The sequence below is a fragment of the Pistacia vera genome, unplaced genomic scaffold, assembly GCF_008641045.1.
Source record: "Pistacia vera cultivar Batoury unplaced genomic scaffold, PisVer_v2 Contig163, whole genome shotgun sequence".
Classification (NCBI taxonomy): domain Eukaryota; kingdom Viridiplantae; phylum Streptophyta; class Magnoliopsida; order Sapindales; family Anacardiaceae; genus Pistacia; species Pistacia vera.
In genome coordinates, this window is record NW_022195716.1 from 620224 (window position 1) to 692312 (window position 72089).

The window sequence follows — 72089 nt, forward strand, 5'->3', positions numbered from 1 at the left end:
ATTCAAATCTAATAGACTCTTAAAATTTTCAAGAAAAAGACTTAATAGGAGAGAGAATTAATAAATAAAATGCATAAAAACTTGTAATTTGTTAATTAAGATTAGGATAGAGAGTGAAATTTGACTATTTGAATGCGTTTGGTTCAGGAAATGTTGGATTACTGGGAATGTTGGATTACCGATAAGTTAGATTATCTTGAAGATTGCTGAAAAGTTAGATTACCTTGAAGATTACTAAGAATCTTTAGGAAAATGGGTTTGGTTAGTTTGAATAAATTTGTGGGTATGTTTTATTAATATGTTTGATTGGGAGGAATAACTTGGTGGGTATGTTATTTAAATTACTGAATTGTCTAATCTCATAATAAAAGGTTGGAAAATCAACAATGCACTCCTACCAACCCAGCCACTGCTGGCCGCCGACAACCATCGTTAATAACCTAACGACGCACGGAAGGCAGGAAATGGCCTTCATGCATCGTATGGCCATTTCCGACCAGAGATCTAGCAAGAAAACAGCCAGATCTAATATGGCCAGAAAACGACCAGATTAGGGTTTAGATCAGATCGTTTCCTGGCCATATCTGTCACGATCTGGCCATTTTTGGCCAGATTTCTAGCTGGAAATGGCCATATCGGCGCACGACGGCCATTTTCGGCCTTCTGTACGCCGTTCCGGCAACGGCGGCAGGTGGATAAGGTTGGTGGCTTAGGTGGGCTGCAATTTGTTTTGAATTCAAGGGTAATTTTGTCCAAAAAGTTAATTAATTGGGGTGAAATAGTAATAGCTATATTCATGTAAATTAATTTAAAAATAAGGGTATTATTGTCCTAAAATTTTATTGATAAGGGATAGAATTGTAACAAAAAAAAAAAAAAAAAGATTATATTGGTAATCTTACAATATCTAAGAAAATAGAGATAATCAGATTACCTCCAATATTACCAATAGTAACTACTATTAGTATTTAAAAATTATCGAAATCTTATATTACTTGACAATCAAATGTGGTAATCAAGTAATATAAGATGACATAACCCTAGTAATCCTACATAACCCCAACCAAACGCCCCCTTTAGAGCATCTCCAATAGTGCTCTTTATTTTAAAGAGCATATTTTAAAAATAAAGAGCATCTTCATTAATTTTTAAATTAAAAAAATAAAATTTTTATTCAAATCTAATAGACTCTGTAGATGTGGAGAGCCAATGTATAGGAAAAAAACTTAATAGGAGAGAGAATTAATAAAGAATAAAGAGTTTGTTGGACTCTTGTTTTTATAGATAATTTTTTTATGAAAAAAAAAGAGCTTGAGTCATATAAAGAGTCATTTGCAGATGATCTTCGTTCGATCTTTATCCCATTTCCTTTTATATTTTGTATACCACATATAAAATATAATATTGATTTGTTTTTCTAACTAAGGAAAATTTTATTAAAAACCAAAAAGGTAAAGTTAAATGACATCTAGATATGGGGAGACGAAAAGAGCCCAACCCCTCAAAAATCTGAACATAGATAAAAGAAATGCAAAAGCATGAATTACAATAGAGAAAATAAAAATCAACTAAACCTATAGCGATGTAAATGCTAAATATTATGTTGAAGCTCCTTAGTAATAAAGAAGGTTCGTCCCACCATTGCAAACTTGGATAACAAAGACCTAAATTGGCCAATTGATCAGTTGTAACATTACCTTCTCTGAAGATATTATTTTATGACTGGTTATCGAGTACTTTCTGTTTGTCGAAGTTATTAGAAGGTTCATCACTTTTGTCAGTTGTCACTAGCTTAATAATCGTTGATCATAAAAACAAAAAATCTATTAACTTGTTTAATTTGTACTTGTGATTCTTAACTGAAGCTCAAAGCTTCCTTGATATACCAAACCCAGCAAATCAAGCAATCTCTAGAATAAAAAAAATATATTCCCATTTAACTTTGTCATAGGGAATTAATTCTACAAGCAGTACTAGCCAATGAACGCATATTTAAGAACAAAACCTTCCTTCCTTCACTTCATCTGCTTGAGCATTCACTGCCACACAACCTAATTCTTCCACCAGCCATGGATAATTATGGTTACGAAAGGGCCACGTTCAGGCGGTCTGCCTCTCGCTTAACCCTAGCGGCACATTTGTTTGGCATCTTAGCCATCGTTCTTATGCTCATTTGGTTGTTGCATTACCGAGGGGGCATCGAGTATGGTTCCTACAATTCAGATCGTGTTTTCAATGTAATTAAGTTCATTAACTCTTGATTTTCACTATCTTATACACACACACACACATATATATACTAAAATTAATAAATTCTTGTTCTTGTTCTTGTAGGCTCACCCATTTTTTATGTTCTGTGGGTTCGTCTTTCTCGCTGGTGAAGGTGCGAGTTTCCTACTTGTTTTTGGTTAGAATCTTGTTACTGAGTGCATACATAAGTGGCGTAAATTTACTGAAGGATAGTAATACTCGGTTGTATTCTGGATTTTTTTTCTTTGAGAAGGGCGTCTGATATAAAAATCTTTAATTACATTTATTGCAAATGATGTTCTTTTTAATTAGACCCCCATATATATTAAAGATTAGAACATACTGTATAAGTGTTATACCGATTAAGTCTTTCATACGCATTTATATTTTGCAGCGATGATGGCATACAAGACAATTAAATCAGAGCACAAAGTGCAGAAATTTTTTCATGGGATACTTCATTTGACTGCCTTATGTCTCGGAGTGGCTGGGATATGTGCGGTTTTCAAGTATCATGATATGGTGAATGTAGAAGATATGTATTCATTGCATTCATGGATTGGATTGACCACTTTTGTCCTCTTTTGCTTACAGGTACAAAACACCACAGTTTCGGAATTTAGTTTTAATATAGGTTTTATTTCATACACCCCTTACGACATCGTTTAATTGTAGCACATTCAAGGTTTTCAAAAAGTATAAAAAAAAACCTTGAGACAAGGGGATTTTAATAATCATAATGGTTGAGTATGTTTAAGATTAAACAATCCCGTTAGAGGTGTATGAAATAAACTTCAATATATTCTAGTAATTATATCAGATCTAATAATTAATTTAAAACTGATTTTGCTTTTGTTTGCAGTGGCTTTTGGGGGTCTCTGCATTTCTTTTTCCATCTTCGGCCATAACGAGGGCTAAGATGCTTCCATGGCATATCTGCGGGGGTAGAGCACTCTTATACATGGCAATATGCGCAGCTCTTACAGGATTAATCGAAAAATTTACGTTCATGAAACTTGCGCATCAAAGAGAAGCTCGTTTGATCAACTTTACTGGACTATCAATCCTCCTATTCGGCATTTTTGTTGATCTTTCTGTTGCCCTTGCTCGTTATGTGTGATTACATTGCAATGTTTTTTCTGGTCTGGGAGTGATTTTTTTCTTTGATTGTCATTATTATTATTATATTTATTTTTTCGTTTAGTGTGCTCGGTATTATATTGTTGTAATCTAAATTGTTATTATTATTTATGGAGAAGCATCTAAAGTGTAACATATTTTCATGAATACAAGAAAATATAACGTAATATAACCGGCATGGCTCCCCATAAACCAGTGACATTAAAAAAATAATTGGGAAACGAAATAACCAGAGCGAGAAGCCAGTGGAAGATATTAATTAACTATAATCAAGCAGAGACGAAGGCCTCCGAAGCATAATATATACTACGATGTTCTCAAGTTGTATCTCAATTAATTTATCGTATCTTAAATCATACATGTTCGTAAAAATTGTCTCTGGTTGAATTTTGTATTCTTCACTTAAATCTTCCAAAGTAGATATCTAGGAAAATCACTGTAAAATCTTTCATTCTTCGATCATGGTTAAATCAGTACTGGCGAAATTGTTGTAAAAGCAATCGAATATATATATATATGAGAGTATCTATTAATTTACAGCTAAGTGCAACGAAAGCAAAGCTTAGTCTCTATTTTGTGATTCTCAACTAAAGCTACAAGTAATTATAATTCCTTGATATACCAAACCTAGTAAATCAAGCAATCTCAAGAATAATAAAATTCCATTTAACTTTGTAAAAGAGCTAGAACAAGTTCCAGTCTTCTACCTTAGGAATCTGATAATTATATTCATATGCACATTTTTGGGGAGCGTTGTCAAGTAGCTGTACCACTGATATCATGTATTTATACGCTTTCTAGGGCCTACCCTTTTGGCTATTTGATCTCACCTTCTTACTTTTTTCTCTTTTGTTTCCTTTTGTTGTTTTCTGATCTCCTTTTTGTTTGGAGAACCACATGCGTTTCTGCAATCCGTTTGGTTACGACGAATTTCTTTTTTACCCCCCTTTAGAGCATCTCCAATAGTGCTCTTTATTTTAAAGAGCATATTTTAAAATAAAGGCATCTTCATTAATTTTTAAATTAAAAAATAAAATTTTTATTCAAATCTATATACTCTGTAGATGGAGAGCCAATGTATAGAAAAAAACTTAATAGGAGAGAGAATTAATAAAGAATAAAGAGTTTGTTGACTCTTGTTTTATAGATAAATTTTTATAAAAAAAAACTTGGGTCATATAAAGAGTCATTTGCAGATGACTTCGTTCGATCTTTATCCCATTTCCTTTTATATTTTTTATACCATTAAAATATAATATTGATTTGTTTTTCTAACTAAGGAAAATTTTATTAAAGACCAAAAGGTAAAGGTAAATGACATCTAGATATGGGGAGACGAAAAGAGCCCAACCCCTCAAAATCTGAACATAGATAAAAGAAATGCAAAAGCATGAATTACATAGAGAAATAAAAATCAACTAAACCTTAGCGATGTAAATGCCAAATATTATGTTGAAGCTCCTTAGTAATAAAGAAGGTTCGTCCCACCATTGCAAACTTGGATAACAAAGACCTAAATTGGCCAATTGATCAGTTGTAACATTACTTCTCTGAAGATATATTTTATGACTGTTTATCGAGTACTTTCTGTTTGTCGAGTTATTAAAGGTTCATCACTTTTGTCAGTTGTCACTAGCTTAAAACTTTGATCATAAACAAAAAATCTATTAACTTTTTTAATTTGTACTTGTGAAATTCTTGGATCCACCCCTGAATTTTTTGACTACATGATGCCTTTTCCTCTTGATAATCCACCATACGATTTTTACACCTCTTGATTCCTTTTGTAAATTTAGAAAAGTTCAATTAATTCATTCCTTCAGCATGTAATCTTTTGTGTACTATGTTTAATTTTTTCTTTACTTCTTTTTCTTTTTGTATCCTTCCCTTTCCGCTAATTCATGGACCTCATCCATGCACCAAATCTACTTATTCACAATTTCTTTAAGGCCGCTGTAAAAATATATAAAGTATTATTCCATATCTAAAGTAGCAATAATTTGTCTAGAATAATATAGATTTCAATATCCCAACTTGGGTTCTCTCTTTCTCTTTTTAAAAAATGAAAATTTTTATTTTATTATTAATATGTGAGCTAATTGGTTCGAATTATATAGAGGTTTTTCTGAATAAAATATATATTTTAAATTATTAATAAAAAGTTATATAAAGCCCTTCCCACTTCCAGATAAGAGTATCTCCAATAGTGTTTTTTTATTTTATGAGCATTTTTCATATAAATAAAGAACAAAATATTTATTCAAATCCAATTGACTCTTTAAGTTTTCAAGAAAGAGACTTAATAAGAGAGAGAATTAATAAATAAAATGCATAGAAACTTGTAATTTGTTAATTAAGATTAGGATAGAGAGTGAAATTTGACTATTTGAATGCGTTTGGTTCAGAAAATGTTAGATTACTGGGAATGTTGGATTACTAAAAAGTTAGATTACCTTGAAGATTACTGAAAAGTTAGATTACCTTGAAGATTACTAAGAAGCTTTAGGAAATTATGTTTGGTTAGTTGGAATAAATTTGTGGGTATATTTTATTAATATATTTGGTTGGGAGGAATAAATTAGTGGGTATGTTATTTAAATTATTGAATTGTCCAACCTCATATAAAAGGTTGGAAAATCAACAATGCACCCCTACCACCCCAACCACTGCTGGCCGCCGGCAACCACCGTTGACAACCTAACGGCGCACGGAAGGCAGGAAATGGCCTTCGTGCATCGTATGGCCATTTCCGGCTAGAGATCTAGCCGGAAAACGACCAGATCTAACATGGCCAGAAAACGACCAGATTAGGGTTTAGATCTGGTCGTTTCTTGGCCATATCTGTCATGATCTGGCCATTTTCGGCCAGATCTCTGGCTGGAAATGGCCATATCGGCGCACGACGACCATTTTCGGCCTTCTATGTGCCGTTCTGGCGGCGACGACAGCAGGTGGGTGAGGTTGGTGGCTTGGATGGGCTGCAATTTGTTTTGAATTCAAGGGTAATTTTGTCGAAAAAGTTAATTAATTGGGGTGAAATAGTAAAAACTATATTCATGTAAATTAATTTAAAAATAAGGTATTATTGTCCTAAAATTTTATTGATAAGGGATAGAATTGTAACCAAAAAAAAAAAAAAAAGATTATATTGGTAATCTTACAATATCTAAGAAAATAGAGATAATCAGATTACCTCCAATATTACCAATAGTAACTACTATTAGTATTTAAAAATTATCGAAATCTTATATTACTTGACAATCAAATGTGGTAATCAAGTAATATAAGATGACATAACCCTAGTAATCCTACATAACCCCAACCAAACGCCCCCCTTTAGAGCATCTCCAATAGTGTCTTTATTTTAAAGAGCATATTTTAAAAATAAAGAGCATTTCATTAATTTTAAATTAAAAAAATAAAATTTTTATCAAATCTAATAGACTTGTAGATGTGGAGAGCCAATGTATAGGAAAAAAAACTTAATAGGAGAGAGAATTAATAAAGAATAAAGAGTTGTTGGACTCTTGTTTTTATATAAATTTTATAAAAAAAAAAGCTTGGGTCATATAAAGAGTCATTTGCAGATGATCTCGTTCGATCTTTATCCCATTTCCTTTATATTTTGTATACACATATAAAATATAATATTGATTTGTTTTTCTAAATAAGGAAAAATTTATTAAAACCGAGGTAAAGGTAAATGAAATCTAGATATGGGGAGACGAAAAGCCCAACCCTCAAAAATCTGAAACATAGATAAAAGAAATGCAAAAGCATGAATTACAATAGAGAAATAAAAATCAACTAAACCTTAGCGATGTAAATGCCAATATATGTTGAAGCTCCTAGTAATAAAGGGTTCGTCCCACCATTGCAAACTTGGATAACAAAGACCTAAATTGGCCAAATGATCAGTTGTAACATTACCTTCTTGAAGATATTATTTATGACTGGTTATCGAGTACTTTCTTGTCGAAGTTATTAGAAGGTTCATCACTTTGTCAGTTGTCACTAGCTTAATAATCGTTGATCATAAAAACAAAAATCTATTAACTTGTTTAATTTGTACTTGTGATTCTTAACTGAAGCTCAAAGCTTCCTTGATATACCAAACCCAGCAAATCAAGCAATCTCAGAATAAAAAAAAAATATTCCCATTAACTTTGTCATAGGGAATTAATTCTACAAGCAGTACTAGCCAATGAACGCATATTAAGAACAAAACCTTCCTCCTTCACTTCATTCTGTGAGCATTCACTGCCACAAAACTATTCTTCCACCAGCCATGGATAATTATGGTTACGAAAGGGCCACGTTCAGGCGGTCTGCCTCTCGCTTAACCCTAGCGGCACATTTGTTTGGCATCTTAGCCATCGTTCTTATGCTCATTTGGTTGTTGCATTACCGAGGGGGCATCGAGTATGGTTCCTACAATTCAGATCGTGTTTTCAATGTAATTAAGTTCATTAACTCTTGATTTTCACTATCTTATACACACACACACACATATATATACTAAAATTAATAAATTCTTGTTCTTGTTCTTGTAGGCTCACCCATTTTTTATGTTCTGTGGGTTCGTCTTTCTCGCTGGTGAAGGTGCGAGTTTCCTACTTGTTTTTGGTTAGAATCTTGTTACTGAGTGCATACATAAGTGGCGTAAATTTACTGAAGGATAGTAATACTCGGTTGTATTCTGGATTTTTTTTCTTTGAGAAGGGCGTCTGATATAAAAATCTTTAATTAAATTTATTGCAAATGATGTTCTTTTTAATTAGACCCTCATATATATTAAAGATTAGAACATACTGTATAAGTGTTATACCGATTAAGTCTTTCATACGCATTTATATTTTGCAGCGATGATGGCATACAAGACAATTAGATCAGAGCATAAAGTGCAGAAATTTTTTCATGGGATACTTCATTTGACTGCCTTATGTCTCGGAGTGGCTGGGATATGTGCGGTTTTCAAGTATCATGATATGGTGAATGTAGAAGATATGTATTCATTGCATTCATGGATTGGATTGACCACTTTTGTCCTCTTTTGCTTACAGGTACAAAACACCACCGTTTCGGAATTTAGTTTTAATATAGGTTTTATTTCATACACCCCTTACGACATCATTTAATTGTAGTACATTCAAGGTTTTCAAAAAGTATTAAAAAAAACCTTGAGACAAGGGGATTTTAATAATCATAATGGCTGAGTATGTTTAAGATTAAACAATCCCGTTAGGGGTGTATGAAATAAACTTCAATATATTCTAGTAATTATATCAGATCTAATAATTAATTTAAAACTTATTTTGCTTTTGTTTGCAGTGGCTTTTGGGGGTCTCTGCATTTCTTTTTCCATCTTCGGCCATAACGAGGGCTAAGATGCTTCCATGGCATATCTGCGGGGGTAGAGCACTCTTATACATGGCAATATGCGCAGCTCTTACAGGATTAATCGAAAAATTTACGTTCATGAAACTTGCGCATCAAAGAGAAGCTCGTTTGATCAACTTTACTGGACTATCAATCCTCCTATTCGGCATTTTTGTTGATCTTTCTGTTGCCCTTGCTCGTTATGTGTGATTACATTGCAATGTTTTTTCTGGTCTGGGAGTGATTTTTTTCTTTGATTGTCATTATTATTATTATATTTATTTTTTCGTTTAGTGTGCTCGGTATTATATTGTTGTAATCTAAATTGTTATTATTATTTATGGAGAAGCATCTAAAGTGTAACATATTTTCATGAATACAAGAAAATATAACGTAATATAACCGGCATGGCTCCCCATAAACCAGTGACATTAAAAAAATAATTGGGAAACGAAATAACCAGAGCGAGAAGCCAGTGGAAGATATTAATTAACTATAATCAAGCAGAGACGAAGGCCTCCGAAGCATAATATATACTACGATGTTCTCAAGTTGTATCTCAATTAATTTATCGTATCTTAAATCATACATGTTCGTAAAAATTGTCTCTGGTTGAATTTTGTATTCTTCACTTAAATCTTCCAAAGTAGATATCTAGGAAAATCACTGTAAAATCTTTCATTCTTCGATCATGGTTAAATCAGTACTGGCGAAATTGTTGTAAAAGCAATCGAATATATATATATATGAGAGTATCTATTAATTTACAGCTAAGTGCAACGAAAGCAAAGCTTAGTCTCTATTTTGTGATTCTCAACTAAAGCTACAAGTAATTATAATTCCTTGATATACCAAACCTAGTAAATCAAGCAATCTCAAGAATAATAAAATTCCATTTAACTTTGTAAAAGAGCTAGAACAAGTTCCAGTCTTCTACCTTAGGAATCTGATAATTATATTCATATGCACATTTTTGGGGAGCGTTGTCAAGTAGCTGTACCACTGATATCATGTATTTATACGCTTTCTAGGGCCTACCCTTTTGGCTATTTGATCTCACCTTCTTACTTTTTTCTCTTTTGTTTCCTTTTGTTGTTTTCTGATCTCCTTTTTGTTTGGAGAACCACATGCGTTTCTGCAATCCGTTTGGTTACGACGAATTTCTTTTTTGAGTAATGTTACAGTCACTGACAATAGTGCACTGAATGACGTGACAAAATCCTAACCGTTGATTAATATTAAGTTAAAATTAATCAATGATCAAGATTTTGTCACGTCATTTGGTGTACAAATTCGGTGCACTATCGTCGATGGCTGAATTATTTTCCTTCTTTTTTCTTTTTCTTTAACTTTTTCTTTTTGTCTTCTTGTATCGTCACTCCAACTCATCTGACCGCTCTTAGTAAACTAACATTAATTTAAATAACTCAATGAAAATATAGGAACCCATTTCATGATGGAAATATTCTTTTTGTTTTTTTGTTTTTGTTGTCGAATGTGTTTAGATCAGTTTACGTGTACCTTAATTAGTCTTCCGATTCCAAATAAGACTTCCAAAATAGAACAAGTCTTGCAGTCCATGATCAACAGTATTAGTAATCGTTGTTATATTCATGGAAAGATCTTTTCTACCTAATGAACCTAATTATTAGATTCATGCACATTTTATATTTATATTTTTTCGTAACGTGGACTTTGGAGTGTGAGAAAAATCTGTCCTATACTTGGACTGACATTACACTAAAAAAATTGATGTTGCTATCAGACAAGAGATGCAGCGAATTGCTCTTAAAAGCTTGCTTAGTTTATTAAGAATGAAAGCAACTTCGTTGAATAGATATCTTTCACATACTATGCTTCATATTTAAATTCAAATCTGTTTATCAAGTCACACAAATTTATTTGATTGAGTCTTCAAGTATTTCATATTTCAACGTTTTCCATGTGTATATCTATAGAAGTGTAAAATTTTACCACAAATGCAAAAACTCTATTTGAATTTCAAACAGATTATATGTACACGTTTTAACAAGTATTGGTAATGAAAAAACTAATAAAAAATATTATTAAACTCACAAATTACTTTATATAACCATGTGGGCAACAGTAAAATTAATTATAAGAATGAAACAAAGTCAAAATGTTGTTCAAATCATTGGACTTGCCATTACAAAAATTTGCCGGCAGGACGGTCTTATTAATTACAAAATTCATCTTTGGTAGTATCTTTATCATGCAAACAAAAATCTCTCTTGTGTATTTCACCCATTGGCTTTGTACTTAACCAATTACTCTCTTTAACGCGTTGAATTAATACATAATTCATGACGCATTCTACACGAAACAAAATTTATTGGTCTGTTTGTCCAATTTCAAGAATAAATTATTATATAGCACAGCTTGTTTCAAGAGAATTGAACTTGTAATTCATTGATTATCATCTCACTTCCATTACAACTGATCTCTCTTCAGCACAACGGAGTGCCATGGCGCCGAGAAGTCGTAGCTACCAAATCTCGGCAACTCCTGTTACGATTTTTGCTCATTTATTAGTCATTGCAGTGGCAACACTTGTGCTTGTATGGCTCCTGCACAACCAAGAAGGCTTTGCTTTTAAATCTGATAACAAATTGAAGATTTTCAATGTGAGTTCTTTGATACAACTCTTGCAATTTCAATGATATTTTTATAAATATTTCTCTCTGATTTTTGTTTTTCTTTCTATTTCTTATTTGCAGTTGCATCCATTTTTCATGATAATTGGATTTATATTAATTGGAGGTGAAGGTAAGGGAAATGCATACAGTTCACTGAATAATATATGAATTATTTTACACAGATTAGATCTAATTGAATTATTAATTTGAATATATAAAACAGCTATAATGGCATACAAGACAGTCCCTGCAACAAGAAGAGCTCAAAAGACATTTCATTTCTTGCTGCATTTACTAGCTCTCCTGTGTGGAATTTTGGGCATTTATGCAGTTTTCAAGTTTCACCATGAATCAGGAACTTCGGATATGTATTCTTTACATTCTTGGTTGGGCATGGGCACCATCTGCCTCTATGGTTTACAGGTATTTATGTTGAATAAATTTATGCAAATGCTTATTACCAGAAGTTATATGTTATATGAGTTAATTACATTGCATGTACCCTTGGGGTTTAGGTCGACACGTCCAATTACTACAGTTTAAAATACTTCCGAGATTGTAACAACCATTAAAAATAGACGGTTTGAAGGTAGAATTTGAGTTTCTAAAACTGAGACAATATCAAAATAAGGGGTATTATGAGGTTTAAACTAAAAATCCTCCTAATTATGTAAACATTTGTTAAACTCAAGGGGATAAATCATAAGTCTAGTATTTTAAAAGATAAGACCTAAAATAGTTAAGCAATACCTCACGGTGGATGAAGTCTCTCTGTATGTCATATATATGTAAAATTTAACTATTAGTGAGGATGTTTTTACATTTTCAACGTTTATTTGTTAACTTCATAAATCCTAAAATCAAAAGTTAGTGATCAGAAGTTCACCTTTAATAAAAAATTAAAGACATCCTCACCTGGAAATTTTCAATTAACAAAAATTTTGTAATATTTTTACAGTGGCTTCTTGCTTTCGTCTCTTACGTCTTCCCAGGAGCGGAAATGTCAAGAAGAGCTTCATTCTTGCCATGGCACAGTTTCTTCGGACTGGTGATCTTCTTCTTGGCAATATGCAGTGCTGAGACTGGACTAGTTCAGAAATTCCTTATATTAGGCCTATTTCGCGGCCAGGAAGCACTTATTGTTAACTTCATAGGAATATTGCTCATTCTATTTGCAATAAGTGTTGGACTTGGTGTTGTCCTTCCTCGAGTTTATTAATCAAATTTAGCAATTGGGATGTATTTTTTAATTAATGTTTGTGATTTGTATAATCTAAGTAACTAAATTATTTAACTTTTTTTATTGGACAAATTATATTATAAAAGAAAGTTGAGCTTCAACTTGCATATATTTTGAAACTCAAATCAATCTTGAACATTATTTACCTCTATCTTTGTTTTCATCCTCTACCTCTATGATTAAAAAATAAGGTTTGTTTAGGGTTTTCAAAATTTTCTAATTGAAAATCCTCACCTTTCTATAATTATTGAAAATCCACTGAAATAGGTGAAATTTTAATAATTATTTTCAGAAAATTTAGATACGTTTCCTATTAAATAAGCCCTTAAATAACATTATTACCTATATTACTATATTATATACATACATACATATAATATAAAGTATAAATTGAACAAAAGATGAGTAAAAAAACTCATCATGCACAGTCCAATTTCCCAAGAGCTGGTTGGTTCAATTGTCCAATCACATCCAATTATTTAATATTTTAATTTTATCACTAATCAAGCAGCTAATTGGTGTAATGGTGTAGGCCCCTTGGATAAAATATTCGACAGCTTTTGTGCCTCGTTATATTAAAATTATTTGGTTTACACTATCAACGGTGTCAATCACCTCTTATAATTTATTTCTTGAGCACAAGATAATAATGAAATAATAAATGGTTAAATTAATAAAATCATAAATGGAGAATCTATTACAATAATACTAGCTTTATTAACATTTCTCATTAACCTTATTTTACAGTTTGTAATTGTCTTGATCATACTAGACCTATACAAACTTACCAATTGTAAGCTGACATTTTGTATTTGTAATATAAAATTATTGATAATTGTTTTTAAATATACTATTACTCAATCTATTATTATGTTCACGGGAAATGACAAAGAAGCAATACATTCACTTGGGGTTCAACAATGCTTTGGCATCTCTTACATCACTTTCCATTAAAAATGGACAATAATTCAAGGCCAAGCAATATGGCTTAGTTGATTTTGTCCAAATCAAACCTACCAATTTGGAAAGAGAGTATAAAACATTCTTATATGAGTTCACATGAGCTTGCATTTCTCGGATTAGGAGAGCATCCTAGTCCAAAATATTCCGACTAATATTTAAAAAAAATGAAGTGGGCATGTTATCACAAGTAGAACAAAAGCCATCCATTTTCCATTTGAAGAAGGAAGTTGGGTTCAAAATGGTGAAAACAAGAACAAATTACACACCCTTAGTAGAAATTGTAACCAAAAGAGAATAACAACTTCAAATGCCAGAAAACTAAACCCACTGCTGCTTTGTGGCCTCCATTCTCTCCATTAAACCAGAAATCTCGGCTTGCATTCGCATCTTCATTTTGAAGTAATCACAATGTGAATCTTCTAAATCCTTCAGTTCATCGAATTTCTTCCTTCGCCTTTCCTCTGTCTCTGGCAAACAAAGTTTTGCGAGTTTCTGGGCATACTCTTCGTCCAATTTCTCAGATTTGGCCCGAATCATTCGCTTGTATTCCTCTGCCTCTCTCCGAGCATCATCTGCCTTGTTCTGGAACATTCTTGCTTCCACTTCTTTAATACGAACAATGCTTTCCAAGCTGTCAAAACCATCATTCTTTGATAACTTACCAAACTGAAACTCATCTTCAATTTTGAGGTCGCTCATGAGGTCTTTTTGACGGAGATCATTTGACAATGAATCTCGCCGTCCACTTGAGGAAGTTATGTTATACATGGTGTATTTCGGAGGCAGAGAAGTAGCTGATGGAATTGGAGTTCTATCTTTTCTTAGGCTAGCTTGAGCTGCCATCAAGTCATGCAAAGTACTGGAAGCAGGAGCATAGTCTGACATATTATCTGCACCTATTTATCCCAAAAGAGAAGGATTTTAAGAGAATAAAGGGAAAAAAATTCAATGTGCAACATCAAATTGAATGCATATGAGAGAGTGGTAAAGAAAAAAAAAAGTCAAATCTTGAACTCAAAAAAATCCGAAAAAATTGGAAATCTGATAAAAAGCAAAAACGGAAAAGATGCGAAGGCCACAGACCTAGGGGGTGTTTGTCTGAACTTATGAAAATTAGCTTATACTTATAAGCATTTGAAATTTTAAGCAATTACGTGTTTGGTTAAAATATTTATAAGTGACCGATAAGTAGTTAACATGTTTGGTAAAATGTGACTTATAAGTACATTTTATTATAAAATAACTAAACATGGTACTACATTAAACAAGGGTATACTATGAAATTTTAAAATTAAACAAGGATGATATGGTAATATACTTGGCCAAACTAACTTATAAGCAAAAAAAAAAAAAAAAAAAGTACCTCCCCCCTAACTTATTATTTTTTGCTTATAAACTCAACTTATAAGCTCAAAAAAGTTATAAACAAACAAATCAGCTTAATTTTAGAGCTTATAAGCTAGTTTGACCAGCTTATAAGCTTAAACAAACACCCCCTTAGTCCTATGCAGTAACTGCTTCATGCTTTAAAGTTTATGAAAAATATAGTTTGGCAAGACCAACTCGGAACAATCAAGTAATAAGGTAAGTTATATAGCAAATTACAATCTAGGAACTTCCGAAACACAATCATACATGTTAGAAAATTTCTTCTCATCTATCAAAATGGAAGGTTTAATGGGAGAAACCATAATTAGTTCACACAGTAATGGCTTCCTCTACAAAGACGTGAAACAGTATCTGATCATTGACAAGAAAACGAAGCGTAAATTTTCTTGTTCAAACTTCAAAAACAGGCATTATATTTTGAACTTCCGGATAAACTCAAATATTCCCATTGATAACTTAAGCCTATCAAATGTCAATATAATGTAATATAATTCCAAATTTCTTTCTAAAATGAATTAGGGAAAGCACTTTGTAATCTCATACATGAATTCTCTAGAATTAGTTCAGGGATCAATTATTCCAAGATCACTAGACTCTGATTCTAACCATGTCTGTCCAGATTGGCAAACAGCAATAAATTTACATCACCTAAAGGAAATATGCAAGTTTTAAGGATATAGAGAAACGAATCTACAATAAATAATCTAATTCAACCAATTTCAAGAAATACAAGCAGTTTTCAACTGTACAACTACCAGTACACAGCAAAAAAGAAACAAAATCTACTGTTCAGAACTCAAAACACTAAACTCTAAGCTGATTAGAAGCAGTTTTCAACTACACTACTATGCAATACATGCATTGCGCTAAAAGGATAAATATCTTTGAAGCATTAAGCAGGGCTGCAAGTGTTTCTTCTTAGGTTTTAATATACCTTAGATTCATTTTTAATGGATGAAATCCTCGCTTTTGCAGGGACTTGGGTTTTAAGGGATGTAAATAGTTACGTCCTGTCATGTAGCATAAACATTGGACATGGAAACAAAAGTGAGGACAGTAAAAACTTAATCTAATACAATGAGCCTTAGTCTTGCCATAGTAAAGTTTAAAGCTGGTATGACCCATATCTAGGGCCAATAGCCCCTAATTAATAATAATGTCATGTAGAAAGGACCTAGAACCCTTCACTTGTTGGGGTGAACTTGTGAATGGTTTACTCGCTTACTGGTTGGCATTTGGATAAGGTTTCCATTTGATGGGTTTATGATCAGTAGAATTAAATCAGCCTCATTGACCAGAAAAATACAGAAACTGGCAAAGGTTACATCTATTGTCCTCAAAAATTGGATTTTCACAAACTAATTCACAGAGGTTATGATTAACATAGAGCCACTTTAACTGACAAGGAGGAATAACATATGAACTATAAGGAAAAAGAAGGAGGATAAAGTTAGGAGACTCACGATTGAAGAATTGAATAATGGAGCTACAAGCTTCCGAAGGAGACATCACTTTGTTTTCCAGCTTGGAGACCAATTCATTTGCCTTAATATGCAATTCCTTGCCCTTAAAATCATCACTTCCCTTGAAAATTTTCCTTACACAGTCAAGCTCCTTGACCAAGGTGTCTAGGCCCCAATTCTTTGCGCAAAACAAAAACACATCCTTAACGAACCCAAACATCTCTGAGGCATGATCACACATAAGACAGTGGAACTGCATCTCAGAAGTTCCCGAGGGCCCCTTCAAGCTCGGGCCTGGCTTAATTAGGTTCCTCTGAATACCACAAGCGGCATGGCACCAATGTGAACAAACATCACAGCCAACCCAACTGCAAGTATTGTTGGCACAATCAAAATTCATACAAACTGGACACATGCATGAGCTGCAAAATCCTTTATTTGCAGAGCAAAGTTTACAGTCACAATCATCAACAGGTAATATACTCTTGCAATTTACATTCCTACACCTCATTAACAAGAAAATCTCCACCAGCTCATTTATAGGAAGCTGAACTTTTGCAGACAGAAAGCTCCCGAGCCCCATTTTTACTGCAACCAATATTTCTAATTGATCCTTGTGGCATTTTGACAGTGTCTCCTTGTTCAGATCAGATCTTCTCTCAAGTCGTTTTTGCAATCCTACCAACTCCTCTTTCTTCTCAGACACCACAAAAAGATTTTTGAGATAATCTTTAATCGATTCAAGAGTTTCCTCTGAAAGCTCCTGAATTATTTGAGCCATGAGAGGAACAGACTCTGATACAATCTCCCGAAGAATTCTCTCTGGTCTAGAAACCTTCCATGCTCTCCCTCCATCAGTATTCTCCAAGCCTCTCAAATTCTCAGAATCCTTCCTCCTGGAATCCCCAGAATTGGTATCTATCCGCAGCCTTGCAGGCAATTCAGAAGGGAAAAATGAAAGATTATCCGAACTCGTAGTCTTATAAAGACTATTGTTACACGAATCCTTATTCATCAAACGACTACTTTGCATCATAGAAAACCCACCGCCTCCTCCTCCTCCTCCACCACCACCACCACCACCATGATTGTTCAAAGCAATAACGCCATCTCCAATAGGTTTGAACCGACTATGAACTGACCCATTAGTCCCCTCACCACCACACCAAATTTGATCATCCCTCCCTACAGAATAATCATAATTCTCGGTCGAATTATGCGTTAACGAACAACTAGGATTGTGCGAAAACGGGTGAGAATACGAATAAGAAAGTGAAGCAGCAGTGAAATCATTTGAACAAGTCGTTTGGGTGTTGTTATCTCTTGATGGTGCCAAAGATTGTACACTCCTAGCAGGCTTTTGCAAAGCATTTGATGCAGTTAAAGAAAGAGACACATCAGGCAAAGACAGAGACAGATTAAGAGTCTCTAGCCTTGGTGTCTTGTCTCTATTGTTAGTGTTACTCTCCCCCTGAAACTCTTCTTCTTCTTCCTCTATTTCCCTTTTAGAACAAGAAGAATTCACTCTACTTTCATTCAAATTCAAGAAATCTCTCTCCACAAATTTGTCATCTTGACTTGAATTCTCAACAAAAACAACCTCTTTCCCCTTGTGAGAAGCAAATTTTTCCATCAAGATTTTCTCACCAAGTTTGGGATTTTCACAGAGATATCTCAAAGTGAGCTCTTGGGAGGCAGAATTTGAGGGTTTAGAAGAAAACCCATCAAGATTCATAGTTGATTCTTTAAAAAAATCGAGACTATTCTTTTGAGACAAACCAATTTTCTCATGTGGGTACCCTTTACTTTGGTCTAAAAGGATGCTTCGGCCATGTGAAAGCTTGTTACTCACAGAGTTCTCCCCATCAATAGGGAGATCAGCAGAGAGATCTTTCTCTCCAAACATGGTCTCACCTTCCCTCACACGCAGACACACAAAAAACACAAAATAAATAAAAACAAAGACTTACCAGAGAGAAAAGGAAGGTGTATGAGGGGGCAAAGTGGAAAATCAGAGAAGATCAAGTAGTGTTTTAGTCATGAAATTTTGTTTTTCATATTATTTCTCTGTCTTGACTCTTGAGTGGTGTTTCTGAGCAACAACGGCTTGTTGAGGTTTCAAAGCGTTTACACCAATTAACTAAAAACTAAAACGGCGATGATGCTTTGCTTTTTCTTTATCATTTTTATATGATTTGTTGTTGTTTGGATTAGAGAGAGAAATTTTCAAAGTGGTCCTACTCTGCAAAGCCCGTGTTTTTATTTTGAAAAAACATTTTTTCTGACAACAGCTTAGAGACTAAATAAATCAACATTTTTATTACAAATTTCTAATAAAAATTCATATCCATCCTTTCATCTATGAAACGCCAACGCCATTGTTGAATATAGAATGGGTATAAAAAATTATACCAAAGGCATTGTTGAATTTCTTTTCTTCTCTTAACCGTTGTTAAAAAGGTAGAAACGTGATGTACAAGCCCACTTAAATATATTCACAATAATCACTGGTTCTAATTAAAAATTAACATGTCACTAAGTTTGTACATTTTAAATTTTAAATTTTCTTATTAGGATATATATAGAAATTAAAGAGAATAACCATTAGTCCCTATGATAGTGAAAAAAACAAAAGAATGATCTAATATAGTCTCTCGAGTTTGAATCCTCAAGATGATGATAGAGGTGATCACTAGAACTTTTACTCGGTTAATAATTATAGAGTCCTCAAAAATTAGTTAAGATATGCACAAACTAATACGAAAATTCCCGTTCATAAGAAAATAATAATAATAATAATAACCATCCACACTAGCCAATGTATAAAAGGTATTCGGCAAATAAAATATCTTAACTAAGCGTATGAGTTATGGAAACGTGGAAAATGCCACTAGAGTACGTATGCATCTCATGTTACAGTCAAAACTATTGTTGTTCAAGACCCAGGTTCTTTTATTTAACGTATTTTTATGTTTCAAACATTTAGTAGACTTACATAATCATTTTTATTATGATCACAAAATCAGAATAAATATGTCTAATATCAACTATTTTAGAGCATGTGAATAGGTTTTTAGTAATTATATATATATGGAGAATAAAATGATTGATTATAATTTTTAAGTTTTACTGCAAATAATGGGAAAAGGAGAATAATAGAATTTGACCTCAAGGGGTTGGTCAGGTGATTAAAGATGTGTGCTCCCTTTCTTGATTTCTTAGGTTCAAACCTTGAGATCACCTATCTCAAAATATAATTATGTCTTACTCGATTTATTAGGTTTGTAAGGTATTTAATAAACCCCAAAGAGTAATTGAGGTGCGCGTAAACTGGTCCGGACACTTCGATTTAAAAAAAAAAAAAAATGATAGAATTGAAGGATAAAATTAAAAATGATTGAGATGGATCATGAATGTCAATTGGTTCACATGTAGTGTCGTGTGTAGATGATAGTGGTGTCTTTTTTCTTTTTTCTATTAAAATGGATGGTCAAAATATACCTACTTCTACGCGTAAGCTTTGAAATCCAATTCCCACCAACATCCTTCTTTTACCTTCACTTTTCTCATCATTCATCATCCCCTACAATAATTCTACATAATATTAAGATAAGAAGAGAATAGAGCGTTTAGGATTTAAATTTAGAATTTAGGTTATAGTACAAGGGACCGTGGTCAACTCTTTGATAGCATCTAATTAACAATAATAAATAAATAAGTGCCCACCGCATGGAATATGCCTAACTTAATTAATTATTTGGTCATTTTGACTTTAATCACATACCCTGCAACTTGTTTAACGGGTAAATAAAGCAAGATAATATTAATATTATTTATTATATTTAATTTAAGACGATACTTATGTGTAGACCAAGACAAAAGATAAATATCAATTTGAACATTAATATAAATTTAGTTCAAACCGCATTAACTGTAATTGGAAGATTATTACTATTAAAGTTGTTTGTTTATGAAATTATTATGGTAAAAAGAAAGTTTGTTTTTGGTGCTTGTGATTTTCAATTAATTAATTTGAGAAATTTTATAAAATTTCACTTTCAATATCTAAGAAATAGCAACATGTCTTGTATGGTAGCAAAACATTTATGAATTGAAGGTCCTTGAAAACTAAATCTACATTGATTTTTTCAAGCAATCACTACGAAATTTGGATATATATATATATATATCCAAGTTTCGTAGTGATTGCTTGAAAATATATATATATTTAATAATCAAGGTGTACAGACTAGTTAGTGTCCACATATCAACTAATCCATAAGGTTTATTAAACAACTTACAAACTCAATATTTCATGTGAGTTACAAATGTAATAGGTGACCCCAAAGTGGTTTGAAGTTTGAACCAAAAAATCAATGAAATGAGCAAACCATCTTGACCACCAAGCGAACCCCTTAAGGTTATTATCTTAATCAAAAGTAGGGTTAATTTCATTGGCTTCCCTAAAAAATGATTAACTCTTAAACACTATTAAATACTCGCCTATTTAAGTTGGTATAAGTTTAAATCAAGATTTTTTCATAATAATTTTGCCAAACCCCAAAGGTAAGGTATAGCTAATGAGATTTGAAAAATAAAACCCTAACCCCTACTTCCTCAGTTTTCCTCTTTAAAGTTACCAGATGGATGGGGTATGGTTGAGATATCAATTTTTTGATAAGGATATTTCGACCTTCCAAGAAAATCTTCAATTTTTTCCACAATTGGACCACCATACTCGATCTGACCGTGGCAGCACTGTGAGGCCAAATCTAGCTTCCAACACTGTTGCAGGTCTATAGAAGTCCTAAGTAACAAAGACTAAATTCTAACAATTTTTAACAAAATGAGAGTTGAAGTCCTATTTTCCGAACCTACGTATGCTTAATGTATATTGGCTGTACGTAAAAGTCTTGTCTAAAATTATTCCGATACTTTTATCTAATAATCTTAATTTTCTATAGAAATTACGTAACATATATTGTCAATATGGTAAATCTTTTTTACATGCATTATATATTTTTTTTTAATATCATAAATGTCTAAACTAATTTACGTGCATCTCGATTAGTTTCTCGATCCTGAATAAAATTTCTAAAATAGCACAAATCATGTGATTCATGATTAACCATATTAACAATCGTTTTTATATTTTTGCTGAAACCACTGAAAGAGCAAATAACTCAAATATTGAATTTTAGTCCTCAAAAGTAATTCAATAGCCTGAGAAAATATCATCTGACCATTTTATTCAAATGTCTAATGATGATTTGATGAATCAATTCCCGACCAGGATATATATATATATATATATTAAATTGCTGTCAATCCCACCATTAAGGCCGGCCAAAGCCCAAAACATTGGACTTGGTCACATAATCTAAATTATTTTAGTCATTATAAATTTACAGATTTGATATAGTTTTTAATGTTCATTGACTTCTTGTTTAAGGGTCAATTCAAAGATAAGAGTGCGTTTATATATATATATATATATATGGTTTCGTACTTGCTTTTCTTTTTACATATAATATTTTCTAATTTAATAATATATAGGTAATATATAAACTGGGTTGACATTATTTTTCATTGTTATAACATTGTCCTTTTAACTTCATTTTTTCTATTATAAATTTTCAACTCTTTTACTAATTTGTGTGATTATATCAATTTACATAAAAAATTATACATATATAGATAGATAGATTTATTTCTATCAAAATATAGATGTTAACGCTTGATTTTGACACCGACAACTCGCACGTGCAAAGTGCTAAGTAGCTCTTACAAATTACACGTAAATAATTATGATAAGCTAATGCAAAGATCAAATAATAAATTAAAGATGATTTTTAAAGTGGTTCGGATGCTTAAAGTGAATCCTACATCCACTGTTATTTTATGTATGAGATATTATAGGAGATCGCATATAGCGAACAACGAACAAATGTACAATAACTAAATATTCAGATTGAATGAAAATAAAGATACAATTAGAATGTGGGTTCTGTATCAAAATCTCGAAAATGAAAGGGTGAGTCCTCTATTTATAGTAGAGGAATTCAAGGTAATGATTATAAATCTGCAAGTGGGTATGTGTCGTGTAAGCCATTCATTGCGTCTCATTGGCTGATAACTTGGGAAATATCCTCAAATTACTTGGGGTTTGGACTGATGTTCATCCCTCATTCACTCATAGACAAAACCTGAATCTGCTAAGTTGGTGACAACCATACTTTTTCTGTCATATAGCGACGTGGTAGCTCCTGGATAGCACAAGGCCTTCCTGAACTCTGATTGGTGCTTACTGACGTAAGTCTACGTCAGCCTTGACTTTTTAGGTATAACAGAAGCTCCCCAGTTCTTAAGGTTCAAGGATTGAACCTTGAGAACTTCACGATTATGCCGCGACCTAACTTGTTACAAGGAGTATTTGCCTGAGCCATCAGTTGAGGATAGTCACATTGTTACAAATGACATGAGGCTGATAGCTTTACTCGACCAATGAGCCAAGAGAAGGTCATGACATGAATCTTCAAGAGTTACACAAGCAACTTGAGGCGATTGTTCCAAAAGGTTCAACGACCCATGACAGATCTTGCTCAGTGCTATAACGACGTAGTTTGAGCTTTATTTGACTTTGGCGATCTGAAAACACTTAGGATATTTCACTTTCGAAAATTGAGAATCATTTCATTTCATGTTTGATACGAAGAAAAGAGTGTTTTATTCGCACAACCTATTCAGATGTTATCTGTTGCGCTTGACGGCTGTATCGGTCAATAAAATAAGCTTTATCTGACATACGTGTCTCTACGCAATAAGTGTCAACCATGAGCATTAAATGCAAGCTACGCTGAAACGACATTCTCTTTTGAAGCATTAAATGCAGATGAGGGTGCATTTAATGTGGAAGAGATAATCACACCGACGTTTGAAGATTTCAATGAAGGGAAACGCCGGTTGATCTCCACGAAGCATGACAGTTACTCTTCGCACAGATTGATGAACGCGTCCCGCCCAAATGTCACTTATAAAAGAAAACCAAGCCTCGTCTTCCTCCCTATAAAACCCTAAGCCCATTTCAAGTTTTTCACAGAACTTAAATTTTCAGAGAAAAAAAACAACATTTTTTACACTTAAGAGATCAATTCATCCTCTTCTCAGTAGGGGTGGGATAATCCGATTAACCGAACCGGATTAGGAAAATCGAAAACCAAATCGGTTATTCAGTTTAGACAAAATGCAAACCGAAATCGGACCGATTTCGGTATCGGTTGTAAACCAAACCGAATATTCGATTCGGTTAACCGGTTTTCAAATTAACTCCTAAAATTCTTCAATTTTTACATTTAAGTCCCTAAATTCAAATATTTATTATTTTATATATAATTACAGTCGTAGATCTGAACGGCGGTGGAGTGGGGGTTGCTGTGAACTACAGCGCAACAATGTCGTCGTTGGTGAGTGACTGAGTGGGTGGTTGTTGTGCTGAATGGTGATGTTGGGTGAGTGGCTGTCAGCGAAATGGATGCTAGAGTGGATGGGTGTGGGACTATCAACTCACTGTGGGTGGAGTTGTTGGGTGCTGCTGGCAAACAGGCGAAGAGCAAAGCTGAAGAATCGAAGATGGAGTAGAGTACTAGAATGGAGTGGAGTGAGTGGAGCTGTTGGGTGCTGCCGGTGAACAGACGAAGAGCAAAGCTGAAGAATAGAAGATGGAGTGGAGTACTGGAGTAGAATGGAGTGAGTAGAGTTGCTGGGTGCTGCCGACGAACAGGCGAAGAGCAAAGCTGAAGAATCAAAGATGGAGTGGAGTACTAGAGTGGAGTGGAGTGGAGTGGGTGGAGGCAGATGTGGAGCTGCTCAATGGAGTGTGCACTGTGGAGAATGGAGATTGGAGCTTGGAGGCGAAGAAGACTAAAGAGAAAAAAAAATTTTAAAAACAAAATGCATGTTGCTTATATAGTTAGGGTTTAACCGGTTTGAGATATTTCTCAAACCGAACCGGTTTGTAAAAAAATCAAATTTTTGGTTCGGTTTCCGGATTATTTCTCCCACCCCTACTTCCCGGTGAATGCGCACTCGTCGGTACTACATAACATCTATTCCCAGCAACCAAAAGGTAAAGAAAATTCTTTTCCTTTTCTCTTTTTCATTTCTGTTAAAAAAAACTTAGTTTTTATAGTAATGGTGGGCGTAAACGTCTAATAGACTTAGACAATGAGCATCCTCGGGTTGTGTTTAAAAAGAAACACTCTTAAGAGTTGAAACCGAGGGCATAGATCTTTAGAAAATCACTCTTAAGAATTTTTAGGGTTTTGGCGGCTATAGAAGAGAAACAAGGGTATTTTTTACTCTTTTGAGTTGTTGTACGGGGTCATGTAAATGGAGACAAAGTCACCTTTACATGTCACACATTTTCAAACTCTAAGAGCGATGGACACCCTTGAGGCAAGGACAACCGGAGAGGGAGGCTCACAACCACCGGGCACCTCAGTAGGCCCCAGGCAGGTGGTATGAACAATGGTCATGAAGGATGAAATCCAAAAAGCACTAGACCAGTACGCGATCAATGTAAACGTGTACCAGTACAGTTGTACACTGCTCAGGACCCTCCCAGGGAATGGCTATAATTTCGGAAGCGATCTTCAAATGTAGAGTGAGGATACCCCTCCACCCCTACATCAAGTTGATTTTCGACCATCTCTAAATCGCACCATTCCAGTTAACGCCAAATGCGTATATGATAGAGGTCGTTATGTATATTGCGTTTGGCGAACACAACCTCGGGGAGCCAACAACAGTGGAACTTGGCTGCGCTTACTACCTAAAGAAGAGTAAAGATAAGGATTCATACTGCCTCTCCAAGTGATCAACGATCGAAGGAGAGATATTTGGTTACCCTAGCGATGTCGGGGCTTACGAAACCAAGTATTTCTTCTTTGAGCACGATGGAATTCGTAAATTTAATGAACCGAGTCAGTTTTTCATTTAATTTTCAGACTGGTCGTTGATGTGTGTTTTAACAAACATGCAATTGTATAACAAGTGCACTAGTCGCAAAAAGTAATAAAGTGATAAGTAGAGTATTGTTCCCACGAGGATAGTATTACTAAGTACCAATTTCTCTAGTTTAAGTCCTAATTGAAGCAAAATAAATTGGATCGATGGAAAATTAACAAACTAAATACAAATTAACAAAATATAAATGAATGATAATGAAATTAAAGCAAAACCCAACAACTTAACTAATTAAACAATGCTAAAAAAAAAAATGCTAGGGTGTTGATTTCACCTTGATACGCTAACCCAAATCATAGAATATATTACCCAAGTTCTTATTCCTTGATTGAAAATCGAATTCTCTCAGTTGTAAAACGTGCCTTCTCATGCTATATTTTTCTACTTATCCCTATTAAGCTTCCGCACCCAACAAAATGAAGATTAATAGTTCAAAATCTTTTAAGCTTTATAGAATTCTATCTAGATTTCATAGATCGCTAAACCTATCTCTAGCGTTTGCTTAATCTGCGGTATTGATCCCAAGAGGCACAATCACAAATCACTTCTCAGTCTCATTGTGAACAACACACATTTGAATGGTGATCAAACATCCAAAAGTCATTAAGCAAAGAGATAAACACTCAATCATGAAATTAAAACTCAAAGTAAATCAATTCATATAAATTTGAATCATTGTATCAAGGTTACATCAAACCCTAGCTAAACAACTCAGTTCATATTCAAAAACAAAATAAAATAACAAAAACAAACTGAATCAAGATTCATCATTGAAAAACAAGCAAAAGATGGAGAAATCTTCTCTAATTTGAAGCCCAAATCTTCAATAATCTTCTCCTTCCAAGAGCTGTCTTCCAAATGACAAATCAAGACCATTTTTCCTTCCTCCTCGTACCAATTTATACCTCTTTCACTTAAGGACCAAGCCCTAGCAAGCCAAAACGCGTAGTTTTATTTTTCACATCTGAAGCAGTTTCGCCGCAGCGAAGCTTTTTCCTTATCGCGGTGAGAATTGTTTGGGCCAAATTTGAGCATAATAGATTCTGAATCTGGAAAAGTGGTAAACATATGAATTTTAGATCTTTTAGTTATATTTCTAATCGTTTAAGAATCAGCCATATTAGAGGTCTACAGCTCAAGTTATGGCAAAAATATTGAGGCATGTCCAAAGACGTTTTTCTTCAGTTCCCAACGTACTATTTACGATTTCAAGCCAAGTTTTCACCCTTGTCCAGTCAGAATTAGAAAAAATCCAAAACATAAAAGTTGTAGCTCTGCTTCTTAGCTTTCCAAAGATTCAATATTCAGGTCATTCCAAGTTTTCAAGCTCAAGTTACGCAATTTACGCTCAAAAATGTCATTTATGCCTAAAATCATCGTTTAGGCTTGCAAAGAAAAATTAATATAATTAGGTAGCAATTATGGCCCAAATTGTATGAAAAGTATCCTAAATCCTATCGAAATTCAATGCAAAATCATAGGGAAAAATAGGATTATCAGTCATCCTTTAACTTTTCCTCGATAAATAAGGCTAATGAATTTTTTTCTTCCTTGCAAAAAACAAAACGACTAGATTGTTGGCGCTAGCTGACTTCAGTCACATCGAGGCATTTGGTCGATGGCCTGACCAGAGTCGCGACGCAATGCTGCTCATGACTACCGCCAATCTACGAAAGTACGATTTTTTCAGCCCCGAGACATCTTTGGAACCTCCAACATGTAAGTATTTCTCATGTAAAAAAACTTTAAGTCTTTACTAACAAAGAAAGACTCTCTTTGCTGATGGCTTTTCATGTCATGCAACAACTATGCCACCAAAGGCCCCGAAGACATTGAAGAAACCTAGCGGGTTCACCTTCCTCAAGATTAATCCGACCGAACCAACTGGAGCAACCTCCAGCAATATCCCAACGAGGGGGATACGAATTGGTACCGAAGGGCAACAACCCCTTGAGCGACGCAAGGAAGCTATCCCCAGACTGTGGCTGCTCGCACTTCGAAGAAGAAGACCACGTGCCAGAAGACTAAGAAAAGAAAGCAAATACCCACCGAAAAAGAAACTAATTCTGAATCAAAAGGCTTTAAGGTATTGCCAAACAGGCTTCAGCCTTATCAGGTCTTCTCTGCAGGGGCGCCCTCAAGGGAGGCTCCCAGGACCTTGGCTGCCCCTAGGAGTTCATGAAGGGAAGAAAGGTCGACCACGACTGCTCAAGGAGAAGCAGACGAACAACGAGTCGAAGGGGGTCCTACCCCCACGAGGCTAGACTTGTCTGGTTGGATCTATTAGGACAACTACCAAACCACTTACGGCCAGTGGTTTACACCCTCTTAGAATGTCAACTTGCCACAACCTTTGATAGGTTTGTGGCTTCTCAACCCACCGACCTGGTGACCACTGCCTTTCAAATGCAAAGTCAGGTAAATTGATATGCTCTCTTCGAGAACTTTTCCTTACAAGACGACCTCTTAGTTTTTTAAGATATTAAAAAACTAATTTTATATTCCTTTTCCATGCAGTGTTTGCTCGCCTTGAATGTGGCCCAATAGAAAATGAAGATCAATTCTGCTGGCAAACTCCACGAATTGAAGGAGGAAATTGCCAAACCGAAGCACGATCTCACGGCTTCAAATGCAGAGGCGAAAGCTTCCCATATTTAAGCGAATGTGTACCTAACAGAAAGGAATTCTGCTCTGTGAGCAGCTAACTTTCAAAAGATCGACCTCGAGAAGAAGAACAATGATAACAAGGAGCTCCAAAGAACAATGGCGAGGCTCACCAAAGAGTTAGGCCAGAGAGAAAATGAGCTACAAACAAGCGCGGAGCGCGAAAAAGCAGCTTAAAAGACTTGGGCTGAGTTGTGGGAAAACTCAAAAAAGCAGATAAGGGCGTTGCAGATTAATCTTGAGCTAGCTTAAGGGCGAGACACTTCGCTGATCGGGCAGATGAAGCGATAGAACCTAAGCTCAAGAGGAAGGCTGCTCACTAGGCAATACAAGCTATTTATAGCTTGCGGCCAAGAAATCCGGACATGGATATCTTCGACCTTCCTGATGAGTACCAAGCCACTCTCGTTTCCATGCTAGAGGCCGAAGAGCGAAAGGAATATGAGCTTGCCCGGGAGGGCAATCAGATGGAAACAGATATTCCTGAAGATCAAGCAGACAACTCGGAGGCCGATGATCAACCAAATGACCAAGAGGTTATGGCCAGGGATCCCAAAAGTGAAGACTAGTGATCGCTCTCTTCTCAGCTTAAATAAAGTCTTTTTTGCTTCTTTTTGTTGATGTAGCTCCTGGTCTGTAATAACTCTTTCTGGCTAGTATACTTTGGGAAATATAATATGAAATTACTATATGTATCATGGAAAATATAAATGTATTTATGTACAACATAGTGGGCCCAAAATTTTCTTTACATTAACAAAAGTATCATATACATAATCTCATAATACAGTGGACAGGTAGTGTCATTCCCCTCCGCTTCTCGACATTCCATCCAACCGCTTCTTACCTATTTCTTGCAAAAACATTAAAAACAACGAGGTGAGCACTAGTTGCTCAGTAAGTAAATCTGCTATGCTATTCTTCCATCTCCATTGCTCATATTCTGAATTTCTTTCCTTACATAACACTTCTCTATTCTCTCTGCTTTTTCTTTGTTCTTTCTTTGTTCTTTCTCTTTTTCTAACTCCCACTTTTCACTACTCATGATAGTTGGCATGGTATCATGCTTAAGTATGATGCAAATGCACAAATGCATAAGATATGCATTTTCCTTTCTATTTTCTCTTTTTTTTTTTTCTATGTTTCTTTCTTTCTTTCTTTCTATTTCTCTTCTTTCTGTTCTTTTCTTTCTTTCTTATTCTTTTCTTCTCTTTCCGTTCGTTTCTTTCTTTCTTATTCTTTTCTTTCTATTCTTTTCTTTCTTATTCTTTGCCGATCGAACTCGGTTGAGGCATGGATTCAGAACCTTGGTCGTGTGAGTGAGTACAGTCTTCATCTATATGCACTTCTTATAGACTGTACAAATTCTTCTTCTTCTGAGGCCACTCACTAAAGGCAGTGTGTATGTAAGTATATTCTTCTGGGTACAGCCCTCATCCATATGCACTCTTACGGACTATACAAATTCTTCTTCTTCTTCTTCTTCTTAGGTTGCTCACTGAAAGTGACGTACGTGTGGGGATATTCTTCTTCTTGTCACTCACGGGTTCCCCATCGCAACAACCTTCTTTTTTCTTATCTTTCTTCTAGAAATTAGTGTTCAATTTCTTTTCTTTCTTTAGCACATTTCTTTCTTTCTCTTTATTCTTTAGTGTGCTTATAAGCATGTATGCATGTAGATGGACTTTCTTATTGTTCTTTCTCAATTCAAATGATTAAATGCAAGAATGCAATATGGCATGTAAACATGTCATTCTCTACTTTCTCTACCATCTACAACCTCATATCAAAAATATAAATCAACATACTCATACATGCACTTCTCTATGAAATTTCATCAGACACTTTGTATGCACAAATAAAGCACTAAGATGATTACACTTCCATAACAATCTCTAATTACCAAAATTTTGGAGCAAAGCTTCTTAAAAACAACTTCAAATCTGGCAAGGAAAATACACTCCATAATTCTACTCAAATTCTTCCTTCGCTCATCCAAACTTCCATCAATTGCTATAACCACAATCATCACTCCTCATAGTGGAATTCTAACCATGAATCATCATCAATTCTCAATACTCAAGCATATAAATTACATATAAGAAAATTCTCTACTCAAGTATTGCTCAAATCATAACTAGGGTTGAATTTACTTACCTTGATCTTGGGTACTTCCACACTAGAACCTCTCTCTTTGGTAGACTTCCTTTTCTTCTTAAACCCTAAGCATATAAACTATAAGAATCAACACTTTGAAAATTAATCTCACATCTTATTGCAAGAATTCTTACCTTTAAATGCTTAGGATTGAATATCTACCAAAATCCAACCAAAAATCCTTTAAATTGCCTTGGAAATTTGATGAAGAAATTGAGAGAATTTGGGGATGAAAGTGGCGTGTGAGGGGTAGAGAATGATAGGGTTTCATTCTTGAACTCTTAATATCTCATTTATTACTTATACTTTCCCATTTTACCCTTGTACTTTCTATGAAATTCCATCTTTGCTCTTTAGTCAATTACAAAAATACCCTCATTTCCATTGCATTCTCCATGAAATTCTACTACTTTTCACTCTCCATACTTTCAACTAATTTTGTGTGGAATGACCTTTTTGCCCTTAAGCAATTTTTCCCCAAATTCAGCAAAATTTCCAGAGAGTTCTTCGCCTCAGCAAAGCACTTTCTTCGCCTCAGCGAAGCTACATTTTTCTGCCACAAATTTGGGTAGAACGTACATGCCACGGCGACAAACTTCCTTTGCCGCGACAAAGTCTGCAACACTTGTCTCAAGCCAATTTTCATGCATACATCTTGGAATAAAGGCATTAAGGCATTAAGACATAAATAGAATTACATACCTCAATGTGGGTGTTACATGGTCGTCCTTTGTACATATTCATGAAATATATAAAAAGGAAATTTGACCAATTGTGATAGTACTTTATAACTCAACCACTTCACAAAACAAAAATAGCATATCCAATCATTGAATCTTGTAAAATGTTATAAATAACAAGATTGTTAAAAACTTGAGATTACGACATAAGTATTTCTTTGAGGAGAATTGGAACAATCTTATTCATGATATTTACAACGATGTGAACTTTACAAGTAAAAAAAAAAAATGATTAAGCTGAAAGCAAGTTTAGAATTACTAATAATAAGGGCGAAAATGCTTAGCATTCCAAGCTCGCGACACCTCAGAACCATTAAGCTTCTTAAGGTGATACATTCTAGGTCATATTACGTTGGTGACGTGATATGGGCCTTCCCAGTTAGGTCCCAATACCCCTGCACTTGGTTCTCCGGTGCTGAGAAAGACTTCTTTCAAAACTAGGTTGCCAACTTGGAAATCTCTTCTCCTAACTTTAGAGTCGAAGAATCTTTTGGCCTGCTGCTGATAGGAAACTATCCTTAACCGAGCTTTGTCGCGGTGAATGTAAGAGTGCCTCATTGTCTGCTTTATTATAAAACTCCTTCCGAAGAAAACTAGTACCTACTTCCATCGAAATCATTGCCTCGCAGTCATATGCTAGCAAGAAGAGTGTTTATGAAGTAGATGTTCTCGTAGTTGTTTTCGCAGTTGTTCTATATGCCCATATAACTTCTGAGAGATCATCGGCCCAATTACCCTTAGTTGCACCAAGCTTGGCCTTCAAGGTGTGCTTGATAGTCTTGTTGACAACTTCAACCTGACCATTAGCCTGCGGTCTTGCTACTGAGGCAAATTTCTTATAAATCCCCAACTCTTCACAAAACTGCTTGAATTCTTCATTGTTGAATTGCTTCCCATTAACAAAGATGAGTGTATGAGGAATCTCATAGTGGCATACTATATTCTTGAAGACGAAGTCTTTGAGCTTCTTTGTAGCGATTGTAGCTAAAGGCTCTGCCTCGACCCACTTAGTGAAATAATCCACTACAACCACTGCATACTCGATGCCCCCTCTACTGGTTTGCATAAACCCGATGAGATGAATTCCCCACATAGAGAATGACCAGGGCCTAGTCATCGTCGTTAACTAATGGGAAGGAGCTCGTGAGATGTTCGCGAATCTCTGGCACTTATCATACTTCTTTACAAAGTTGAAGGCGTCTTCATGAAGTAAGGGTCAATAATATCCCTAACAAATAGTTTTATTGGCAAGAGATCGTGCAATAGTGTGATTACCATAAATCCCTTCATGTATCTCTCTCATGATATAGTCTGTTTCATCATTCGTCACACATCAAAAGAGGGGAGTGTTAAACTCTCGCTTATACAACTAATCTCCGATGAGAGTGTAACGGGCAACTCAAGTTCACAGGAGTCTTGCCTTAGTCTTGCTGTCGGGCAAAATCCTATCTCAGAGATACTAAATAATCGGAGTCATCCATGAAATAGATTCGGTTGTAGCTACGGCCTGCTCAAACGAGCTGATGCTGGGAACCTCAATGTATTAAACCAGAATACTGTTTGAAGCATCGAAATCCAACAATATGGCTATCTTTGCCAAAGCATCCGCGATAGAGTTACTATCTCTTGGGATTTGCTTGAGCGCGACCTTAGCTTTCTTCAAATAACTAATCATATTCTTTTCTTTGGCTGATATTCTCCTAAAATCTAATTGACAACTAGTTGGGAATCGCTATTAATGTCGATCATATCTGACCCCATTTCTCTTGCTAGTCGCAGACCAACAAATAGCATCTCATATTCAGCCTCGTTATTCGTAGCTTTGAACCCAAACCTAAGGACTCCATAAATACAAGTAGAAAGCTAGCTCCAACTCTTCTCCTGTTTGAAGACCCATCAACATAGAGGCTCCAGGTTGACAATTCCTGAATAGTTTCCTAGACAATGTTGCAGGCTGGCTGTTCGGATCCCCGATCTGGCTGATGAGAAAACTCCGAAATAAAATCAGCAACAGCCTGCCCTTTGATTGTTGTTTTCGGTCTATAATGCAGATCGAATTGACTTAGTTTCATAGCCTACTTAATCAACTTACCCGAAACCTCTAGCTTTTAAAGAACTTGTTCGAGTGGGTAGCTAGTTAATACATGGATGTGTGAGCATGGAAATAAGGTCCTAGCTTCCTGGAAGCAATCAGCAAGGCAAAAACTAATCGTTCCATCTCTGGATACCGTGTCTTGGAGTCCAATAGTTGCTTGCTTGTATAATATACTAGCCATTGAATATTGCCTTCTTCCCAGATGAGAGTTGCACTAACCGCATACTGAGAGATGGACAGGTATAGAAATAAGATTTCCTTGGGAAGTGGCTTGGACAGGAGAAGTGACTTTCCAAGATGCTCTTTTATACTCTGGAAGGCTTGCTCACATTTTGAAGTCCATTCAAACCTCTTGTTGGCCTTAAGTATATTAAAGAACGGCAAACAACGATCTGTCGCTCTTGATATGAAGCGACTGAGAGCCAGTATCCTTCCATTTAAGCTCTGAACTTGCTTTCAGTTGGCGAGACTTTTCATATCTAAGAGAGCTTGGATCTTTTCGGGGTTGACTTCAATTCTCCGATGCTTAACCATATACCCTAGGAATTTCCTTGAGGATACTCCTAATGAACACTTAAGAGGATTATGTTTCATTTTGTATCTCTGGAGTATGTCGAACATCTTTGTGAGATTGACTATGTGATCTGAAGCGACATGCGACTTGACCAGCATGTCATCGACATAGACTTCCATTGATTTCTCGATCTACTCAGAAAACATACGGTTAACCAAACGCTGATGGGTTACCCTAGCGTTTTTCAGACCGAAGGGCATGACTTTATAACATTATAGCCCTCGATCTGTAACGAACAAGGTATGCTCCTCCTCGGGCGCATACATCGGGATCTGATTATACCCCGAATAGGCATCCATGAAGCTTAACAGCTCCTGCCCGAAAGTGGCATCAACGAGCTAATCGATTCTAGGCAAAGGAAAACTATCCTTCAGACAAGCTTTGCTGAGATCAATGAAATCAACGCAAGTTTTCCATTTGCCGTTGGGTTTCCTCATCAAAATAAGATTGGTGACCCAACTCGGGTAATGAGCCTTATGAATGAACTTGATTAAGAGGAACTTATCCACCTCAACTTTAAGAGCAGCATAACGCTCTGGTTCAATGGTTCTCCTTTTTCTAGCAAACTAGCATGATCTCACTGTCGATGTTGAGCGCATGACATGTTACATTCGGGCTGATCCTGACCATGTCAGCATGAGTTCATGCAAAAACATCAATATTCTGTCTGAGGAAACTCATTAGATCCGCAGCGAGCTGAGGGCTGAGATTACTTTCGATTCTCAATACACGGGTCGAGTCGGCTCACTCTAGTTGACTGGTACCTCAGATAGAGTCTCAACAGGCCCACTGTGGGAATACTCCTCTTGAACATAAGGATCTATACTATCTTCCATTAGACCTGTATGTGGTTTGATCCTGCTAATCACCATAGCCTGCTCAGGAATGTCGACTGGCTTCCCTTTCCTTTTACACGCCATTTGCATTGCTCCTACATAGCAGTCATGAGATTCACTCTAAGACCCCTTAACTTCCCTACACCCTGTCGGTGTGGGAAATTTCATCTTCAGATGATAGATGGAGGTGCCAGCTTTGAAGTTTCGAAGTAGAGGTCGTCCCAATATGAAAGTAAACGGGCAGTCTACTGCTAAAAACTCTGTCATCTTAGTCATTTCGTGGGTCTCACCCAAAGTGACAGGAAGTGCACTTTTTCCCTCGTAAAACCATAAAGTTGGGATAAAGGCAGGCTTCAGATCTGCCTCGTCCAATTGCATTTTCTCAAATGCCTGCTAAAATAGGGTATTTACGGCACTATCATTATCCACCAACATCATGTGGACTTCACACCGACCTATTTCAGGCACGATAACAAGTGCATCTTCATAAGGGTGATGTAATCGTATCGTGTCTTTTTTTGAGAAGGTAATCTCCTCCTCTCTGCGCACCTTTACAGGTCGCAACATTGTGCTCGTGACACTCATGAGGTCATGGAAAACTTCTTGAGCATACTTCTCTTGAGCACTTCGAGAATTCCCCGCAAGGTACGACCCTCCAAATATAGTTCCAACTAGATGGAGGCCCTTGCGACCATGACTCTTCTTCCCCTGGTCCCCTTGATCCTTCTCTTGAGTGGGAGCTAAACCATTAACATACTCTTTGAAGTATCCCTTTTTAATGAGGTCTTTAATTGCCTACTTAAGGGCTCTACAGTCATCGGTATGGTGCCCATTGTCCCGACGATAACGGTAATACTTCTCTATTTCTAGCTGAATAGGGATTATTCATAGGCACTAGCTCTTCGAGCAGATTAGCTTATTCTGATTTATCCAAAATAGCTGATACCAATGCATTCAGTGGAGTATACTGATTCTTGTTCCGATCGCGATAAGGGACCTGTGCATAAGACTTCTTGGGCTCAAATCGCTGCTTCTTTCCCTTTCTCTGATCGTCATTAGCCCATTTACGATCATGCTTTCTATTACCCTCCCCCCAATTTTTTTCCCTCAAACTAGGAGTGTTAGTCGAAGGACCGAGGTCGTGGCGGTTCAAGGTGGCCACTAAATTTTCAATCCTAAGATATTTCTCAATGAGGTTGTAGAAATGGGTGAGGGAAATGTCATCCTCAGACTGCAGCTTTTTCCACAAGTTTGTTTGTGTGTGAACTCCGACAATAATAAGAGTTTGAGCTGAATCTTCGAGTGTATTAGTCACCTTATTCAGCTCCCTGTGGAACCTATCAATATAAGACTAGAGGGACTCATTCCTCTCCTACCGTATATTGCTTAGATAGCTCAACGGTATTGAGAACTTCCTGTTAGCTTGGAAGTGTCTCAGAAATAATGAACTCATTTGCTACCACGAATTGATAGATCCTGGCGGAACCGATCTAAACTAGCGCTTGGCATGGGCAGTCAGATTCATTGCTAAGCAGCAACATTTAGCTAAGTTGGAAACTTGGTGAAGCTCCATGAGGTCATTAAACTCATAAGATGATCTTACGGATCAAAATTCCGATCGAACGCTCGTATGTCGGGCATTCTAAATCTTAACGAGAGAGGAGAAGTCAATACTGCTGGAGAAAAGGGAGACGCCTCAGCGACCTGCCTTCACTCATTTTTTTGAGCTCTAATTTGATCCAAAGCTTGCTGTAACTCCTCAATCTGAGGAAACAGAGCTATCTGGGGATCACTTTCCGCAATGTGAATTCGCCCCCATGATTGCGATTAAGGAAAGACTGCAGGTCGAACTCTTCATCACCTCAGTCAGATCCTCCGGCATACCTTAACACACGTTGGTTGGAGCCATGTGGAGGCACTGAATGGCCAAGTGAGCTATCTCGACCTCCGCGATGGTCAGAACCGACTTGTGGATGGTGGGCATTTCCTTCGTAGAGATGGTTGGAACCATCACGCCGGCGATAATGAGAATCTCCTTGCCTTGCACTCTTGTGAGGGTGGTGCCCATGCGATGTGGCATGGGACGGCTCATAATGAGACATACCGCCAAGTCGCAAAGCCACAGGTATTCTACTTGCTTCACGACCGATATTCGCTACTCCCTTGGAGCCCTTTGGCCCGTTATCGGCCACCTGCTTCCCCTTATCTTTACACGCTGTAGTGCGTGTGGCATGGGCTTTCGCCCGTTTCTGAACTTTAGCGCTACCTACAAGCGTCTTCGACGGCAACACCGCTTTATCAAAATTGGGTGGTATGACCTGATCCAAACGATTTAGCCTTCGACTGACCGTTTGGAGAGTATTGTTGAACCTCTTTAGATAATTCATCACAACTGGGTCGAGTTGTGAGCTCGAGGGAATATTCGTCATGGTACCTTGCAGGATTGGAGGTACTTTAGGAGAAGTATCATCTTGTACCCAAGGGATCTCCTCGTTGCTGGTGCTAGCTCGCTCGACTTCAAGACCACGAGCCATTTGTTCGTGAATAGAACTGATTGATCAGAGATTCCTGATGAAGAGTGGATACTAAATCAGGCCCTCCTTCTAGTGCCAAACTATTGATGCTTGATTTTGACACCAACGACTCGCACGTACAAAGTGTTAAGCAGCTCTTAGAAATTACACGTGAATAATTATGATAAGCTAATGCAAAGATCGAATAATAAATGAAAGATGACTTTTAAAATGGTTTGGATGCTTAAAGCGAATTCTACATCCACTACTATTTTATATATGAGAGATTATAGGAGGTCGGATATAGCGAACAGCGAACAGAGGTACAATAACTGAATATACAAATTGAATATTAAGTTAGTCTCTTTCTCTTAGGTTGTCTTTGCTCTGAAAATAAAGATACAATTAGAATGCGGGTTCCGTATCAAAATCTCGAAAATGAAAGGGGGAGTCATCTATTTATAGTAAAGGAATTCAAGGTAATGATTACAAATCTGAAAGTGGGTAGGTGTTGTGCAAGTCCTTCCTTGCGTCCCATTGGCTGATAACTTGGGAAATATCCTCAAATTACTTGGGGCTTGGACAGGTGTGCAACCCTCATTCACTCATCGACAAAACCTGAATTTGCCAAGTTGGTGATAGCCATACTCTTTCTGTCATAGAGCGACGTGGCAACTCGCAGACGGCACAAGGCCTTCCTGAACTCTGATTGGTGCTTACTGACGTAATCTTATGTTAGCCCTGACTTTTTAGGCATAACAATAGAGATCATAATATGATATATTTATAAATTCTCTGTATGAAGTTTGATCTTTGCCTTGGCCTCTCGAAGAAAATTTATTTCCCTCTGCTAAGAAGAATATAACATAATATATTCAAATATTTCTCAGTATTTCCTTCTAAATTATAATTTTTTGGAAAAAAGCTATGTTTGTTTAAATTTTTAGAATAATATTCTATTCTTAATAGGATTTAATCAAATATGATAGGATTTTGAGAATGTGTTTGATACATTTTTGAAAAATATTTTCTGAAAATATTTAGATTATTTTTTAACCCCTCATATTTGTTAATTTAACTAAGCATCCCTCACAATAAAAAGTTTATAAATTAACAAAAACACTCACCCAACTATAGTCGACCACCACCATCGGACGGGGGCTAGAAGTCACTGGAATGGCACACGACCGGTTGAATCTAGCTGGTTGTGCACTGAGCGGCCAAAGATCTAGCTGTTGATGGCCGGATCCAAACAACGGCCAGAAAATCTGTATGGCCGTCATTTGGCTATCAACGATGGCCAGGTCTGGCCAGATTTGGCAGTCAATGACGGCTAGATCTAGCCAAATTTGGCAGTCAATGGCCAGATCTTCGGCCGCAGATCTAGCCGTTTCTAGCCAAATCTATCTTTGGCCGTAGATCTAGTTGTTTCCGGCCATATCTATGATGGATTTGGTTGGAAATGGTCATATCAGTGCACAACCGGCCAAATACAGTTAATTATGCGCCATTCTGGTGGCTTCCGACCATCGTCCGATGGTGGTGGTCGGCTGCCAGCAGAATGGCGCACAATCGGTTGTATTTGGCTGGTTGTGTGGTGGGAGTGTTTTTGTTAATTTATAAACTTTTATTGAGAAAAGTAATTATTAAATGTTTTGAGTTGAATATATGTAATATGATTGGATTTTGAATTTAATAATCAATACTAAAACAAATATATATTTTACTAGATTGAATTGGATGATAGGATAGGGTTTAAAAACTTAAACAAACGCGGATGATTTTTCGCATGAGAATCCTGCAACTACGGGTCTTGGTCGTAAAGTGGTTGGCTTTTTCTTACGCTAGATTCCCAAAAATATTAAGAAACCATCTGTCCTTCAGCCATAGAATCTATTCCTTTGATTGGCTATAAAAAGCTTGTCATATTATTTTCCGATCAAAGCCTATCTTGTCTTCGTTTTAGGATATATACAATTTTAATCAATTTCTTTAATTAAGCAATTACTTGAGTAGAAAACTGTTGTAACTTACAGAAGATCAAACACTAGAGTAGCAAATTCAAACACACTAATACCAATAAATATTAAGGCTCACAAATATCTTGGTATGAGGTTAACATATGTCATGTAAAGATTAAAAAGGAAAAGGAAATAAATAATATCAATAAATGTTTATACAAAATGAATACTGATATATTTAAATTTTTAATTTTTTTAGTATTCTTAAAATGCATGTTGAAAAATATATTACCCATATATAATTTTAGTTTAAAGCACAAATCTATTTTTTAGAAGATAAAAACAATAAATTTGAACCACCATTAGGTGACCTGATGGTGAAAGAGTAAAGAAAGATCTAACATGGTCTCCTAAGTTTGAGTTATCTTGATGGTAAAAAAGCAAGAGAATGATCTAACATGGTATTGCGAGTTCAATTTTGCACAGCTGTTAATAGGGGTAGCCACTAGAGCTCTTACCCAACCAGTAGTTTCAGGGTCCCGAGGGATTAGTTGAGGTACGTGCAAACTGGTCCGAACATCCCTAGTAAAAAAAAAAAAAAATTTGTGTGACCCAAATTGTATGAGTATGTGTTAAAATATTGAAATCTAACTATTTTTGTGGAGGCAACACAATGGGCAAACATTCTTGGGTGATTTGGTTGGTGCAAACAAGCAATTAAGCAAATAATGACTTCCCTGAACACTCATGCCAGTAAAGTTTTCAATAATTCATAAAATGGAATAATCTTTAATAATGCAAAGTGTGCATAATAATTTGCTATATTTTATTAAATAGTTGCAGAGAAGAGCTTGGAGTTTGGATAATGTACAAGTTGGCAAGATGAAACGAAAGTGCAGTTGTGCACGTCTTACAAGTACCACCACCATCCTCCAAGTCCGTCAAAAGACAAGAAATTTGTGAACCCCAACCGCCCAAATTAACAATTACGACACTTATCTTTTAAAGTTGCATCTTAAATTTTAAAGTTACATCTTATATTAAAGGAGTGAAAATCTTTACTCATCCTATAGTTTTCTAAATTCAAAATTTTCGGGTAATTATTGACTTTTAATGAACTTATTCTCTGAAGTTGATTAAATATGTTTACAAATGTACAATCTTCTTCGTACCATGTTTTCTTTAATGACATGTCATGTAATAAAATAGTTATTTCCCATCATAGCCGATTTTTTTTTTTTTTTTCCACCCAACGTTTTGCCAAAAAAACAAGTTTCTGCCGCTGGTTTCATAAAATTTCAAATGTCCACCCTTAAAAGCAACATCGTTAGTGATTTTTAGGTTCTGACAGTACTATTACCATATTGCCCTTGACAAATAAATTAATAAACTATTTTTTAACCCTCAAATTAGTAGAGTTAGAATAATCATCTTACTTTCAAATTTATTTCAATGACACCCTCTTCTTCAACCTTCACATCATCCCCCTCTCCAACCACCCAGCAATTGCCACTGCCATTGCCACTACCACTACCACCACTACCTAGCCATTGCCGCCACCCAGCCACTGTTGCCACCGCCACCCAGCCAACTGTATGCGCTAGGTGTGTTGTGTGTGAGCTGCTTACGCACGCAGGGCCTGGGTGCTGGTTAGGGCAATTGGTTGAACATGTGGTGGATGTGGGCAGTGGGAAGGTTAGCAGAGGCTCACGACGAGGAAAACAGCCAGGGAAACAACTACAAATCAATCAAATGAACAAAAAATCACACTAAAAATCGACCAATCAACTCCAAATTAACTCAAACTACAACTCAATTCCAAGAAAAAGTGAAAATACGACCCCAAACTCTAGGACAATCACGCAAAACTACAGGTGGTGATCGACGGGCAATTATGGTATGAGATGTTAGGGGTTTTGGTAAAGGAATGCCGATGATGCTAATGGTGGTGTCGAGGGTGATTTCCAATCGCCACAAGGCCTTAACATGGCGGTCAAAATCTGGCTACCGCGAGGGCCTAGAAGCAACCATTTGGCCCAAGCAAAGTTCCAAATCTGGCCACCACAAGGCCTCCCCACGGTGCTGAAGAGGAGATCAGGGTTTGGTTAAGGGTTAGGGAGGGAGAGAGGAGCATGGATATTAGTTAGCGTGAGAAATGGGAGGATGTGGTGAGGGAGGGAGAAAGAAGCGGCAGAAGAGAAAAAGTTTTAGAGAGAGGGTGCTTGTGAGAGCAGTTTGAGATGTGGAGGGTTAATTTAAAATTTTCATTTTCATTTCATATTTAATGCAATGCAAATAATCACTTTACTCTTTGTCCATTACATTAAACAATTTTTTTGTTAATTTAAGAGTGAGAATCTGAAATTTATGAAACCAAGGGTGGACCCTTGCCATTTCGCGAAACCTTAGGAGGGAACATGTCGTTTACTCTCTTTTTTCAAACGCTTTCTCAATTTAACTAAATTTGGGGATGAAAATTTTGTGATTTCCATTTACAATGAAAAAGAAATTGTTGGGAGGAGCTCTGTGCTACTAGATTTGTTCCCTTAGCACCGTTTTAGATATGAGAAAAACACTTGTTGCGAGAAGCAAGTAAGGAAGAAGAAGATGGTGGAGGAGAAAGAGACAAATGAGGGGGAATTAGGAAAAAAGGAAAAGAGAAAAAGAAAGGAGGAGGTGGAAGATAAGGAAGGGAGGAAGGAATGAAAAGACTATCTTACCATTGTTCATTTAACAAAACTTGGCTGGTGTTAGGGTTTGGGGGGATGACTGATTACTGTTTAAAACTTTAAGGGTAAGTTGATTAAAAAGTTGATAGTAAACTAAAAATTTGAACTTTTGAAATTATACGGCGGATAATTGATTTTTACACTAGATTAAAGGTAGGGCAATATTTACTGTTGTGTCTCATAATATGACCTGAATAAATGATTTGGAGATGCATACCCTCATAATTTGAAATAGGGCAATTATCAATAAGATGACATTTTTATCTAAAACTTAAAATTATAGGACACTTATATTAGATAAATTAATGAGGGGACATTTAACAGTTTGAAACTGTTAATTTTAACGAAATTTTTTAAATGATTTAAATAACCATATGTGAGTCATTTTATTGCTTTAAAAAAATTAGAAAGAAATGTAAATAAAATAATATATATCACTGAAATTTAAAAAAAAAAAATATATATATATATATATACAAATTAAAAAAACTAAGCAATATATATATTAAAAAAATTAAAATATAAAGTATAGTTTTTTCTCAGTTTTCCATTTTTTCTATTTTTTTTCCATTGATATGTTTAGATTAATTTTTATTTTAACACGTCTCATTTTCTTACTGGTATGTATTTTCATTTTATTGTAGTTTAAAAGAACTTATTTTATATAAAATTACATTAATATCTTAATAAAATTAAAATTAATGGTTTTAAACTGTTAAATGTTCTCTCATTGTCTTTTTTATCATAAGTGTCCTATAACTATAAGTTTCTAATGAAAGTGTAATTAGCTTATGATAACCATTTGAAATATCAATATTTTTCACAACTTTCAAGTTAAATCATAGAAATAAGTTTAATTGATTACACATTAATAAAGGTTTATTTATATGTATAATATTATTTAATAAAAAAAAAACCTAGGTTTACGTAACGCCAATTAATTAAACCTTTAATGTAGGTTATGGCCAACCTAATAAACTAGTCTTTTAGGCTAACATCATGATAATTTGGACAGTCAAAAGTATTCAAAGCTCTCCAAAAATGCAAAGAATATGGATACATGATTTCACACATCAAATGAGAAAATTGAAAAGCAAAAAGTTAGCTGGTTATTTCCATCACACCCAAAACAACAATTTCTAAATTATTTAAAACTGACTCTAGCAGTCAATTTAATACCCCAAAACTTCTTATATAACAATCTAACTAGCATCTAGCATATAACAACACAAATAAGAATAGAAATTAAAAGAAAATTATAAAGTTCTGGCAAAAAATTTAAAGACACTTCATCTCACTGTACAGACTAGTGAACACTGTAATGGCTTTGTCTTAATGAAAATACATCAATCAGAGCTTCAAGGTAAGATCAGGTGCAGATGAATCTGTCCTTGATGGCGGTGCCATGGCCGCGAAATTCACATTTGAGTTTGAATTTTGAGAGAAGTCTAATGTTGAGTCACCTCTAGCTCCATCACCAACCTGCCGAAAACTCCCTGGCCAAAACAAGTCCAAATCATCATCTTCTATGAACATTGGCATTCCATAATACCCTTGCTCGAACCTTGCTGCACCTCTCATATCAGGAGGCCTTTGTGGCGGTATGACACCTTGGTGCATTGCAGCATGAGCTTTGATCCCAAGGGACCGAAATGCGGAACCGTGAAGTGGCAGAGATGCCAAGCTGGTATACCTATCAGAGAATATCCCCATCCGCATTGCACGTTTTGCCATTGTCCTCTCTCTTTTATGAGCATTTTGGTGTCCCCCAAGTGCCTGTGAACTGTAGAACTTGCGGCGACAGTAATTGCAAGAGAAAACTCTTGGGATTGTTGTGGCTGCCGGAGAATTAGCTGCCACTTCACCAGAAGCCTCTCCTGTGCCTTTTGACTCGGTGTCACTAGAGTTAAAGTGGAGTGTTAAGTCAAGGGAAACAGGAACGAGATCCATGTTTTGCTTTATGCGATCTGTGAGACAAGAAGAATTGGTGTTGCTATCCCTGGAAGGACCGGGGGATGCTTCTTGCACAGATACGTTGGAAGCTACTTGGCTGCTTGCTTCTGAATCATTTTGATCAGCTGATTCCAGGTTGGAGTTTAGTGGAATCATGTTCGGCTAAAGCAATGTTGAGAGCTTTGTCCTTTCTATTTAAGCACCGACGGAAACAATTATACAAATTGTGAAAAGCAGTTAGCTCTTTACCTCAGAATCACCTGCATGTATGATAGAACAGATTACTCCATTCACCATAGTGGAAGCCAAGAGAGAAAGAAGCAAAAAGTGAAAGCATAAATTATGCAGACTCGTGATAATGCCCTGGATGCTTCTTGACACAATTGACATCAGTTAAAAGTAGAAACACAAGTATATTATGCCAATCAAAAAGTTCACAGCTTATTCTACCACAGAGGAATAACAGAATCACCACATTCTCCAATCACCAGTACAGAACCATTTACCAAAAGCCAGAAATATACTAGAATCAAATGTATGGAATCTGTTGAAGGTTCATTTTGACCTCTATTTATGACCATCAATATCTCTCTATAACAATGAGTGATTATTTTCTATTATTTGATGCCACTAAGCCTTAAAAGTATATGCTCTGTGTTTGCCACCAAGGTGTTTAGTTCATCAGCAGTATAACTTAGGTTGCTTAATTTGGTTTATTTCTATTTAGTTTGGTATTAGAATCACGACCGTTAAACAGCTCTAAATTGTTTTCTTAGTGGAATAGTGCTACATTGTATGCCATCATTTTGTCATATACTAAAGTCAAACACAAATCTTGCTGACTCTTGTCTTTCTAGGTAGGTTTTTAGGCCACCAGGTGGTAATTGAGAGAGTGCCACAAGTTCCCTCATAAGTTCTAGAGAAATTATTATCCTCCAAGACCTTAAAAGAGTTTGTTTCTAGTGAATCATTTAAGGCTAATCTACCAACTGTTAGCAAAATCAACTGAGGGCAACATTTCTCCTCACTCCAGTACCTCAAATGGTCACCATAAAAGTCATTTCTAGATTCGTCCTTGTGCCATCTATCTATGTAGGGATAATGTGGTTTTGTGTGAAGAACTTTGTTTTATAGGGAAATTCTTCCAAACTTGAGGATCAAAAGAGGTTTAATGGAGATGATAATGATTCACAACACTTTCAAAGACAGCTTAGTGACCCTAAATGACCAACCCAAAAAGGAGTCATTGAGATATCTTCACAACAATGAATTACATACCAACCTATATATTGGGATACCCAACTGATTAACATGTTTTAAAGATCTTGGAAGAGCTTTTAAGAACTGGGGAAGCATTAACCATATAATTTAATCCTAAAGCAAACTTCTCAAGGAGATATGAAAAAAACACACCGAACAAGATAACAAGCATTTGGAGCAGTTCGTACGCAGATTAACTACTTATGCTATTAGATTAAGCTATATGAACATGACTCCGATAGCAAATAGTGTTATAAAAGAAAAGCAACAAGAAAGGAAAGAAAAGGGAAAAGAAAAAGTTCAAGAAAATATTGTCTTTCAGCTTAACTATAATTGTGACAGATTTATGGTCTGCAAGCCAATGATAATCTAGATCACACATAATTTTCTGTAGTAAATTAACCCATATAAAGTTTTCACCAAGCTCAATTCACCCTGAACTTCCTAAAATTAATTATGAAATTAATTTCTTCTTTACAGAAAAGTTTCCAAAATTCCAGAACCTTGGAACTACAATTTCCAGAATTCTAATGTTAAATTAAAATGTTCGTTTTTATCCTCACCAGATTTTATGATTCCCCGAGAAAGCCTTTATAGGCACCCACATTTAAATCATGTACTTTGACTTCTATCTATAATATTCTACTCTCCTAGTCTATCATTTTCAATATAGTATGTTAACTGTCTCATCAACCACCTGCTCATAATCATTTTACATGGATTACATGAATTAAATGGATTAATTATCACTAAATTAAACAACGGATATCCATTCTCTAATATGTGAACATTTTACTCATACCCTCCACCTTGTTCATATGTTCCATATTTCTTGCCATACAACTGCATTGCCTACTCAGCCTCCTGGGGTCAAGTATGTGAACCATCATTCACCTGACAGAAAATTCCAACCACAACATCCTGACAACCTATTTCAAGAAACATGCACTCACTCGGACTTACTAGATTCTAAATATGTTTGATAGACAATTCTTGCCACTATGAAAATAATCGGGAAACACCTCATCCTCACCTATTTTCAGGTAACAAAATCAAGCAGCTTTAAAAGATTTTCCTTTGGGGAAAGTCTAACATTCTTCTTTGTATAAACAACAAAAACTGACAACAGCAGCAGCAAATACCAACATCAACAGACTAGCTTTTGATTGTTATAGTTATCTTTACTTATGCTACATACTTCCAACTAAAACACCAGTTATGATAATAACAATGACAAAGATTACGACGAAAAGTAGCACTTGAAACATTTTTGTAGGACCAGTCTAATCTAAAATTTGAGTCTCCATAATGCTATATTAATTAATCCTAACAAGTTAACACTCAAAGAAACAAAAGGTAAAAATATAAACAAGGAAACAATATGTATTTAATTCACAATCGATAATTCTATTTCTGTGCACAAGCAGCTCAATTCTATTTTCAAACGGATTGGTTGAGGCAAGGGGGACAATTTTACTCAAATTGTTACTTAATCAGAATAATGTAAATGCTTATCAACAAAGAAAATGTGCAAGCCGAAACAATGTCTTGGTAAATATCAACAGTGAGCTCATACCGTAGATCGTACACTTCTCTTGAGGTATACCAGAAATCTGAATGCTAATGCATGAAATCACACTAATGATCACCCAATTGACATTTGGGAGGTTTAAGACCCCAATTTATTCTGCAGGAAAATGAGAAAAACAAATTACATTTGAAAGTGTTATAATTAAAAGAAAAGTAGTACTTCAGCTGGTAATAAGACAATAGAGAGTTCTTATGCAATAGCTAGCTAGACAGAGTAGTTTTTATTTTGACAAAAAGTGTAGCAAGAAAACTGACTATATGCATATTAAGACAATATTTTCTCCATTCAACAAATGGATATATCATCCAAATTCTTATTGCACACGACATACACCTTTTTCGCGTACCAAAATATAGCAACATGTTACATATGAACTAAACACGTACTCTAATCTAGTCTCTCCCTTTGAAATAAGAGTAATCTTAACATGTGCCCTTAAGACCAGTAAAACAACAAATGTTTAAATTATTTCAATACAGTTTATTTACATAAAGCATGTTTTTCAATGTATTGATAATATTGAATTTTTTTTTTTTTTTGTGAGTTCTTAAAGTCCATTTGCCAAAAGGGCACAGTCAAGACAACCCCTAAAACATACATCAAGTGTTTGATTTTCTTGTACTTTACAGTGTCTCAATCTTTTTGCAGATGAGTTTATCTCTCCTCCTATTTCTTTTCTTTAGTTGTGCTCTTTGCCAGACAGCTCTGCCACTGCCAGCAACTACTGTATATTGAGAATAATAGAAAAGAGGGTAAAACAAGGGAGGGAATCGGTAGAAAGAATAAATCAATTTCGATGGTCCTCAAACCTCCATTACAAGATCACAAACTGATTATGGTTATGTGTTTTTACTTAGTATGGTACCAGAGCTATCTTCCTGGATCTAAAAATTAGATTTAAAATCGAATTAAGCACAACTGATTTACTTAACAATATAAATAAAAATAAAAAAAAAAAAAAAACCTCAATTCAGCTAAGTATAAACTACATATCACCCAAAAAGTTTCATCTTTCAACCATAATTCCAATAATGAAACTTTCTAAGTAGAATCTTCCCGTGGATTATAACTTAAAACCCCACGCATACAGCTGCACAATCTGAAACAACTTTTCCACTGTATGTTCAGCTATGACATAGGAAATTAATGAAAGATGATGATGTAGGAAATTAATGAAAGATAATGAACTAATGTTTCAAATCAAGGATCACCAATCATAATATTTGAACAATTTCATCACAAAATTTCCATTCACAAAAGATCAACAACCATGGCAAAAATCTCTTAAAATATATCCAAAAACACAACATCATCACTATTTCAACACCACCATCAAATAAAGCAAAGATTAACCAAAAAAAACAACAAAAAGTAAAAGAAAACATGAAAAAAAAAAAGTAACTCTTAAAAAACAAATCTTTAGTCTATATAAGAAAGGCAGGAAGAGTTGCTTACTTACTGTGTGTGTGTGTGTATATATATATATATATTTTGGAAATTTCAGTAGAGCAGGATATGCCAAAGCTTCAGTGGTAGTAGCATCCTCCCTTGGTAAAAAAATTTAGTTTCAGAAGACAAGACAAGACTTGTTGCTTTGAGATGAGTCAGAAGTAGACTTAGTTTTTACCACAAATGGGAATGGTTAACAACAGAAGATAAGATGGTAAAGAGAGAGAGAGAGATGTACAATTAATTATGGGAAAGGAAGAGAAGAGGATGGAGGAAAGTCAGAGAAGTGAGAGAAAGAGAGAGAAAAAGCAGACAACAGAGTGAGTGAGCATTATGTGTTGAAGTTTGAGCTCTTCAAGTCTCCAACAGCTACAAATCAATGAGTAGAAAGAGAGAGAGAGAAGAAAAGATGGAGAGTAGTTAATAGTAAGTCCCACAAAAAAGATACTCAAATGTTTGTGTGTCTCATCTCATTAATTCTCTTTCCACTTTAAAAAAGTAGTATGTGCTCATATTCTTTTCAAACAGTATTTACCAAACTTTTGTTTTTGTTTTTGTGTAACATTAACTCTTATCCCATCTCAACATATTGAATTGCATCCACATGACTCAGCTCCCTCATATGCTTTTTTTAATCGCTCTCATGCCACTGTCCTCCTCCTCGTCTTCTTCTTCTTCTTCTTTGGGTGTTGTTTTAGACAATGTTAAGAGTTTGAGATATATCAAGATTCTTGTCCCTATATATGTTGTATGGATAAGAACCTAACTAAAATGACATTTAATGATAGTGTTAAATGAATTATTTTTCTTTTTCTTATCATAATACGAGTAATTCCTCAAAACCCTGAAGTAATGCCCTGTGTCTGAAAAACCCAAATAGTTTTGCGTATATCTCTTAACCCCCTATCAATTTTCAAAAGCTATTTTATTGTTAGTTTTAACCGTAAGGAGGAAAAAGAATAAATTGACTTGTAAAAAAATATAGTTAAATGAAAATTTATAAACCCCAACTGCTTCCCACTCTTCACCTTCACCACGCTTAATAGCCTCATTAGTCATTACCCTGACCTTACCATTTAAGGTTGCAACCTGAAGCAAGGTCATGGTTAACTGGGTATGGCCACTGTCATTGCAACAACCTCAAGCAAGGCCTAGCTAGACATTTTAGTTTCTGGTGCATTTTGGTGACAAGTCTTTGATTGTATAATTTAATTTGTTGACGTTATGTATTTTAAATGAATATGATTTTATATGAGTTTGGTTTGCTATAGAGGTTCTTTTTCATTTGAATTTCTTCTTTAGTTGTAAATCAGTATTCAATTATGCTATTGAACTTGCCAACTTGGAGTGATATTGGGAGAGTAGGGGCATTAAGGTCACTTTATTAAATGTTAACGGGGTAAAAGGGTATTTATATGCTCTTAGTGTTAGGTGGAAGATATCGATAACTCTGAAAATAGTAGGGGAGGGGCTTAAAAGAGTGTATCTCGTGGAGTTTAATGTGATTTTACCTACAAAATAGCTTCAGTAATGTCACATCAACTGAAACACTGATGGATCAATAATTATTAACTAACATGAAAATAAATAAAATTAAAATAACGAATAAAAATCCTTCACGAATATATATCCATAAAGCTAACTTTATTAATGTATTTTTTTGCATTATGAAATCATGGGAGGGGAAGATATGATATGATATGATATAACCTTGAAATGAAATGTAATGGATATGCATATGAACATTTGTCCTGATATGCTCATAAAACACATGTAAAGATGAAATGTTTTCTCTTTCTAATGTTATTGTTGGGACAAGCATAGTATATCATTAGTCACACTCACCCTGCAAGATAATGTATGTCACATAGCACTAAGACAATGTCTTTTAGAGTGGCCAATTGGACCCACACATTTTTAATAAATATATTCTGAAACTTCTTAATCAAACTTATTACATCCCATTTTCATAATCTAATTGGGGCTTCATCTTGACTTTACCTCATTATAAAATTAACTTAGGAGTGTTGTGCTATATAATTGAGTTTCGTGCCTAGGAACCCATCTCCGACATTTAATGTTACATGTGACAATACAATAATCCCTACTTGCAACAACGTTTTCATTATTGTTGAACTTTTTATTTGTTTTTATACTATTATTCTAATCCTTTGATCTTCCAACTTTTCTTTGCTGCATTAAGTCAGTTTATTAAAGGTTTTGTTATTCTTTTGACATTTTCCATGAAATTCATTATTATGGAGAAAATTTAAGAGTGTGTTTCTTTCGAAATTATTCAAAACAAAAGAAAATTAAGGTAGGGAATATTGACCAATTTTAATGGGGGCTAAAACTTACTTTCCTGTTTTTTTCCTTTTTTTTTTTTTTAAAGGCCATATGCACTTGTGGGTAATTTGTTAAAAGTTTCTAAGTGTGTTATGGTCCCTTTGGTTGTTCTTTCTAAGATTCTCTTTCGTCCTTAATATGATTCTTTTTCTATCTTGTTTTATTTTGGCACATGAATATGGGATAGTTTATGAATAACACAAACTTTATAATAAAAATATTTTTATACAAAATTGTGACATAAATTCATGACCATTGAATTATTATAATCCAACGGACTTAGATAAAAAGTTAAGAGTTGGTTATTTTAATGCCATATAAACAATTTATAAGTCATTGAATTATCATGAATTTATGTAACAAATTTGTGTCAAACTTTTATTTTACAATAGTTTAACCCTTTATGAAAACTTGAGAATAATAAGTCAAATTCTCAATTTGAGAATTGAGAGTCTTCAATCTAAAGTTTTTTGGGTAGTAGTTAGCCCATCATAAAGTGAGATTTCTGAACCCCATTAAGTCAAAGGCCCAATCCAATTTGCGGTAAGATTGTTTTATTTTTTAAACAATCAGGCTAATATCTCAACATGCAAAAAAATTGAAAACTAGTTATAAGAAAAAAAAGGGGATGGAGAATTGAGGAAGAAAAGAAACAAAAATGGGTGGAGTTGAGTGAAGATCCATTCACGTGTTTTAAAGAAAAAAGATTTGGGATTTGGTAAAGCAAAAGAAACCAAACATTTGTTGCAGAAAGGTTAATATGTACTTTGAGAAATGCAGGAGAAAGATAAGACATTACACTTTTGGTACAAACACACATGGAGAGATTGGAGATCGAGATTTGTCTCCATCATATTCTTTTACAATTCCAAATTATTTGATTTTTAAGGGGTTAAGCCCAACATATCATGTCTTATTCTTATTTAAAAGTAATTCATGTAAATATTATTTTGTTCATCAAAAATCATTCCAAGTATAAAATCTTCTTGTTATTTATTTATTTTTCAAGAGTAATATTATATATTATTAACTTTTAGAGTGTGGTACCAAATCATTTGACTATACCTGTCAATCATTTTTCCAATAAAAGTGCACTTTGGGATGCTGCATTGCAGCTGGGAACCATTATTGTATAGCATATGATAAATTTATTTTTTGGGGATTTAAAACAAAAAAATTGAATTCATCAGAATAATTGGGAAAGTTTCTCATATTGATAATGACATGCATACCAAAAATGAATGAATAGATAAATCTAGTAGAGAGAAAAAGCAAATTGAGAAGAAGCATTGTTCTTTGTTGAGCCAATCAAGCCGAAGTTGATGCTAATGCTCTTTCTTCCAAAGTCTTTTAAGTACTATTTGCAACTTTAATGATATTTTCCACTATAATAAAACTCGAGTAGAGTTAAAAAGGGGACCCAAATAGTCAATGGTATCATATCTTGGACTTAGTTATTTGTTCACTACCCAAAAAAACAACTAGGCATAAACGATAGAATCTATGAAGAAAAATTTCATACAATTTTGACAAAGTCAAACCTATTGAGATGATGCTAATACTTGAAAATCTCTCTCCATGCCCTCCCTAGCGAAATTACTTGTAGCGAGAGCTTCAAAATTGATTTAATCAAATATTTGGCATAAGAAGAAGAGACAACGGTTAACGGGTCGTCTGGTTAGACAAAGTTAGCCAAACAACCTATTCATTGACAAGAGAAAACTATCATGCCATTGATTTGTTCTCCTATAAATGAATCATTCTCCCCAAACTCTTTCTCTCTCTCTCTCTCTCTCTCTCTCTCTCTAACGTTTTTTCTTAAATTTGACATCTTTCTCTTTTTATTTTATTTTTTTATTGAAAAAATTGAATTGAACGTCAGAAGACTTTCATTGTCGATCATCCCATGAACCCTCTTTAAGTGTTTTCTTCTTTTGCAGTTTCTAGGACCTCTTGGAAAGAGAAGCATCCGAAAAGGAAATACTAAACACCCGAATTTAATTTCTTTATTTTCGTTATGAATTACTCTCACGCCCTAAAAATTCCCCGTTAGGTGTAAGCCTAGACATCACCATTATCAGCATTCACATCTATTTCCTTTTATTCCATTGTTTGTACAATTTTTAACATCAACTAAATTAAATTGGGTTAGAATGTTGTAAATCAATTTAAAAGTAAAAATAAATTGATATTATTAGATGAAAATATAATGTTATAATGAGTTGGGAATTTTTTCCTTGTTGAACAAGCTTAGTATAAAGGGAAAATAAAAATAAAAATGAGTGACAAACTTGACTTTAAGAATGATAAACCCCACTTAATAAGTATTGATTAGCTTCGCTTTATTGATTGTGGAAGTATTCTAGTTCTTTGTAATAGCAAATGAATCAATAGAAAAAAGGAATCTATCAAGAGTCAAAGATATTGCCCCTCTTAAAGATAATAAAGGGATAATAACAATTTCATCCCTAACATTTATCTAAGTCTCTTTAGTTTTGTAGACTCTTTAATAATCCCTAAAATAGTAAAAATTTGTTAGTAATGCTAATTCCCCTAAAAGGGACTAGAACGTTATTGAAAACTTTCGCAAGACTAGAGGTACTTAATTTAAACCTTAGGGTTGAAATGTAATTTCCCTACAAAACGACAATGAAAGCAGAAAATTGGGAACCATATCTTTGCTTAATTGGGATGTAGAGATTTGCAGGTCCTTCCTTTGACAATTAAATCACAACCCATTTATATTTAGTCAATTTCTAACTTGATTTATTCTTTGAAGTTTGAACACACACTACAAGACGTTGATGCCTTATGGCTCAATACAAATATGAAAGGCTTTCCCTACCCATTTCCTTGTTAATTAATTCACTAAACTTCTTCCATAATATTCTCGGTATATATAATTTTTTTTTTTTATAAATATAAGTTACCCCACTTAAAGAATTTTAAAAGTTATTTTATTTATATTTTTCTTCTTATATGATAGTTTGATGTATATTTTAATTTTTAAGGATACATGTTAAGATCATAAAATAAAATATTTAGATTTTATCAAAAGAGTATGTTTAGGACCACTTTTAACTTAATTATAGTAGAGCTAGACTTTTTATGTAGAAAAATTAAAAGAGGTTTACGGTTTTATATGATGATTTACAAAATCTTAAACAAAAAAAATATTTATCTATATTTTAAGAGTTAACAACTTTTTCCCACCCCAAAAATGGTTTAATGACATTTTATCATCCACAGACTTTTAAAATATCACTTTATTATTCAAATTTATATTCCGACGACAAACAAAGAGTAAATTCGGTGTAGGCTATTGTGGCTTTTGAAGAGGGGAGGCTGATGAGTCTTTTAGTGGGAAAAGATTAGATTTTGGTGGTTGTGATTGATTGGAATTTGACTTGTGAGAAACTGCTGCGTAAATCCTAATTACTCGATTGTCAGCGATTAGCGGGGTCGACGGAAGTAGGGTTTGAGAGGTCTTGGTGAGTGATAATCGAGGGGAGAGAATGGTGGTGCTGTGCGGTTGTAACGGTACTAAAATCGAAAACGAAATATAAATTTAGGTAATAAAATGATATTTTAAAAACCCTGTAGATGGAAAAGTGTTATTAAACCATTATTAGGGTGAAAAAAAAAAATTGTTCATTGACTTTTAAACTATATACTTGGAATATTTAGGTCAAATATTAGGGCACGTAAATTATTCCTAAATTTTATTAAAGGTTGAAGATAATATTTAAAAAAGAAAATAAAAATAGATTTGCCCATAAATGAAGTAGAATTTTTCCATAAGGATTGATATTAGATTTCTTCTTGTGTGAAAAAGAAGCGCATGCACCTTTCTTAAAAATATGCCTTCGGCTTATATCAAAGAATGTAATCAAAAGAGAGATTACAAAGAAGATTTGATTGAGATTGAGATGACATTATCAATATTATCACGACCAAAAAGAATAATATTTTTTCATACTCTTATCTCCTACAAGATAATCCTTAGAATTTTATGAAAAATAAAAACAAAAAATATTGGATAGTAAATTTAATCAAGTTTTTTTTAGTATTAACATATATATTTTTCTTTTTTTGTAATTATTAAAAAATTCTCATATCTTAGGGAATTTTTTTTTTTTGGTAATTAGAGTGTTCGGGCTAGTTTGCACGCACTCAACTAATATTCAGTTTCCATTAGATAGTCTACAAGCTTAAAGGACCAAGTAAGTCACAATATTATTGTGGTAGGTGACCCCAAAGTTCAAATCTAGGAATTCAAGGGAGGGAGAGAACCTCCTCGACCTCCAGGCCAACCCTTGGGGTTATCTTAGAGAAATTTTCAATAATTAGAGAGTTGTATTTGATGATTTCCGAAAAGTTTTGGTATGTTTATATTAAACCCTTTTTAAAAATAGGGAAATTAATTAGAACCCAAACTTTATAAACATAACATTAGTGGTTAATTTTTTAATAGTTTGAACAAACCCATAAAAGAGGTTGTTGATACTCTAATTAACCTTGTTTAGGAATCACTTCTTTAAAATCTTAATTAATAAATTAAAATAAGGTAAACAATTAGGACGTGGGGATAAATGGCAAAAATTAAAACGAAAATGAAAATAGCAATGTGTTTATAATGGTTGTTTTAAAATGATTGTAATTGTTAGCCGTTGGATTAAGAGACCAAAAGGAGTGTGGTAACATCACATGGCTGAATGAGTTGGGACCAGAGCATATGTCAAACTTTAACAGGGCGTGCAAGTATTAAGTCAGTTTAAAGTACAAAGGCAAGCATTAATGCGAAGCATGTAGAAAAAACATATACAAATCATACATATAACTAGTTATTTACATCAAATACAATATTAAAATAGGCTTGGTGGGACAAAATCCTATTATAATAGACGTTACAGATCAAGTCACCTCAAATCGTGGGTAAAATACTGATAATTTAAGAGAATAAGGTTAACAATTATAGTTTTTAGATTTTTTTTTTTTTTTTCCCACCCTCCCGAGAGATGAGGAAGTTTTAAATGCCATTTCTGAAATACTTCATTAGAGGTAAATGATAACGTAGAGAGGTAGATAAGACTTTGGCCAAAGTGTGGAGGTGTTTAAAAATTTGTCATATGAGGGAGGGGTGAATGGGGAGAGTAATTGGGAGAGGTCAAACATAAGACTTTTGTAAGGGAAAGTGATTGCAAAGTGGGGCTAATGTTGACTAGCAGGAACACCCACATGGCCGACACTTAAACAACTTTGAGTCCCCACATTTTAATCCCACTTCGCTATCAAACAAAACCCATTCCAATTCCTCTCTTTTCTATGGTCCCCATCAAATCTCCTACTTATTCCATCAAAAGATTTTCCTTTTTTTAATTACACCCATTACCAACATCATCTACTATCTCATCTCATTAGTCATTACCAACTCTTAATTTCTTTTTTAAATTTAACATCATCACCTCTAACTCATTTCCTTTCATTTTCAATCTATAATATATTTTCTTATGTGATTTTTATGTACAAACGAATAGTTGGTGTGGTAAATGATATGTCCACATTACATAAAACGATATATCATTTAGGATGAAAAATTTGGGAAATATAATATTATTATTTTTAATGTAATAATCCTAGGAATCATAAAAATAACATTTATATATTAGTTATTATATAAAATCATTAAAAAAAATGTAGTAATTTAATATTTTATGATGTGTACAAAATAAAAGAGTCAAATTTATTGTAGTGGTATGACCACATTTTACTCATAGATAAGTTAATTAAATAAAGAAGGTGATTGAATCATATAATTTTTTGTTTGTCCTTTACTTTTGCCCAAAGAATATGCAATGGTAATGAAATAAAGTAAGATATGAATTAACTTTTAGTTGACTTGGATTTAGTGAAGAAGAACAACCCAACCCAACTAAACTAATGGTGCTTGTACCAAAAGTTTTTATATTAAAGTTAGGGTTGAATTGGTTTTTTATTTTTTAATTTATATCATGTTGATAACTAAAGCAATATCCCCATCTCATTTACCTTATTATCCTAGGTCCTGCTGTCACATCCCATACGACCACATTATATTTCAAAGATTACAATTTTTGCTATTTAAATGATTAATATATTTTTTTTTTTGTCTCTAAATATCTAAAACAAGACAATCATTAAACATTACTTAAGAAAAAAATAATAATTCATTTGTCTTGCTCAATATGTTGTGTGAAGTGTGAACTATGAAAATGATGTTTGATGATTTTTTGAGTCATCAAAAGGGTAATTAATTAGAAGAGCATAATCATCGCATACTTAATAATTTTTTACAAGGCCAAGAGAGATAATTAATTGAAAATAGAGTTAATAACAATAACCCCAACGTTAAAAATCTCTATAGATTAATAAAATAATATAAATCTTTTTATCATTAAATATTATGTATTAAAATATAGAGCTATTCAATACATATCCCTTAAATTATAATACAATAAATTCTAACTATTCACTAATAGCAAAAAGATTTTTGTTATTTAGAAATATTAAGAAGATTTTTGTTAGTGCATTAAATCTCAATAGATCAATGCCTTTAACTCTTAAAAATATCATAATCAACACCAACTTAATAAATTTCAAGAATATACTAGAGACGCCATTGCAAATCGGATATGAATACGACAATAGTACCAATAAGAAAGGTCTAATTTATATCTATCACTCTTTTGAGGAGATACTAAATATGTGTTGTTCAAATGGTTGGTACAAAGAATTTGTTCTACTACTCAAAAATAGGTCAATTTTTTATGATGTGGCTGCCTAACCTATAATTGGAATATAATTGAATCATCTCATTAATACTTTAATACACCAAAAAAAAAAAAGCTCAAGTTGATAAGGAATATTAAGGTTCTATCAAAATATATAATTTATAAAATACAAAATCCTATACGCATTTGAATTTGTTATTGCAATTTTACTTTTATTTATCTAATTTTCTATGGTATTTTGTTTTCTATTTTTAGCTCATAATCTAGAAAGGGTCATCATTGTACCATATAATAATAGTTTTAACAAAATTTCTTAAAGCATTAAAAATGATAAATTTTATCAATTATTACGGGAAATTTGATATTAATTTATAAGTCATTGGATTATCATGAATTTGTGTCAAAAATTATTTTACAATAGTTTGACCCTTCATGAAGACTTGAGAATAATAAGTCAAATTCTCAATTTGAGACTCTTCAATCTAAAGTTTTTTGGGCAGTTGTAAGCCCAATTAAGTCAAAGGCCCAATCCAATTACGGTATGGTTGTTTTATTTTTTAAACAATCAGGCTAGCAAAAAAGGGATGGAGAAAAGAAACAAAATGGGTGGAGTTGAGTGAAGATCCATTCACGGGTTTTAAAGTAAAAAGAATGGGATTGGTAAATAAAGAAACCAAAACATTTGTTGCAGAAAGGTTAATATGTACTTTGAGAAATGCGGAGACATTACCTTTTGGTACAAACACACATGGAGCGATGGAGATCTAGATTTGTCTCCATCATAATCTTTTACAATTTCAATAGACCACTCCAAATTATTTGATTTTTAGGGTTTAAGCCCAACATATCATGTCTTATTCTTATTTAAAAGTAATATTATTTTCTTGTATACAAAATGGGTACATTACAAATAGGGGTGACCCCATACGTAACAACAAAATTGCGCCCGCTTTCATATATTCTTACTCTTTATTCTATATAATTCCAGTTAAAAAAAAAAAAAGGTTAATAATAATATTATCAAGTGCCAACCTATTATAATTAATCACAAGACTTGATTATTTATAACCTAATCTTCACAAGAGAGGTCTTGTGAACTCTTGGCTTTTAAAAATTTAATTACGAAGGAACTATTCTGAGTTCATCAAAATCATTCCAAGTATAAAATCTTCTTGTTATTTCAAGAGAAATATTTAAGGTAAAGTTAAATATAATATTATATATTATTACTTTTAGGATGTGGTACCATCATTTGACTATACCTGTCAATCATTTTTCCAATAAAAGTGCATCTTTGGGATGCTGCATTGCAGCTGGGAACCATTATTGTATAGCATATTAATAATTTATTTTTTGGGGATTTAAAACAAACAAATTGAATTCATCAGAATATTGGGAAGTTTGGCAAGATTTCTCATTTGATAATGACATGCATACCAAAAAGAATGAATAAATAATATAGTCTGTATTAAGAGAGAAAAAGCAAATTGAGAAGAAGCATTGTTCTTTGTTGAGCCAATCAAGCCAGGTAAGTTGATGCTAATGCTCTTTCTTCCAAAGTCTGAAGTACATTTGAACTTTAATGATATTTTCCACTATAATAAAACTCGAGTAGAGTTAAAAAGGGACCCAAATAGTCAATGGTATCATATCTTGGACTTAGTTATTTGTTCACTACCCAAAAACACACTAGGCATAAACGATAGAATTATGAAGAAAAATTTCATACAATTTTGACAAAGTCAAACCTATTGACATGATGCTAATACTAAATCTCTCTCCATCCCTCCCTAGGAAATTACTTGTAGCGAAGAGCTTCAAATTGATTTAATCAAATTTTGGCATAAAAAAAACAACGGTTACGGGTCTCTCTGGTTAGACAAGTTAGCCAACCCCCTATTCATTGACAAGAGAAAAACATCATGCCATTGATTTGTTCTCCTGCATAATATAATCATTCTCCCCAAACTCTTTCTCTCTCTAATGTCTCTCTCTTTTTTCTTAAATTTGACATCTTTCTCTTTTTTATTTAAGAACTGAATTGACCATCCCATGAACCCTCTTTATGTTTTCTTCTTTTGCAGTTTCTAGGACCCTTGGAAGAGAAGCATGAAAAGGAAAATACTAAAACACCCGAATTTATTCTTTATTTTCGTTAATAGAAATTACTCTCACGCCCTAAAATTCCCCGTTAGCCTAGACACTACCACATCTATTTCCTTTTATTCAATTGTTTGTCCAATTTTTAACATCATCTAAATTATAATTATTTCGTTTTTATAATCAAACATAAAAAGTAAAATAAATTGATATTATTGATGAAAATATATGTTATAATGAGTGGATTTTTCCTTGTTGAACAAGCTTATGTAAAGGGAAATAAAATAAAAATATAAAATGATAAACCCCACTTAATATATTGATTAGCTTGCTTTATTGATTGTGGAAGTATCTATTCTTTGTAAAGCAAATGAATCAATAAAAATATCTATAAAGTCAAAGATATTGCCCTCTTAAAGATATAAAGGGATAATAACATTTCATCCCTAACATTTATCTAATGTCTCTAGTTTTGTAGATTTTAATAATCCCTAAAATAGTAAAAATTTGTTAGTAATCTAATTCCCCTAAAAGGGACTAAACGTTATTGAAAACTTTCGCAAGACTAAAGTACTTAATTTAAACCTTAGGGTGAATGTAATTTCCTACAAACGACAATGAAGCAGAAAATTGGGAACCATATCTTTGCTTAATTGGGATGTAGATTTGCAGGTCCTTCCTTTGACAATTAAATCACAACCCATTTATATTTAGTCAATTTCTAACTTGATTTATTCTTTGAACACACACACAAGACGTTGATGCCTTATGGCTCAATACAATATGAAAGGCTTTCCCTACCCATTTCCTTGTTAATTATTCACTAAACTTCTTCCATAATATTCTCGTAATATAATTTTTTTTTAATAAATATAAGTTACCCCTTAAAGAATTTTAAAAGTTATTTTATTTATATTTTTCTTCTTATATGATAGTTTGATGTTGTTTTAAGGATACATGTTAAATCATAAAATAATATTGAGATTTTATCAAAAGAGTATGCTAGATGGTGGATCCAGAATTTCTTTGTAAGCCAAAGTAAATTATTATACATTAATATTTTTGTCCGTATTTTTTGTAGGATGGTCAAAATAAAAAATTATACTTTAACATTAAAAAAAAAGTTTGAGTGGTATGAGTGCTGGTACCCTGCGTAACCACTTTAACTTAATTATGTAGAGCTAACTTTTATGTAGAAATTTAGAGAGGTTTACGGTTTATGATGATTTATTACCATAGACTTTTAAAATATCACTTTATTATTCAAATTTATATTCTCGACACACAAAGAGTAAATTCGGTGTAGTTGTGGCTTAAAGAGAGAGCCGATGAGTCTTTTGGTGGGGAAGATTAGATTTGGTGGTTGGATTTATTGGAATTTGACTTGAGGAGTTGCTACCAAATCAATCGCTCGATTGCTAGAGATTAGCGATGTCGACGGAAGTAGGGTTTGAGGGGTTTGTGAGTGATGATCGAGGGGAGAGAATGTGGTGCTGTGCGGTTGTAATGATGCGGAATCGAAACGGAATAAATAAAATTTAAGTAATAAAGTGATATTTTAAGTTTGTTGGTGGAAAAATGATTAAACCATTTTGTGGTGAAAAAAAAATGTTTATGATTTTTAAACTATAACTGAGAAATTTAGGTCAATTAGGGCACGTAAATTATTCCTAAATTTTATTAAAGATAATATTAAAAAAAAAAAAAAGAAAAATAGATTGCCAATAAATGAAGTAGAATTTTTCCATAACGATTGATATTAGATTTCTTCTTGTGTGAAAAAGAAGCGCATCACCTTTCTTAAAAATATGCCTTCGGCTATATCAAGATTAATCAAAAGAGAGATTACAAAGAAGATTTGATTGAGATTGAGATGACATTATCAATATTATCGACCAAAAGAATATATTTTTTCATACTCTTATCTCCTCCAAGATAATCCTTAGAATTTTATAAAAATAAAAACAAAAATATTGGATAGTAAATTTAATCAAGTTTTTTTTTAATATTAACATTTTTTTTTTAAAGATAATGATCAATTCTCAACTTCATATACTTAACATTATCTTGAAAGGTTTATTTTATACACTTGTTGTGAGATTGATATAAAAAAAAAAAAAAACCTGAATTATTAAAAAATCCTCATATCTTAGGGAATTTTTTTTCTTGGTAATTACAGTGTTCGCTATTTGTACACACTCAACTATTTTCGGGTCCATTAGATACCCTAAAAGCTCAAAGGATCAAGTAAACCACATATTATTGTGATAGTGACCTCAAGTTCAATCAAGAATTAAGGGAGGAGAAACTCCTCCACCTCCAGCACCTTGGGGTTATCTTAGAGAAATTTTCAATAATTAGAGAGTTGTATTTATGATTTCCGAAAGTTTTGGCATGTTTATATTTACCCTTTTTAAAAATAGGAAATTATTAAAACCCAAACTTATAAACATAACATTAGTGATATTTTTAATAGTTTGAACAAACCCATAAAGAGTTGGTTGATACTATAATTAACCTTGTTTAGGAATCATCCTTTAAATCTTAATTAATAACTAAAAATAAGGTAAACAATTAGGACGTGGGGATAAATGGCAAAAATTAAAACGAAAATGAAAATAGCAATGTGTTTATACACCCAAAAAGTTTCCTCTTTCAACCATAATTCCAATAATGAAACTTTCTAAGTAGAACCTTCCCGTGGATTATAACTTAAAACCCCACGCATACAGCTGCACAATCTGAAACAACTTTTCCACTGTATGTTCAGCTATGACATAGGAAATTAATGAAAGATGATGATGTAGGAAATTAATGAAAGATAATGAACTAATGTTTCAAATCAAGGATCACCAATCATAATATTTGAACAATTTCATCACAAAATTTCCATTCACAAAAGATCAACAACCATGGCAAAAATCTCTTAAAATATATCCAAAAACACAACATCATCACTATTTCAACACCACCATCAAATAAAGCAAAGATTAACCAAAAAAAACAACAAAAAGTAAAAGAAAACATGAAAAAAAAAAAGTAACTCTTAAAAAACAAATCTTTAGTCTATATAAGAAAGGCAGGAAGAGTTGCTTACTTACTGTGTGTGTGTGTGTATATATATATATATATTTTGGAAATTTCAGTAGAGCAGGATATGCCAAAGCTTCAGTGGTAGTAGCATCCTCCCTTGGTAAAAAAATTTAGTCTCAGAAGACAAGACAAGACTTGTTGCTTTGAGATGAGTCAGAAGTAGAGTTAGTTTTTACCACAAATGGGAATGGTTAACAACAGGAGATAAGATTGTAAAGAGAGAGAGAGAGATGTACAATTAATTATGGGAAAGGAAGAGAAGAGGATGGAGGAAAGTCAGAGAAGTGAGAGAAAGAGAGAGAAAAAGCAGACAACAGAGTGAGTGAGCATTATGTGTTGAAGTTTGAGCTCTTCAAGTCTCCAACAGCTACAAATCAATGAGTAGAAAGAGAGAGAGAGAAGAAAAGATGGAGAGTAGTTAATAGTAAGTCCCACAAAAAAGATACTCAAATGTTTGTGTGTCTCATCTCATTAATTCTCTTTCCACTTTAAAAAAGTAGTATGTGCTCATATTCTTTTCAAACAGTATTTACCAAACTTTTGTTTTTGTTTTTGTGTAACATTAACTCTTATCCCATCTCAACATATTGAATTCCATCCACATGACTCAGCTCCCTCATATGCTTGTTTTTAATCGCTCTCATGCCACTGTTGTCGTCGTCTTCTCTTGCCATTGTTTTCGACAATGTTAAGAGTTTGAGATTTATCTAAGATTCTTGTCCCTAAATATGTTGTATGGATAAGAACCTAACTAATATGACATTTAATGATAGTGTTATATGAATTATTTTTCTTTTTCTTATCATAATACGAGTTATTCCTCAAAACTCTGAAGTGATGCCCTGTGTCTGAAAAACCCAAATAGTTTTGGATATAACTCTTAACCCCCTATCAATTTTCAAAAGTGTTAGTTTTAACCTTAACGAGGAAAAAGAAATAAACGACTTCTAAAAAATATATATAGTTAAATGAAAATGAGTAGGGGCATTAAGGTCACTTTATTAAATGTTAACGGGGTAAAAGGGTATTTACAAGCAGAGCGTGTGTTAGGTGGAAGATTTCGATAACTCTGAAAATAGTAGGGGAGGGCTGGAGTTTAGTGTGATTTTACCTACAAAATAGTTTAAGTAATGTCAAATCAACAGGTTTCCACTGATTAACTAACATGAAAATAAATAAAATTATTAATGTTTTTTTTGTATATAAATTGGTATGAAATAATGGATGGGGAAGATATGATATAACCTTGAAATGCAATGTAATGGATATGCTGATAAAACACATGGAAAGATGAAATGTTTTCTCTTTCTAATGTTATTGTTAGGACAAGCATAGCATATCATGAGTCACCTTCACCCTGCAAGATAATGTATGTCACATAGCACTAAGACAATGTCTTTTAGAGTGGCCAATTGGACCCACACATTTTTAATAAATATATATACTTTATTCTGAAACTTCATAATCTAATTCATCTTGACTTTACCTCATTATAAAATTAACTTAAGAGTGCTTTGCTATATAATTGAGTTTCGTGCCTAGGAACCCATCTCCGACATTTAATGTTTCATGTGAATCCCTCATTATTGTTAAACCTTTTATTTGTTTTTATACTATTATTCTAATCCTTTGATCTTCCAACTTTTCTTTGCTTTATTAAGTCAGTTTATTAAAGGTTTTGTTATTCTTTTGATTATGGAGAAAATTTAAGAGTGTGTTTCTTGCGAAATTATTATGTTGTCAAAACAAAAGAAAATTAAGGTAGGGAATATTGACCAATTTTAACGGGGGCTAAAAATTACTTTCCTTTTTTTTTTAAAGGCCATATGCACTTGTGGGTAATTTCTTAAAAGTTTCTAAGTGTGTTTGGTTGTTCTTTCTAAGATTCTCTTTCGTCCTTAATATGATTCTTTTTCTATCTTGTTTTATTTTGGCAAATGAATATGGTAGGCCAAACCTAAGGGATAGTTTATGAATAAACAAACTTTATAATACAATTTTTTTATACAAAATTGTGACATAAATTCATGACCATTGAATTATTATAATCCAACGGACTTAGATAAAAAGTTAAGAGTTGGTTATTTTAATGCCACATAAACAATTTATAAGTCATTGGATTATCATGAATTTGTGTCAAAAAATTATTTTACAATAGTTTGACCCTTCATGAAGACTTGAGAATAATAAGTCAAATTCTCAATTTGAGACTCTTCAATCTAAAGTTTTTTGGGCAGTTGTAAGCCCAATTAAGTCAAAGGCCCAATCCAATTTACGGTATGGTTGTTTTATTTTTTAAACAATCAGGCTAGCAAAAAAGGGGATGGAGAAAAGAAACAAAAATGGGTGGAGTTGAGTGAAGATCCATTCACGGGTTTTAAAGTAAAAAGATATGGGATTTGGTAAAGCAAAAGAAACCAAACATTTGTTGCAGAAAGGTTAATATGTACTTTGAGAAATGCAGGAGACATTACACTTTTGGTACAAACACACATGGAGCGATTGGAGATCTAGATTTGTCTCCATCATAATCTTTTACAATTTCAATAGACCACTCCAAATTATTTGATTTTTAAGGGTTTAAGCCCAACATATCATGTCTTATTCTTATTTAAAAGTAAATATTATTTTCTTGTATACAAAATGGGTACAATTACAAATAGGGGTGACCCCATACGTAACAACAAATATTGCGCCCGCTTTCATATATTCTTACTCTTTATTCTATATAATTCCAGTTAAAAAAAAAAAAAAAAGGTTAATAATAATATTATCAAGTGCCAACCATATTATAATTAAATCACAAGAACTTGATTAGTTATATACCTAATCTTCACAAGAGAGGTCTTGTGAACTCTTGGCTTTTAAAAATTTTAATTACGAAGGAACTTATTCTGAGTTCATCAAAAATCATTCCAAGTATAAAATCTTCTTGTTATTTCAAGAGAAAATATTTAAGGTAAAAGGTATAAATATAATATTATATATTATTAACTTTTAGAGTGTGGTACCAAATCATTTGACTATACCTGTCAATCATTTTTCCAATAAAAGTGCACTTTGGGATGCTGCATTGCAGCTGGGAACCATTATTGTATAGCATATTATAAATTTATTTTTTGGGGATTTAAAACAAACAAATTGAATTCATCAGAATAATTGGGAAAGTTTCTCATATTGATAATGACATGCATACCAAAAATGAATGAATAGATAAATCTAGTAGAGAGAAAAAGCAAATTGAGAAGAAGCATTGTTCTTTGTTGAGCCAATCAAGCCGAAGTTGATGCTAATGCTCTTTCTTCCAAAGTCTTTTAAGTACTATTTGCAACTTTAATGATATTTTCCACTATAATAAAACTCGAGTAGAGTTAAAAAGGGGACCCAAATAGTCAATGGTATCATATCTTGGACTTAGTTATTTGTTCACTACCCAAAAAAACAACTAGGCATAAACGATAGAATCTATGAAGAAAAATTTCATACAATTTTGACAAAGTCAAACCTATTGAGATGATGCTAATACTTGAAAATCTCTCTCCATGCCCTCCCTAGCGAAATTACTTGTAGCGAGAGCTTCAAAATTGATTTAATCAAATATTTGGCATAAGAAGAAGAGACAACGGTTAACGGGTCGTCTGGTTAGACAAAGTTAGCCAAACAACCTATTCATTGACAAGAGAAAACTATCATGCCATTGATTTGTTCTCCTATAAATGAATCATTCTCCCCAAACTCTTTCTCTCTCTAATGTTTTTTTTCTTAAATTTGACATCTTTCTCTTTTTATTGAAGAAACTGAATTGACCATCCCATGAACCCTCTTTACCTGTTTTCTTCTTTTGCAGTTTCTAGGACCACTTGGAAAGAGAAGCATCCGAAAAGGAAATACTAAACACCCGAATTTAATTTCTTTATTTTCGTTATGAATTACTCTCACGCCCTAAAAATTCCCCGTTAGCCTAGACATCACCACATCTATTTCCTTTTATTCAATTGTTTGTCCAATTTTTAACATCATCTAAATTAATCACATCTATTTCCTTTTATTCAATCAAACATAAAAGTAAAAATAAATTGATATTATTAGATGAAAATATGATGTTATAATGAGCTGGGAAATTTTTCCTTGTTGAACAAGCTTAGTGTAAAGGGAAAATAAAAATAAAAATAAAAATGATAAACCCCACTTAATAAGTATTGATTAGCTTAGCTTTATTGATTGTGGAAGTATTCTAATTCTTTGTAATAGCAAATGAATCAATAGAAAAAAGGAATCTATCAAGAGTCAAAGATATTGCCCCTCTTAAAGATAATAAAGGGATAATAACAATTTCATCCCTAACATTTATCTAAGTCTCTTTAGTTTTGTAGACTCTTTAATAATCCCTAAAATAGTAAAAATTTGTTAGTAATACTAATTCCCCTAAAAGGGACTAGAACGTTATTGAAAACTTTCGCAAGACTAAAGCTACTTAATTTAAACCTTAGGGCTGCAATGTAATTTCCCTACAAAACGACAATGAAAGCAGAAAATTGGGAACCATATCTTTGCTTAATTGGGATGTAGAGATTTGCAGGTCCTTCCTTTGACAATTAAATCACAACCCATTTATATTTAGTCAATTTCTAACTTGATTTATTCTTTGAAGTTTGAACACACACTACAAGACGTTGATGCCTTATGGCTCAATACAAATATGAAAGGCTTTCCCTACCCATTTCCTTGTTAATTAATTCACTAAACTTCTTCCATAATATTCTCGGTAAGTATAATTTTTTTTAATAAATATAAGTTACTCCACTTAAAGAATTTTAAAAGTTATTTTATTTATATTTTTCTTCTTATATGATAGTTTGATGTGTGTTTTAAGGATACATGTTAAGATCATAAAATTAAATATTGAGATTTTATCAAAAGAGTATGCGTAGGAGTGGTGGATCCAGAAATTTCTGCTAAGGTGGGCCAAAGTAAAAATTAATTATACATTAATATTTTTGTCCGTTAATATTTTTGTTAGGATGGGTCAAAATAAATAAATTATACATATTAACATTTAAAAAAAAAAAGTTTTGAGGGTGGGTCATGAGTGGCTGGATCTACCCCTGCGTAGGACCACTTTTAACTTAATTATAGTAGAGCTAGACTTTTTATGTAGAAAATTTAAGAGAGGTTTACGGTTTTATATGATGATTTATTATCCATAGACTTTTAAAATATCACTTTATTATTCAAATTTATATTCTGACGACAAACAAAGAGTAAATTCGGTGTAAGTTGTTAGAGCTTTTAAAGAGGAGAGGCCGATGAGTCTTTTGGTGGTGGAAGATTAGATTTTGGTGGTTGGAATTTATTGGAATTTGACTTGCGAGGAGTTGCTACACAAATCCTAATCGCTCGATTGCTAGAGATTAGCGATGTCGACGGAAGTAGGGTTTGAGGGGTTTTAGTGAGTGATGATCGAGGGGAGAGAATGGTGGTGCTGTGCGGTTGTAATGATGCTGGAATCGAAAACGGAATATAAATTTAAGTAATAAAGTGATATTTTAAAAGTTTGTTGGTGGAAAAATGCCATTAAACCATTATTTGTGTGGGAAAAATTGTTTATTGATTTTTAAACTATATACTAGGAATATTTAGGTCAAACATTAGGGCACGTAAATTATTCCTAAATTTTATTAAAGATAATATTTAAAAAAAGAAAAGAAAAATAGATATGCCAATAAATGAAGTAGAATTTTTCCTAACGATTGATATTAGATTTCTTCTTGTGTGAAAAAGAAGAGCATACACCTTTCTTAAAAATATGCCTTCGGCTTATATCAATGAATCTAATCAAAAGAGAGATTACAAAGAAGATTTGATTGAGATTGAGATGACATTATCAATATTATTACGACCAAAAAGAATAATATTTTTTCATACTCTTATCTCCTACAAGATAATCCTTAGAATTTTATGAAAAATAAAAACAAAAAATATTGGATAGTAAATTTAATCAAGTTTTTTTTTAATATTAACATTTTTTTTTTAAAGAATAATGGGATCTCAATTCTCAACTTCATATACTTAACATTATTCTTGATAAGGGTTTATTTTATACACCTTGTTTGTGAGATTGATTAATAAAAAAAAAAAAAAACCTAGAATTATTAAAAAATCCTCATATCTTAGGGAATTTTTTTTCTTTTGGTAATTACAGTGTTCGGGCTAGTTTGTACACACTCAACTATTTTCGGGGTCCATTAGATACCCTAAAAGCTCAAAGGATCAAGTAAACCACAATATTATTGTGATAGATGACCTCAAGGTTCAAATCCAAGAATTTAAGGGAGGGAGAAAATCTCCTCCACCTCCAAGCTAACCCTTGGGGTTATCTTAGAGAAATTTTCAATAATTAGAGAGTTGTATTTAATGATTTCCGACAAGTTTTGGCATGTTTATATTATACCCTTTTTAAAAATAGGGAAATTAATTAGAACCCAAACTTTATAAACATAACATTAGTGATCAATTTTTTAATAGTTTGAACAAACCCATAAAAGAGTTGGTTGATACTATAATTAACCTTGTTTAGGAATCACTCCTTTAAAATCTTAATTAATAACTAAAAATAAGGTAAACAATTAGGACGTGGGGATAAATGGCAAAAATTAAAACGAAAATGAAAATAGCAATGTGTTTATAATGGTTGTTTTAAAATGATTGTAATTATTAGCCGTTGGATTAAGAGACCAAAAGGAGTGTGGTAACATCACATGGCTGAATGAGTTGGGACCAGAGCATATGTCAAACTTTAACAGGGCGTGCAAGTATTAGGTCAGTTTAAAGTACAAAGGCAAGCATTAATGCGAAGCATGTAGAAAAAACATACCCATCTCATATAATCTTATAACATATCTTATCTAAAATACCACCAAATCATACATATAACTAGTTATATACATCAAATACAATATTAAAATAGGTTTGGTGGGACAATATCCTATTATAATAGAGGTTACAGATCAAGTCACCTCAAATCGTGGGTGAAATAGTGATAATTTAAGAGAATAAGATTAACAATTATGGTGATAATCCTGACAAGTGGTAATGGTATTAGAGTTTCTTTTTTCCCACCCTCCAGAGAGATGAGGAAGTTTTAAATGCCGTTTCTGAAATACTTCATTAGAGGTAAATGATAAACTTAGAGAGAGAGGTAGACAAGACTTTGGCCAAACTGTGGAGGTGTTTGAAACTTTGTAATCTGAGGGAGGGGTAGATGATAAAAAGGTGAATGGGGAGAGGTCAAGGAAGAAAAGAAACATAAGACTTTTGCAAGGGAAAGTGATTGCAAAGTGGGGCTAATGTTGACTAGCAGGAACACCCACATGGCCGACACTTAAACAACTTTGAGTCCCCACATTTTAATCCCTCTTCGCTATCAAACAAAACCCATTCCAATTCCTCTCTTTTCTATGGTCCCCATCAAATCTCCCACTTATTCCATCAAAAGATTTCCCTTTTTTTAATTACACCCATTACCAACATCATCTGCTATTCTCATTACTCATTAGTCATTACCAACTCTTAATTTCTTTTTTAAATTTAACATCATCACCTCTAACTCGTTTCCTTTCATTTTTAATCCATAATATATTTTCTTATGTGATTTTTATGTACAAACGAATAGTTGGTGTGGTAAATGATATGTCCACATTACATAAAACGATATATCATTTAGGATGAAAAATTTGGGAAATATAATATTATTATTTTTAATGTAATAATCCTAGGAATCATAAAAATAACATTTATATATTAGTTATTATATAAAATCATAAAAAAAAAAAAAAAAATGTAGTGATTTAATATGTTATGATGTGTACAAAATAAAAGAGTCAAATTTATTGTAGTGGTATGACCACATTTTACTCATAGATAAGTTAATTAAATAAAGAAGGTGATTGAATCATATAATTTTTTGTTTGTCCTTTACTTTTGCCCAAAGAATATGCAATGGTAATGAAATAAAGTAAGATATGAATTAACTTTTAGTTGACTTGGATTTAGTGAAGAAGAACAACCCAACCCAGCTAAACTAATGGTGCTTGTACCAAAAGTTTTTATATTAAAGTTAGGGTTGAATTGGGTTTTTATTTTTTAATTTATATCATGTTGATAACTAAAGCAATATCACCATCTCATTTACCTTATTATCCTAGGTCCTGCTGTCACATCCCATATGACCACATTATATTACAATTTTTGCTATTTAAATGATTAATATATTTTTTTTGTCTCTAAATATCTAAAAAAAGACAATCATTAAACATTACTTAAGAAAAAAAATAATTCATTTGTCTTCTTCAATATGTTGTGTGGAGTGTGAACTATGAAAATGATGTTTGATGATTTTTTGAGTCATCAAAACGGTAATTAATTAGAAGAGCATAATCATCGCATACTTAATAATTTTTTACAAGCCCAAGAGAGATAATTAATTGAAAATAGAGTTAATAACAATAACCCCAACGTTAAAAATCTCTATCATAATATAAATCTTTTTATCGTTAAATTTTATATATTAAAATAAATGGAATAGAACTACTCAATACATATCCCTTAAATTATAATACAATAAATTCTAACGATTCACTAATAACAAAAAGATTTTTGTTATTTAGAAATATTAAGAAGATTTTTGCTAGTGCATTAAATCTCAATAGATCAATGCCTTTAACTCTTAAAAATATCATAATCAACACCAGATTAATAAATTTCAAGAATATGCTAGAGACGCCATTGCAAATCGGATATGAATACGACAATAGTACCAATAAGAAAGGTCTAGTTTATATCTATCACTCTTTTCAGGAGATACTAAATATGTGTTGTTCAGATGGTTGGTACAAAGAATTTGTTCTACTACTCAAAAATAGGTCAATTTTTTATGATGTGGCTGCCTAACCTATAGTTGGAATATAATTGAATCATCTCATTAATACTTTAATCCACCAAAAAGAAAAGCTCAAGTTGATAAGGAATATTAAGGTTCTATCAAAATATATAATTTATAAAATACAAAATCCTATACACATTTTAATTTATTATTGTAATTTTACTTTTATTTATCTAATTTTCTATGGTATTTTGTTCTCTATTTTTATCTCATAATCTAGAAAGGGGCATCATTGTACCATATAATAATAGTTTTAGCAAAATTTCTTAAAGCATTAAAAATGATAAATTTGATCAATTATTACGGGAAATTTGATATTACAGTAAGACCTCTCTATAGTCATAACGGTGGGAATAACTAATTTTATTACAATGATGAGATTATAATTTAATAGAGTTGTAGTTACAAAAATTTATTATTTCATAATTCATGTTTTAGTAGAACAATATCAGGATTTCAATTTATGTTTTAATAGTATTACGGTTTCAATTTAACACTTCAATTGCCTACTTTTGCAACGAATAGAAGATCGTGCCTTGGAACCAACAAAGATAAGTGTTCTTGATAGAATTGTAAATGCAGTTACTACATAGTTAATTGATGTGAAGCCACAGACAATTGTCAATTGTTTTAAGCATTGCAAAATTAGGACCCCCGGTGTTGATGGATTGCAAGTTACAAATGAAGTGGATAAGGAGAATCAAAGAGTCATTGTAGAATTGAGTAATCAGATTCGACAACGTCACTACACTAATCGAATAGATATTAATGTCTTCCTTAATCATCTAAATGAGCAACAAGTCATGTGTGCT

The 72089-nt window shown here is 33.5% G+C and overlaps 5 protein-coding genes across 7 annotated transcripts; 3 read left to right on the forward strand and 2 right to left on the reverse strand.

Annotated features, from left to right (window-relative positions):
• The first annotated feature begins 2009 nt into the window (after positions 1-2009).
• Positions 2010-3534, forward strand: LOC116125373 (probable transmembrane ascorbate ferrireductase 3). The gene is made up of 4 exons (XM_031411113.1): positions 2010-2237; positions 2335-2383; positions 2645-2844; positions 3113-3534. Exons 1-4 carry the CDS (start codon positions 2070-2072, stop codon positions 3368-3370), a joined length of 675 nt encoding a protein of 224 aa, XP_031266973.1. The 5' UTR covers positions 2010-2069; the 3' UTR covers positions 3371-3534.
• Positions 3535-7669: 4135 nt separating this feature from the next.
• On the forward strand, positions 7670-9142 carry LOC116125375 (probable transmembrane ascorbate ferrireductase 3). Its single transcript, XM_031411115.1, has 4 exons — positions 7670-7846; positions 7944-7992; positions 8254-8453; positions 8722-9142. Exons 1-4 carry the CDS (start codon positions 7679-7681, stop codon positions 8977-8979), a joined length of 675 nt encoding a protein of 224 aa, XP_031266975.1. The 5' UTR covers positions 7670-7678; the 3' UTR covers positions 8980-9142.
• A 1839-nt stretch (positions 9143-10981) lies between these two features.
• LOC116125374 (probable ascorbate-specific transmembrane electron transporter 1) lies at positions 10982-12730 on the forward strand. Its single transcript, XM_031411114.1, has 4 exons — positions 10982-11414; positions 11508-11556; positions 11650-11849; positions 12385-12730. Exons 1-4 carry the CDS (start codon positions 11256-11258, stop codon positions 12643-12645), a joined length of 669 nt encoding a protein of 222 aa, XP_031266974.1. The 5' UTR covers positions 10982-11255; the 3' UTR covers positions 12646-12730.
• A 969-nt stretch (positions 12731-13699) lies between these two features.
• LOC116125357 (protein OBERON 3) lies at positions 13700-18658 on the reverse strand. Its single transcript, XM_031411095.1, has 2 exons — positions 16482-18658; positions 13700-14525 (listed from the first exon to the last, which is right to left on the reverse strand). The coding sequence occupies exons 1-2, from the start codon at positions 18385-18387 to the stop codon at positions 13948-13950; spliced, it is 2484 nt and encodes an 827-aa protein (XP_031266955.1). The 5' UTR covers positions 18388-18658; the 3' UTR covers positions 13700-13947.
• A 24180-nt stretch (positions 18659-42838) lies between these two features.
• LOC116125356 (zinc finger protein 4-like) lies at positions 42839-48478 on the reverse strand. 3 transcript variants are annotated; one of them, XM_031411092.1, is made up of 3 exons: positions 48038-48478; positions 46564-46674; positions 42839-43987 (listed from the first exon to the last, which is right to left on the reverse strand). In XM_031411092.1, exon 3 carries the CDS (start codon positions 43881-43883, stop codon positions 43125-43127), a length of 759 nt encoding a protein of 252 aa, XP_031266952.1. In that variant the 5' UTR covers positions 43884-43987; positions 46564-46674; positions 48038-48478; the 3' UTR covers positions 42839-43124. The 3 variants fall into 3 exon arrangements, with proteins under 3 accessions (XP_031266952.1, XP_031266953.1, XP_031266954.1); XM_031411093.1 differs by having other exon boundaries at positions 48034-48478; XM_031411094.1 differs by lacking the exon at positions 46564-46674.
• Between the last annotated feature and the right edge of the window lie 23611 nt (positions 48479-72089).

Bases quoted from the DNA above. Each gene is read 5' to 3' on its own strand.
- LOC116125373 (XM_031411113.1), top strand. From the start codon at position 2,070: ATGGATAATTATGGTTACGAAAGGGCCACGTTCAGGCGGTCTGCCTCT. The intron at 2,238-2,334 runs GTAATTAAGTTC...TTGTTCTTGTAG, and splicing joins ATTCAGATCGTGTTTTCAAT to GCTCACCCATTTTTTATGTT. The intron at 2,845-3,112 runs GTACAAAACACC...TTTTGTTTGCAG, and splicing joins TTGTCCTCTTTTGCTTACAG to TGGCTTTTGGGGGTCTCTGC.
- LOC116125375 (XM_031411115.1), top strand. From the start codon at position 7,679: ATGGATAATTATGGTTACGAAAGGGCCACGTTCAGGCGGTCTGCCTCT. The intron at 7,993-8,253 runs GTGCGAGTTTCC...TATATTTTGCAG, and splicing joins CGTCTTTCTCGCTGGTGAAG to CGATGATGGCATACAAGACA. The intron at 8,454-8,721 runs GTACAAAACACC...TTTTGTTTGCAG, and splicing joins TTGTCCTCTTTTGCTTACAG to TGGCTTTTGGGGGTCTCTGC.
- LOC116125374 (XM_031411114.1), top strand. From the start codon at position 11,256: ATGGCGCCGAGAAGTCGTAGCTACCAAATCTCGGCAACTCCTGTTACG. The intron at 11,415-11,507 runs GTGAGTTCTTTG...TCTTATTTGCAG, and splicing joins ACAAATTGAAGATTTTCAAT to TTGCATCCATTTTTCATGAT. The intron at 11,850-12,384 runs GTATTTATGTTG...ATATTTTTACAG, and splicing joins TCTGCCTCTATGGTTTACAG to TGGCTTCTTGCTTTCGTCTC.
- LOC116125357 (XM_031411095.1), bottom strand. From the start codon at position 18,387: ATGTTTGGAGAGAAAGATCTCTCTGCTGATCTCCCTATTGATGGGGAG. The intron at 14,526-16,481 runs GTGAGTCTCCTA...TGGGATAAATAG, and splicing joins CATTATTCAATTCTTCAATC to GTGCAGATAATATGTCAGAC.
- LOC116125356 (XM_031411094.1), bottom strand. From the start codon at position 43,883: ATGATTCCACTAAACTCCAACCTGGAATCAGCTGATCAAAATGATTCA.